This window comes from Spinacia oleracea, chromosome 6 (genome assembly GCF_020520425.1).
Source record: "Spinacia oleracea cultivar Varoflay chromosome 6, BTI_SOV_V1, whole genome shotgun sequence".
NCBI classification, from domain to species: Eukaryota; Viridiplantae; Streptophyta; class Magnoliopsida; order Caryophyllales; family Amaranthaceae; genus Spinacia; species Spinacia oleracea.
In genome coordinates, this window is record NC_079492.1 from 134,743,422 (window position 1) to 134,801,826 (window position 58,405).

General features: G+C 39.2%; 5 protein-coding genes and 1 long non-coding RNA gene across 8 annotated transcripts; 1 reads left to right on the top strand and 5 right to left on the bottom strand.

Annotated features, from left to right (window-relative positions):
• The first annotated feature begins 12,875 nt into the window (after positions 1–12,875).
• Positions 12,876–20,275, top strand: LOC110791565 (uncharacterized). Its single transcript, XM_021996315.2, has 7 exons — positions 12,876–13,195; positions 18,175–18,306; positions 18,384–18,521; positions 18,917–19,066; positions 19,209–19,325; positions 19,444–19,587; positions 19,804–20,275. The coding sequence occupies exons 1-7, from the start codon at positions 13,019–13,021 to the stop codon at positions 19,933–19,935; spliced, it is 990 nt and encodes a 329-aa protein (XP_021852007.1). The 5' UTR covers positions 12,876–13,018; the 3' UTR covers positions 19,936–20,275.
• A 1,699-nt stretch (positions 20,276–21,974) lies between these two features.
• On the bottom strand, positions 21,975–22,500 carry LOC110791551 (histone H4). The gene has a single exon (XM_021996302.2). It carries the CDS (start codon positions 22,408–22,410, stop codon positions 22,099–22,101), a length of 312 nt encoding a protein of 103 aa, XP_021851994.1. The 5' UTR covers positions 22,411–22,500; the 3' UTR covers positions 21,975–22,098.
• Positions 22,501–24,071: 1,571 nt separating this feature from the next.
• Positions 24,072–26,440, bottom strand: LOC110791557 (transcription factor GTE9-like). Its single transcript, XM_021996307.2, has 3 exons — positions 26,278–26,440; positions 24,733–25,469; positions 24,072–24,616 (listed from the first exon to the last, which is right to left on the bottom strand). Exons 2-3 carry the CDS (start codon positions 25,438–25,440, stop codon positions 24,302–24,304), a joined length of 1,023 nt encoding a protein of 340 aa, XP_021851999.2. The 5' UTR covers positions 25,441–25,469; positions 26,278–26,440; the 3' UTR covers positions 24,072–24,301.
• A 5,876-nt stretch (positions 26,441–32,316) lies between these two features.
• LOC110791552 (uncharacterized) lies at positions 32,317–35,009 on the bottom strand. The gene is made up of 4 exons (XR_002534113.2): positions 34,654–35,009; positions 34,294–34,390; positions 32,981–33,059; positions 32,317–32,723 (listed from the first exon to the last, which is right to left on the bottom strand). It is a non-coding gene; the product is annotated as an uncharacterized lncRNA (long non-coding RNA).
• A 1,662-nt stretch (positions 35,010–36,671) lies between these two features.
• On the bottom strand, positions 36,672–46,858 carry LOC110791566 (rhomboid-like protein 15). 3 transcript variants are annotated; one of them, XM_021996316.2, is made up of 13 exons: positions 46,645–46,858; positions 45,354–45,519; positions 41,582–41,885; positions 41,472–41,504; positions 41,052–41,143; positions 40,854–40,927; positions 39,735–39,829; positions 39,579–39,657; positions 37,704–37,861; positions 37,368–37,422; positions 37,237–37,293; positions 37,014–37,088; positions 36,672–36,889 (listed from the first exon to the last, which is right to left on the bottom strand). In XM_021996316.2, the coding sequence occupies exons 1-13, from the start codon at positions 46,666–46,668 to the stop codon at positions 36,884–36,886; spliced, it is 1,218 nt and encodes a 405-aa protein (XP_021852008.2). In that variant the 5' UTR covers positions 46,669–46,858; the 3' UTR covers positions 36,672–36,883. The 3 variants fall into 3 exon arrangements, 2 of the variants coding, with proteins under 2 accessions (XP_021852008.2, XP_021852009.2); XM_021996317.2 differs by having other exon boundaries at positions 37,704–37,852; positions 46,645–46,857; XR_008923133.1 differs by lacking the exon at positions 36,672–36,889 and having other exon boundaries at positions 37,711–37,861; positions 46,645–46,857.
• Positions 46,859–53,321: 6,463 nt separating this feature from the next.
• LOC110791553 (uncharacterized) lies at positions 53,322–57,886 on the bottom strand. Its single transcript, XM_021996303.2, has 4 exons — positions 57,407–57,886; positions 55,041–55,199; positions 54,589–54,670; positions 53,322–53,665 (listed from the first exon to the last, which is right to left on the bottom strand). The coding sequence occupies exons 1-4, from the start codon at positions 57,785–57,787 to the stop codon at positions 53,514–53,516; spliced, it is 774 nt and encodes a 257-aa protein (XP_021851995.1). The 5' UTR covers positions 57,788–57,886; the 3' UTR covers positions 53,322–53,513.
• Positions 57,887–58,405: the final 519 nt, after the last annotated feature.

Sequence of the window (58,405 nt, forward strand, 5' to 3'; positions counted from 1 at the left end):
AAACACATTATGCATCACGTAAACATTTGCAGCGATTAATCAAGGGCACCAATAATCTACCAATTATTCAGTCCTTATTAATTCTAATCAAGTTGTTTTAACCTTAAGGATTTGTAGACCTAATCAAGAGTTTATGACTAAAAAGCGCTCCCACTTAAACCAATAAATTCATATGCTTTACCAATTTTAAACATAAAAATGTATTTCTAGTCTAACCGGAAACATACAAATTTAATTAAAATTTAAAGCTCATATCAATTTATAATTGAATCCAAAATTTAATTTAATTTCAGTCGTATTTAAATTAATTCATGATTTTAATTTTAGTAAAATAATTAGAATAAATAACATTTATTATAATTATAATATTCAAAATTAAAATCCAAGAAAATAATTCAAATTATTAATTTTAAAATTAATTAAAATTACGTGAACTGAAATTTTCAAATTAAACATTCAAAACGATCTAATCGTAACGCAAACACCCTACGCGTTGCACGCCCATGGACCGTACGCACACAGCCATTGCTGGCCATGTGCGCGCAGCCCATGCGCTCGTCGCATAGCTGCTGCTTCCCTATCGCAAGCCTCCGCACGCATTGGTGCTCGCTGCGCGCGCCAGCGCTCATCGCACGCGAGCTATCGCTCGCAGTGCGCGCGCGCGACATCGCTCGCTGGGCGCGCGACATCGCTCGCTGGGCGCGCGAGCCATCGCTCGCTGGGCGCGCGACATCGCTCGCTGGGCGCGCGACATCGCTCGCTGTGCGCGCGAGCCATCGCTCGCTGGGGCGCGACATCGCTCGCTGGGCGGGCGACATCGCGCGCTGTGCGCGCGAGTAATGCTGGGCGCAGCGCTCGTGGCACGCGAGCTTGCGCTCGCTGCGCGCGAGGCTGCGCGCTCTTGTGCGAGGCAGCGCGCGTTGTGGCGCAGCTCGCTTGCTGCCCACACGCGACTGCCTTGGCTCGCCCTTCGCCCATGCCCATTCGTTCATTGCTCGTGGCACACGACACAAGGCAGGGCTGCTGCCTTGTGCTCGTGCACTACGCCCTTGCTCATTGCATTCGTGCCGCATGGGCGACGAGCTCCCTTGCTCGTCGTCGCATGCCCGCATTATACAACACCCCTTAAGGGTAACACGAAGCGTCCATTGCTTCGTGCGTGCAAGTTTTATGAACGAATCGCATAAAAAATTAAAATTTATATTTAAAATTAATGACAAATTAATAAATAATATTAATTTCATAATTTTAGGGCGAAAAAATCGAAAATTTATTATCCAATTGATTTCCGATTGTTATGGATTCAAGTCTAGGTCATAAAATTTAAAATTTATCGTAAATTTACAATTTTTATGGTGGTTTTTAATCATAGGTTTCTAATTAAATTACAATTAATTATGAAAATCAAATTAATTCTAAATTATTCTAATTTTCAACAAATTAATCATAATTACAAATTAGATTGCATAATTAACAAGACTAGGCATTCAAACTTGTTAAACATATGCAGTAGGTCAATCAAAAATTCAAGATTTATCAACAAGAATCGCAAATATTTAATTTAACATCTTAAATTTACGAAATTTTGCATTCGAAAAACTAAAACCTTCGAAAAGTCATAGTTAGGCTTCGAATTTGAGAATTCTGGGTTCGGCAGAAAAATACTATTTTTGTCAAAATTTTAGAATGCCTTTTACATGCGGAATTGACACAAAAATCACTCGATTTGGATGAGTAACGAAGAAACTGCCGAAAAACTGCGTACGTATAATTAAATAAACGCAATTTGCAATTAATTAACAATTACGAAAATTAATCACCCCTTTTAATTCTTGCAAATTTGTAATATTTAACCATGTTCATGCAATTTAGATTATGAAAATAATAAGGGGCTCTGATACCACTGTAAGGTTATGATTCATATGACAGTTCATAAATCATGCGGAAAAACCATAAAGCCAGGAAACATATTATTTACACATAATCATTTAGCATAGTTTAGATGCATACTCTTTGTTGCGTGCCTTCCCTAGCTGCGCCCGAACCGAACAAGAACAAGTCTTTAGGACTCCAAGTGTCGTCCCTCCGTAGATAGTCCACAGCACGTCCGGATCCGCCTTAAGATTGACCAACTAGAATCGCCCTTAAGGTTCTAATATTTTCGGTTAGGTAGGCAAGAATATTGGCTGATTTTTCTGCTTAAAAATCTTAGTTTTGAATACTTAAAACTTGTGTGTAAATAATGACCCCTAGGCCTTTATTTATAGAGTTATGGAAAAGGAATCGTAATCCTAGTAGGATACGAATTAATTGAAATTAGAATCCTACATGAATTCTATTTAATTAATTTATCCAATTAGGAATAGGAATTTAATCATACACTAACTCTTGTAGATTTAGGAATCACGCATGAGCACAAACTCACACACACACGGCAGCCACAAGGGCTGCCCATGCGCGTGCGAGCAGCAGCCCACGCAGCGCGGCCCACGCATCCGTGGCCTTGGCGCGCGCTGGGCCTGCCTTGCGGTAGGCCTGGGCGCTGCCTTGGCTGGGCTTGTGGCGCGCGTGCTTGCTGGGCGATGGCCCGGCTTCGTGCTGGGCCTTCGTCCGGCAGGCCTCGTCCGATGCTAATTCGTACGATACGCTTCCGATTAAATTTCCATTTCCGGAATTTATTTCCGATACGAACAATATTTAATATTTCCGATTCCGGAATTAATTTCCGTTTCGAACAAATATTTAATATTTCCGTTTCCGGAATTATTTTCCGATTCCGGTAATATTTCCGATTCTGACAATATTTCCGTTTCCGGCAATATTTCCGATTCTGGTAATATTTCCATTTCCAATAATATTTTCCGATACGTACCATGTTTCCGTTTCCGGCAACATCTACGACTTGGATAATATTCATATTTCCGATACGATCCATATTTCCGTTTCCGGCAATATCATCGTTTCCGGAGTATTCATTTCTTGCCTGTGACGATCTTAGCTCCCACTGAAACCAAGATCCGTCGGTTCCGAATATTCATAGATGGAGTATTTAATGCCATTAAATACTTGATCCGTTTACGTACTATTTGTGTGACCCTACGGATTCAGTCAAGAGTAAGCTGTGGATTAATATCATTAATTCCACTTGAACTGAAGCGGCCTCTAGCTAGGCATTCAGCTCACTTGATCTCACTGAATTATTAACTTGTTAATTAATACTGAACCGCATTTATTAGACTTAACATAGAATGCATACTTGGACCAAGGGCATTATTTCCTTCAGTGAGTGAGTCTCCTGCTAAGAAGACAAAAAGATTAAGCTCCATACCAGCTCCCAAACCACTTTCCATCCGTGCACCCACTGGAGTTGTTTTCAAAACGACTCATACTGCTCCCGACAACCCTGCTCCAAAACCTGTCTTCAAAACCGTTCATACTGCTCCTGATATGGCCGGTGGTTTTAAAAGTTTGGATTGCGGTCGTGGTGCTGCCCTTACTGGCAGGCGTCCTCGTGATCGTAACCAACCCTTCACTCGGGTGAATCGGTCTCGAGTGGACGGTACTACACAGCCTGCCCCTGACAAGTCTCAGCAGAAGTCTCCTGAGAAGGGTTTTGAATCAGCTGCCGATGCGAACGTCGCAGGCCAAGGGGGTGATGCTGTTGAGAATGTTGAGCCGATAGCCCAACCAGACTTGATGGTTGTGGATCTTATGACTCCAACCCGCCAGAATCAGGAGCAAGAGGTTAATGATACTGATGTTGCTGGTATGGGCCAGAAGACTCCTCCTCTCATGCCTCCTACTCTTCATACCTCTTCTGGGTATGTTCGCCCTAGCCAGAGTGCTGGTACCAGCTCTGGTCTGAACATGGGTGTCTTCGTCCGTCCTGGAGAATGGATTGAGAAGACTCCGATTTGCTTAACTCCCAGGAAGATGAAGTACTTTGAGGTTCCTCCTGGTGAGCCTGACGAATCCTGGAACCCTAAAATCGATCTTCTTCGTGGTGAGTCGATACTCACCGATGACTGCAAAGGAGGTGGTTGCATGGGTTGGAGGGCTTTGAAGGATCTGGCTACTCCTCGCGACAATCCTGCTGCTGAGATTGACGCGCCGGCTGCCCAACATATGAATGACTTGCTCAAGGTATGAAATCGGTGCTACTTTTATGGTATGCTTTTTGTATATATAGGTATGCAATCGGTGTTGTTTTTTGACGATTTGTCTTTTGTAGGCCTGCAACTCTGCAGTGGAGCTTGTGAAGCTGTACCTCTGCTACCAGGAGCAGAATGAAGACCTTCAGAAAAGGCAGGCTGAGCTGGAGAAGCAGGTGAATGACGCCAAGCAAGATCTGGACCAAAAAACTTCTGAGCTGAAAAGGGTGAAGCAACGCAACCAAGAGTTGGAGAATGTTGCGAACAAACTGGAGGCAGAGGAGACCAAAAACAAAGAGCTGTCTGAGAAGTTGCTGGAGGCGGATGAGAAGGCCAAAGCTGCTTACAAGACCGGTGCTCAGGATGGTGCCTTGCGATTTTCTCGGTCCCAGACCTATAGTAAGCGTATCACGGATAGTCATAACGGTGGCTGGTTTGCTGCCCACCGTTGTGGCGTTCATGGTATTGGCCTTACCAAGGAGGACTGTGAGGATATTGAGTATGCTTTCCTGGTGGAGGAAAAGCACAGGGTACCAACCGGTTGGGAGTCACAGATCATTCCGAAGGAGATCATTCAGAATGCTGATCCCTTGACTCTCCCTCCCATTGAGCTGAAGGAAGAAGACTACCTGGATCCTGCCCTGCTGTCTTCCAGTACCAACCAGACGGATCATCAACAAGTTTGAAGGTGCGGGCAGTCATCACCGGTATCATCCTGTGGTTCATCTGGCGTTGCTGCTTTTAAAGATTAGTTTATTTTTTTAGACGCACTTTTGGTATCAGCTGTTTGTGGCACTTTTTTCCCTGGGATATTTTATGCTTGTTTTTGTAAACTTTACCTTGTGCCATTTTTGATCAGCTAACAAATGTCAGTTTTGGTGTTGGCTGTCGAATTTGCTTTATTCAGATGGTGTTGCTCTTATGCTTATGATATTGTGTTGTTTGTTTTATTTTTCTATTTTATGCTTGCCCTCATTTATGCAATTGTGCTGTTTGAATCTGGTACTTTACCCCGAGTCAGCAAGCTGATAGTAGCCTTGCTGACTTACTTTAAGGGTTTTGAATCATGATATTTGACTATACATTACCCCGAGTCAGCAAGATGATAGTAGCCTTGCTGACCTACTTTAAGGGTTTGATTCGTATCACCCCGAGTCAGCAAGCTGATAGTAGCCTTGCTGACCTACTTTAAGGGTTTGAATCACGATTTTTGATTATACATTACCCCGAGTCAGCAACCTGATAGTATCCTTGTTGACCTACTTTAAGGGTTTGATTCGTATCACCCCGAGTCAGCAAGCTGATAGTAGCCTTGCTGACCTACTTTAAGGGTTTGAATCATGATTTTTGATTATACATTACCCCGAGTCAGCAAGCTGATAGTAGCCTTGCTGACCTACTTTAAGGGTTTGATTCGTATCACCCCGAGTCAGCAAGCTGATAGTAGCCTTGCTGACCTACTTTAAGGGTTTGAATCACGATTTTTGATTATACATTACCCCGAGTCAGCAAGCTGATAGTAGCCTTGCTGACCTACTTTAAGGGTTTGATTCGTATCACCCCGAGTCAGCAAGCTGATAGTAGCCTTGCTGACCTACTTTAAGGGTTTGAATCACGATTTTTGATTATACATTACCCCGAGTCAGCAAGCTGATAGTAGCCTTGCTGACCTACTTTAAGGGTTTGATTCGTATCACCCCGAGTCAGCAAGCTGATAGTAGCCTTGCTGACCTACTTTAAGGGTTTGAATCACGATTTTTGATTATACATTACCCCGAGTCAGCAAGCTGATAGTAGCCTTGCTGACCTACTTTAAGGGTTTGATTCTTCTGCTTTGTATTCCTCGACTTTCTTTCATTTCATGGACCATAACAGGCCTGGCTCATTCGGCCTTTTTGGGTTAGTGACTACACATAAAACTTTCTAAGGACGCTGGCGTTCCATGAATTTTTTAGCGCTGTTCCACCCATATCCATCAGCCTAAAAGCTCCTGGTACGATTTCTTCCCATATCTGATAAGGCCCCTCCCAGTTTGGGGTTAACTTCCCTTGGACCTTTGCCTTGCCTGTAGCTGCAGTTCTGCGGAGCACCAGGTCTCCTACTTCAAGCTGTCTGTGTTTTACTCTTTTGTTGTAGGCATTACTTATGCGCTGCTTGTAAGCCACCGATCTGATTTCTGCTCTGAGTCTGATCTCTGGTAGAAGATCCAGCTCCTGCTTTAACAGTTTACCGTTCTTGTTTTCTTCATAATGCTGGATCCTGAATGTAGGTAACCCTACTTCTGCTGCTATCACTGCTTCTGATCCGAAACATAGACGGAATGGGCTCTCTCCCGTTGCTTCCTTAACGGTGGTTCTATTTCCCCAAAGTATCTCTGGAACAATATCGGCCCAACCAGCCTTATAGTCGTCTAGCTTCTTTCTCATTGCTGCCAGTATCTGCTTATTGGCAGCTTCTGCCTGTCCATTGCTTTGGGGATGACAAACAGAAGAGTAGGCAAACTTGACCTTGTACATACTCAAGAAACTTTGAACTGGCGAGCAATCAAACTGTACCCCATGGTCCATCACGATTGCCATCGGTAATCCGAACCTGGTGATTATATTTTTCCATATGAACTTTTTGACCTGATTTGCAGTTATCTTTGCCACCGGTTCTGCTTCTATCCATTTGGTGAAATAATCGACTGCCACTATCAGAAATTTTCTTCCACCGGATGCCGTTGTGAATGGTCCCAGAATGTCCATTCCCCACTGGGCGAACGGTATTGGATTTAGGATTGGCATGAGATCGTTTGCAGGACGATTGATGACTGCTGAAAAAACTTGACATTTTTCACATTTCTTGACGTACTCCTGTGCGTCTGTTAGCATTGTCGGCCAGTAGTATCCTTGCCTTTGGCATTTCAGTGCAAGGGTTTTTCCTCCCTGATGATTTCCACACACTCCTTCATGTATTTCTTCTATCAGTCGTGCCGATTCGTATGCTGATATGCATCGTAACAGAGGCAAGCTAAAACCCCGTTTGTAGAGTTGGCCTCTGATGATTACAAACCAGCATGAGTTTCTAATCAATCTTCTTGCTTCCGTTTTTTCTGCAGGCAGGGTTCCATCTCTCTTGTATGCCCACAAGGTGTCATACCATTCAGGTTGGCTCGTGATTACCATGACCTGATTTGCCAATACTTCAGTGCTCCTTCGATGCATGACTTCCATCATTACTGATTTTACCAGAGCACTTGAGCTGGCCAGTTTTGACAGGGAGTCTGCCAACATGTTCTCTGATCGGGGTACTAATTTTATTTCGAAGCTTTCCAACTGTGCCACTGACTGTTTAAGATTTTCGGCGTATCTTTTCATGGATTCTTCCTTCGTTTCATATTCTCCTGAGAACTGGTTTACTACCAGCTGTGAGTCAGTTGTGAGCCTGAGCCTACGAGCACCAGCTGCCGTGCAGATCTGTATGCCAGCGATTGCGGCCTCGTATTCTGCCTCGTTGTTTGATGCCTGGAAAGAGAACTTAATAGCATACTCGAACTGGTCTCCTTCTGGTGAGGTAACTATTACCCCTGCTCCTGACCCTGATTTGGTGACCGAGCCGTCTACTGCTACTTCCCATATTCCTTCCTTTATTTCCTCCTCCTGGTATGATGCTTCGACTATGAAGTCAGACAGTGCTTGGGCTTTTATAGCCATTATGGGCCGATATTCCATGTGAAACTCTGATAGTTCAATCGCCCATTTTAGGAGTCTACCTGATGTGTCCATTTTTTGCATTGCTTTTTCCAGTGGGTAGTTTGTGAGGACTTGGATCCCGTGTGCATCAAAGTAAGGTCTCAGCTTTCTGGCTGCAATCAATACTGCCAACCCCAACTTTTCTATCAAGGAGTACCTCGTTTCTGCTTCTTGCAGGATGTGGCTGACAAAGTACACCGGTATCTGTGTTTTATCTTTCTCTATGATCAGAACTGCTGCTACTGTGTGTTGAGAAGCAGATATGTATAGCTGCAGCGTGTCCCCTTCCTCTGGTCGAGCTATTGTGGGTAGGACTTGCAGGTGCCGTTTTATTGCCTCAAAGGCTGCTCTTTCTGTTTCTCCCCACTTGAATTTCTTGTTTTGCTTTAACACGTTGAAAAAGGGAAAAGACCTATCTGCTGATTTGCTAATGAACCGGGTCAATGCGGCCATTCTTCCTGTTAACTTTTGCACGTCTTTTATGCAACCGGGTTCTGGTAGATTCATAATTGCATCTACCTTATCTGGATTGGCATCGATTCCCCTTTCGCTTACTAGGAAACCCAGGAACTTTCCTGATCGGACCCCGAATACACATTTCTTGGGGTTTAACTTCATCCTGAACCTCCTCAGAGTTTCGAAAGTTTCTCTCAAGTCGTCGATGTGGTCGCTGGCCAATCGGCTTTTAACTATTGAGTCATCCACATATACCTCTATGTTCCTCCCTTTCTGGGAAGCAAATACCCTATCCACCAACTTCTGGTAGGTTGCTCCCGCATTCTTCAGCCCAAATGGCATAGCCTTATAGCTGTATACCCCTGAATCTGTGATGAAGGCGGCCTTCTTTCTACCGGCTTTACACAAGCTGACTTGGTGATACCCTAAGAAGGCATCCAGGAAACTCAAAAGAGCGTGGCCACTTGTTGAATCTACCAGTCTATCGATTCGTGGCAATGGATAGCAGTCCTTGGGGCACGCCCCATTCAGATTGGTAAAATCTACGCACATTCGCCAACTGCCATTTGACTTTTTTACCATGACTACGTTGGCCAACCATTCGGGGTAGTCACAAACTTCTATGAACCCTGCTTCCAGCAGTTTTTCCACTTCTTCTTTTATTGCAGCATTTTTTTCACTGGAGAAATTTCTCTTCTTTTGCTTTACCGGCCTGACTGACTTGTCTACATTCAGACGATGCATTATGATGTCTGGGCTGATACCGGGCATTTCATCTGCAGAGAAGGCAAAGACGTCTGCATTTTCTCGTAACAGGCCGATGAGATTGACCTGCTGATCTGCCTCCATATCGGCACCTATTCGTACCGTTCTTTCTGGAACTCCTTCTACCAATTCAATTTCCCGAGTTTCTCCATCTGCAGCCGGCCTTGGGATGCAAACCGGCCTTTCATCAAAATTTTCCATGCTCAGATCCCCTCTCTTTCTTTTGGTTGGCATGTTTGCTTCTCGGGCAAGGTTGGTTTTCGGCACCATCCTTCCTGGTGCCTTTATCGCTGTCAGATAACACGATCTGGCAGTCTCCTGACTGCCATGTACCCTTTCTGTTCTTTCCAGATTTGAGAGATATATCATGGTCAAATGATATGTGGACACCACCGCCTGTGCGTCATGAATGAATGGTCGACCAATTATTACGTTATACGCTGCTGGTACTTTTATCACCAAAAAGTCGACCATTAAGTCCCTGGCTGATGATCCTCTACCTACTTGAACCGGTAGACGGATACTGCCTTCTGGATAGACGCTGGCTCCAGAGAATCCGATAACGGGATAGCTCACCCTTGCTAACTCTCCGTGATCTATGTTCAGCTGGGTGAAAGCTTCCCAGAATATGATGTTCGCAGAGCTGCCTCCATCAATCAGGCATCTCTTGACGGGGAAGTTTGCTATCTCGAGTTCCAATACCAGCGGGTCATCATGGGGATATATAATGCCGCGACAATCGTCCGAGGTGAACGTGATGACCGGTAGGGGGATTGGTTCCGGCCATTTCCTTGCGCTATGGTAACTCACCAAATGCCTTTGCTCCTCTAGATTTCTTATTGCCCCGCTGACTGTACCTCCATGCACGGGCCCTCCAGAGATCACCCAAACCGTGGGTCTCTTTCCCCTATCGGCCCCATCTTTGCCTGTTTCCGGTAATGACCGGATTTCTTGCCGGGATGGTGGTGCCTGTTCAATCCTACCAGTGGGCTGTGCATACCCTGGCTGAGTAGGTGTATATGGGGCATGACTATGCGAACTGCCCTGCCTGCTATTTCCTCCCTGGCCTTCCTGTCGAACCCTGTACTGGGATAGGTATCCCCTTCTTACCAGCTCTTCGATGTTATCCTTGAGCTCTTTGCAATGCTCCGTGTAATGACCATGATCATTATGAAAAGCACAAAAGTTCTTATTGTTACCTGGGGCATCCATCGGTAACGGTTTTCTCCACGCTGCCGATTTATTTACTGCGTAGATCGTGGCTCTAGCGGTGTTCAGGGGAGTGTACACCTGGTAAGCCCCTACCGGCTGTTGTCTGTTCGGATATCCCCCTCTCTGCTGATGGCCCTCCTTTCTACCGTTATCTTTCCGGTAATTGTGTTGCTGTATGGGAACATGATCCTTCTTGGCCGATTGTACTGCCTGATTTCCCCCCATGGGTGATATTAGCATCAGCTCATCACTCCTGATATACTCATTTGCTTTTCTCAAGGCCTCCCCCAGCGAGGTAAATGATTTTCTTCCCAGGTACCTTTTGAACTCGCATTCCTGCATCCCTCTCAACAGAGCCAAGACGGCTATTTCTTGCTGTAAATCTGGTATTGTGATGGATTCGTTGTTAAAACGAGTAAGGTATTCTCTCAGCGGCTCTTTCGGCCTTTGTGAGATTGACATCAGCTCTCCGGATGTTTTCTTTCGTTCAACCTTGCTAATGAACCGCCTCACAAAGTCCTCTTGAATCTGCCGAAAACTGAATATCGATCCGGCCGGCAACTTCTTATACCAATCGGCTGCCACCCCTGATAATGTGGTTTGGAACACTTTGCACCACATGGCATCTGAGTCAGAATACAGCATCATGTGTTGTTCGAAAGCGGTGGAGTGATTTTCGGGGTCTGTGGTTCCGTTGTATTTGCACGTCGGCATCTTTACTTTCTCCATAGGTTGCTCCAGTATACCCCTGCAGAGTGGGGAGTCTTTGGGGTGTATGGTTCGCCTCGTCGGCTCCTGATGAGGTAAATATCCTTCATATCTATTCCAACCTGGTTGTGGAGACTGTACGATGTACTCTTCGTGATACGGTGTCGATTCCCTACCAGCAGGAAACGACCCCTCTTGCTCTGACACCGACTCTCGGCGTCTAGTGGACCTTTCTCTGCGCCGAGAGCTATGCCTTTTTCTTCTACCCGGATTTTCACTCTGTACAAGTATTGGTTCAGGTTGTGCTGGCAGTACCACTTCATGCTCTAGGGTTTCGTAGAGATTTCTAACCGGCATCGCACTCGGGCGATTGCCGGTAACCACGATCTGATTTCCCTCTGTCCTCCTTGAGGACAGTTCAGCCATTGCTTTCATGACGGCCGACGCCGTCATCAGCTGTTGTGGTGTGAACCTTTGGGACAACGCCGAGAGGTTGCTCTGAATCTGTGGGGGTGATGGGGAATCCTGTGCCCTTTCTTCCATGGACGTTTCGTCCTCTATGATCACGTCGTTCGGGTCTTCAAAACCTGGGGGGGCAATGCTTATCTGTGACTTGAGTGTTTTTGGGGGAGGATCGGTAAGTGGTGTGACTTGGCTGGTTGAGACAGGTAAGAGAGAAGGTTTGACTGCGGGTTGTGCTACTGATGTTGGTGTGATCACTGCTGATTGTGGGAGATTGTTGTTTTTTCTAGGTTTTTTGTTGTTGGTATCCATGATGGTTGATTTACTTGACAAGGTTGGGAAGTCCCCTCCTTCTAGCGCCAATTATTCCGGTAGGATTTGGGAACGGTTGGAGATGTCTTGCTGGTCGAGTGCTGCTGTTATCCTGATGATATCCTGCGCAGATAACAAAGATGAACTAGCCTCGAGGGTGATTCGAGGATCCCTCCTCCGATGCTAAAGTCAGGTATGATGAGTGATAAGTATTTTGGTTTTAGTGGAAATGATTGTGTTTGCGTACCTTTTGTCATAAATGAAACCCATATATATAGGCGCGGGTCGGGCGTACGGACAAATGGGTCCTACCCGATTGATAGCGACCCGTTGACCTCTTGGTTTGGTCACGTGCCTCCTCCCTACCGGCTTGTAAGAGATGCTGGTAGGGAATAATAACTGCCGTTAAGGATTATTTGCTTTTATCCTTAACAGCTTGGCGATGCTACCAGCCAGCTGGTAGCATACCCGTACAGTAGTCCAATTATTACTTTGTATTGATGAACGAATTGGCTTTAAATGGACATATAAGTCACGCGAGTTACAATAGCCTTAGAACAGACTGCTAACAATCATAAAGTTTACGTAAACAAATCCTATGAGTTGAAATTAAATCTTCAAGTGTGTCAATTAGCATAGACGCATAGTTGATAAAGTTAAGAAGTTGGTACCTAAAATCCGTAATACCCATTTCTTACCTTGCACTTCGTACCTTCTTTCTTCTACGGAAAAATAAATAAATTATAATCCCTCCGTCCCGGAATACTTGAAACGCTTTTCTTATCGGGCCGTCCCGGATTACTTGAAACGCTTCTAAAAATGGAAACTTTATATAATATTTTATTATTTTCTCACCTTACCTAAGGGCCCACCAACAACCCTACTACCCCAAATAAACATTAAAAAATTCATGACCCTCCACCACATCCCACTATTTATATTAAAAAAATACCCCACTACTAACTCCCTTTCAATTAAATAAGAAGTTAATTATAATAAATTAAACTCCGTGCCGGTCAAACGGTTTCAAGTATTCCGGGACGAATGGAGTATTAAATTCATAGAAAACAAGGTGTTTTATTTTTTGGGGGACGAAAAGCACGGCCCCTCTTCCACCGGAAAAACAGTAGGCGCAAATTAATTCTGGGCGAAGGAGGAAGAAATGAAAAAATAAAGCAGATAACCAAAATCAAGCAACCAAAAGCAAGAACATTAAAAATGTCAACTGAAAGTCGACTAGAAGTTGAAGCACAAATTGCTGCAAATATATCTGAGATTCTAGGGTTTTCGAAATTAGATGCCTTACCAGAACCCATTTTTACAGAGAGATCAAACGCCTTCAATTTCCAGGAAAATATCAATGCTTCAGATTCTGGGACCCAACCTCAATCAATCGTAAGCTTCCATAAATTAATCTATTGCTTTTCTGGTCTTATTTTGGTTGATTTTTATTTTTGTTTTTCTTGTGAAATTGAGATTCAATGTTGGCTGAAACGTTTTAGTTCAGTATCCTGCTGTAGGAATTATTGGTGAATTCCTTTACCATTTTTGGATGATAGTTTTCCGTTGGTTGTTATCCTATCAGTTAATTAGTCTAGTGCCAATTTCGTTGTTTACGGTACTGGCTGTTAACTTGTCTAGAATTGGATTGTGGTACCGATCAATAATGGCCGAAGTAAACTCAATGAAGTAACAACTGGTATTATCACGAAGCATCCATGAACCTTTGAGAGTCTTGGCTGGTTTTAGCATCGTTGAAATAATGGAATTTTGGATATTTGATAAAGCAATGGAAACTCGTTTACACCCTGATGCTAATGGCTAAGCAATTGTTTGGATGTCATATTTGATCGAGCAATGGAAACTCGTTTACAACCCCTTGATTAACCAATTACGGGAAAGTTCCTCTCTTTTTTTTGTGCTGGTTTATGGACTACAGTTCCCTTTTAATTATGCCAGTAGTGTTAACTGTTAAGTAACTTCAAATCATTGTCTTGAGGTTCTTTGACCTCTGTTGACCCATCAACTTGTATTAACCCCTCTGTCTATGGTGATATTAGCACAGTATCAACATGGCTATTAAATCCTTGTTTGCTGTGGGTTAAGTTCCATTTTAGGTTTACTGACTTATCTCATCTCTTGCCTTGCTCCTGCTCTTTTCCACTACCTCAGCCCCACATTATTTTCATGTTTTACACTGTTGCTTTTGGCACGGAGATTAAGACTAGTGGATTGAGAGAAAACGTAAGCAAGGAACGGGGGGGGGGGGGGGGGGTTTGGAGAGAGAATAGCGAAAAGTGTGAGATTTGGAAAGGCATTGGGATATCAATAAATGCAAGTATACGATATGGTTTTTAATGGATGGAGTATTATCATTCCCCTACACTGGTTTGATTAGCTTATACATTGTGTTAGGTTGATGCTTGACATTGTAGAGAAAATTGGAAAAAAAGAAATTGTATTTCCCATGGTTAAAGGCATATTGCCTAGCTAGGTTTTTGTAAGCTCTACTTCATTCATGAATTTAAAGTCATTAATTCATTTGTTTTTGTCCCTAGAAAGCATTTTCTATTATTTCCGCTTTCAATGTGTTGCATTGACTAGCATAAAGCAGTTACTTGCCTCCTTTTAAGTTGTCTTGTGCTTTTTACATTGCCAACAGCAGATTTCTGACATTGTAAGGTTTCCAGGTTAATCTGAGTTTGATATATCAATCGTTGGCCTTTGTTCTACCATCTAAAAGTTAACATTTTTCTTATTGTAGAAAACTGCACACCATTTACTTACTTGAGGGAATTGCCTTAGCTCTGCCAAAATTCTGTTAGGTTATCTTGCCTTATGTTTGTTGAACTTAGTGAGACGTACAAAGCATTCAGTGAGCTGTCTATTTTTGTTTAATTGGAAGAATTCATTGTTAATTAATCTGGTTGATTTATGGGTCACATACGCACATGTGGATGAACCAAATACCTTAGCAGTCTAGTCATATAATTTCAGCCCAAGTAGAAAATTCGGGAATTTAACCGGGCAATACTACAATCTTACAACAAGTTTTTAAGTCTGTTGTTGAGATCTTAAGATGTTATAGGCACACCGAAATCCACTTCAGGTGGTTTGGGCAATTTCAAGTCATTGATTGGTTCGAGAGTGGATGAACCAAAGTTAAGAGTGGTTCGAGAGTCCTGTTTTGGCGTATCATTTGGTGAGTGGATCTAACACTTAAAACACAATTTCCAGATTTTCCTTTTCTAGAGAGGTCACCATTTTTGAAGTGTTAGTATGGAATGGGAACCAGAAGCATAGGAATGTAACCTTTTCAAGACTCCCCAACGATTGGGAAGTAGATTAAGTTTCAAGACGTTTGGAACAGTTTTCTGTTCGGAAGGTCTCTTTGGAGGGGAATGATGAGGTGTTTTGGAGGCAGTGCAAGTGTAAGAGTTGCTTCTTCTCTGCTAAGAGCTTCTGTACCTTCCATGATTTTTTTTCCCCATGGATTTTCCCTGCCTTTGATATTGGAAGAAGAAAGCTTCTCCTAAAGCTTGTTTTATCGCTTGGGCGGCGATCAAAGAGAAGCTCCCAAGTCCGAATTGAGGATGTTCTTAAGAGAAGAAGCTTTTTTATCACTAGTTGTTATCTGTGCCTTAAGGAGGAAGAATTTATTAATCACCTTCTTCTCTTTTACCCTTGAGTTATTTTTCTTTAGCACTTATATTTACCCTTATTTAGAGTCGATCTGCGTCCAACTTTGTTCTGTTGAAGATATTCTTGCTGCCTGAACAAGGACAAAAAAAGTTTGTCTTGCCAAAGTGTTGGTAATATTGTGGCACACTTGGAAGAAAGAAACCAACATATTTTTTTAGGGTTTAGCTTCCACTTTTCAAGGTTTCAAGCTCCAATTTTCGAGGGTTTTGTATAGCTTGATTTGAGTTTTAGCTTCTGAACTTCAATTGTATTGATTTTGCAGATTTCTCTATGATAGCTTGAGGGGATTATCCTTTTGTCCTTACTCCTTAGCTCTCCTTTTGTACATGGGTGACACCCCCTTGGCGTCTTTCTGTTATAATTATATAAGATGCGCCGTTTAAGCTTTTTGATAAAAGTTGTGATAAAGTTAACCAGAACGGAGAGAATTGGTGTAGTTAATGTGTTTGCCGTAGTTACCGGTCTTTCTTTTATAGTTGCATGTGTGGTTGATTTCAAAAATTTCTTGCGCCTGCATTGCCTCCCACACATGTAGGTCTTCTTAGACAATTAATTGTAGCTATTGTTGATGATATTGTTTAAGCGCTTCATAAAAAAGGTGCAATATTTTTATATCAGTTCATTATAATTACAACACATTTGAAACTGGGATCAGGATTATGAAATTCCCTCTTGTTGTGGAACATAACAGTCAGCAGATGTAAATCTGACAGCCTGGCTTGGACCTTTTCAATTCCAGATCCATATTAAGATGAATTGGATTCAGATTATTGGGTCCAACTAAGTCCTAATATCCAGGGAACTTATTCCAATTTAGGTTCAAATAATTTTACCCAAGTTCAAATCTAATAAGTCCAATCCAAAATTGCTGCTGACTTGTTTAGGTCCAAAAACTTTCCCCAAGTGAATCGAAAGCCTACAGTTGGATCAAAGATTGAAAAAAGCGCACATGCATGATTAAATTCAAAGTGATATGTTGGTGAATATTTGAAAACTTTGGACAATTTTTTTGATGTATATTCTTTAATGTTAGATTTTAAGTTTTTTTTTGGCAAATAATAAAACTTTATTAATACCAGAGAGAAATGTTACAAAGCCACCAAGTCCACAAAGCAACAGAAACTTACAACTTAAACGACTAACCAAGTGCAAACCGTATCATGGTCTTGAAGCCCTCCCACCTTCTAGGAAGGGTTGAGGGAAAGAAAAATCATATACTAGCACAAGTGTCACGGTCCGAGTGTTTTGACACCGGATAATGCGGCGCGCTCTTGCCTATGGGGCGGCAAGGGCGCAAGCCTTGTGCGGAAAGTGAATCTCAAGGCTCGGGGCACGAGCGGGTGTCTGCTTTAGAATGAGCACTCTTGCCTGTTGGCGACAAGAGCGAGGGTCGAGGGCCGATCGGGGCGCTTGTGTGCGCACAACAGGCACAAGCGGGACCGACGACGAGAGTGTATCTGTTTTGCGAGGGACTTTGATGGGTCTTGGAAAGCTTAAAAACATGCGACAACACAATATCTATAAAGGCTAACAACAACACAAATGATTAAACAAAGGCAATTTCTGATGAGAGGTATTGGTTCATACCCCTCATAGAGGTTTATTTTGAATTAGCTAAAACTTGCCAATGAACACTGGAATTATAGTAACATAATAATTCTCTCTAAAGCCTAGAAAACTATTAGAAAGATCCTAGAAAGCAATAGAAAAGAGAAATACAAGTAAAGGAAGGTTGGATTCTAACAAGGCTGTAACAACCATAAATCAACCATATCAGCTTTACACCTACAAGCCACCCTAAAAACAATAAGTCTGAAGACAGAAGTGCTATCTAACAATTGATTACAATATCTTTTTTTTTGATTCCTTTGAATCCAAATGGATAGATGGCTTCTGTGAACAACATGCTGTGAAGAATAGCTTTAGTCCCTTTCCTCCTGCAATCCTTATAAGCAGACTCGCTCATAATCGAAGGTTTAGACTTGCCTAGAAACACCAAGCAACTTCAGAAATTTCTCCCATATGTCAGTAGTATAACATTGAAAGAAAAGATGATGAATAATTTCAGGTGCAACCCCACATAGGACACAAACAGGATCAATAGATAACCCCCACTGCAGCAACCTATCTTTTGTCACAAGTTTGTGTTGAGCAGCCATCCAAGTAATAAACACACTTTTTGGACTAGCTGTGTTATTGCATAGTAATCTTTTCCAAGGATCAGTCACAAAATTACCTCTCAGGTGCTTGTAAAGTTTGTACCTTATCTTGATGAACATAAGCTTGAGCAGTGATAACATCATCTAAGACTTCTCTGCTACCTAAAATCTTCTTGAACTTTCATGATAAACCCACATGAATGTTCATATTCCAGATATCTTTCTTCTTAACATAATAAATTTTGTTAGATTTAAGGTTTGTCATTTGTACAATGTGTTTGGAGTCTAAATCAAATCTTTATTTTGTAGAAGCCCATTTAGTAGCTAATTTATGTGGAAGCAGAGTGGATTTTGATCTGCATATGAAATACTTAAAACAGTCACGTAGCTACTTTAACCAAGGAAATATATTTGAAATTGGCAACAGTATCCTAAAACTCCCTCCAGATTGATCTGAAACATAATGTTCACTTCTGATGCTTCAAAGTCTTTTGCATATTTCATGGCGTCAAGCTTGATGAATCTCAACCACAACAAGAGCTGGAGCAACCAGAAGCCTGTGTGGATCCCGCTGCACCAAAATCTATACAACCCAATTCAAAATCAGGCATCATAGAAGAGAATGTTGTCCTTCAAAAGCTTCTTGTAAGTTGAGATAACAAGCTTATTTTATTATTCCATATTGTAGATTGGTAAATTTTTGACTTGCTTAATGAAACTAGCGGAAATGGAGATATTTTGACTACAGAGATGGAAGTTCGTGTATAAAGGCTCATGCAGTCAACTCCCCAGCAAAAACGTTAGGGCCACCGTGCTATGTTTGTGGACAGTTTAAGCATACTGGGAAGAGATGCCCCAAGGTAATGTATTATCTTGCTTTACAGCTATTCAGTTGGTGGTCAGCCTTAAACTCATAATTTATGGCGTATAGCCACTATGTTTATCCTCCCCCCCTAAAAAAAAGCACTATGTGAAAGGTCATTATTCATAACTAGGTTCTTTATTGGATGAATTAGATCTGTAAGGTACTAATACTATGTATTTTGCCTTAAACTTATAATTTATGGCTTTTAACCCTAACCTCCCTCCGCCAAGCACTATGTGAAAGGTCACTTACACTACTCATAACTAGTTATTGAATTAAATGGATCTGTAAGGTCTTAAAAGTAAGTACTTTATTAATGATATTGTCCTAGAAAATGAGTTACTTCAATAATTTTGCTTGAAAGTTTTCTGAACGGAGTTTCACTTCCAGCGCCGTATTTGCTCCACATGCAAAAAAAGAGGCCACATCGCTGTAGATTGTCCAGTGAACAACAAAGAATGTATAATCTGTTTGAGATGTGGGGGATCAGAACATGAGCTTTATGCATGCACTGTTGAGTACTCTCCTGATGATCTAAAGGTGTGTTTGACTGACGGGGCAAAAGTTTTTTTTTCCCCTTATGCGGTTTCCTAGCATTCAATACTACTTTTATTTTTATTTTATGCAAGCAATACTACTTATTTTGACGTGCTCATTACTGAGATTTCCTATTTAATGACAGAACATACAGTGCTATGTTTGCAATGAAGTTGGACACATCTGCTGTGGTAACTATACAGACATAAGCGTAGCGACAGCCTCTTGTTATAATTGTGGGGAAGCTGGGCATTCAGGTTTGGTAAGTAACCTTTCAGTATTTTAGTAGTGTATATATCTTCTGCAAGAGTCCAACTGTGCAAGACATTAAACATATAGTTGACCAAAACTTTAATATGTTCACTTTTTTTTTTATAAAGGAATGCCCAAAGCCGCATCTGGATAAGTCTGGCTCGTTTCCTCCCCCTATATGCTACAAATGTGGAGAGGGTGGCCATGTGGCACGAAGATGCCCAACATGCCCAAAAGATGCCAGGCGACCAGCTTGTCATAAACGTCGAAAGGTAGGTTACTGCTGAATACAGAGTACTACATAAACCGTTTCAAGTTTCTACCACCCTCAAATGGCGGAAATAAGAAAGAGAATTACATAATGATAAGATATTATGCTGTACTCGCCTTTTCTTTCAAAAACAAAACCGGGAGATGATATCTTAAAAATCAGGTAGAAGCATTTACGTCACTTTGACCAAAGTGTTTTCTTGGTTTGATGCTTGCAGGATTCTGAGTTGGATTTGGTAGTGGAAGCAGATGACAACCGAAAAACAGCTAGGAGAAGCAAGACATACAGGCACGGTAGAGTGAAGAAACAAAAGATACGAGGGTTACTAGAGTACACGACGACTGTATAGTACTATAAATTAATTCTGTATGACTGACTGTATGAGCCTGGGGGGTTTCAGTAATTTTTGCAGGTATTGAAATCACTCTTAGGAGTAAGCTTTCATCCTGCAAACTTTGTATTATCTTCTTCTTGCTGTTGTAACATTATTTTTGGTTTAAAAGAGCAGTGAATCAAGTAGTAATTGAGTTAAGAGGGTAAGTTTCTGTGTACAAGTGGTAAAATTATATCCACTTGAAGCACAATCTTTCTCAAGAGCCCACATATGTAAGCATTGAACCAGATAATTAAAACTTGTGGTTGGAAAAGGTTACTTTTTTTTTTCTAGTTCAGCTAGACATTTTGACAAACTCTTGGTGGGCATCCAAATCTCCTGCTCTCTCTGTAACTTATACTCCTATCACCTTAGGCTCTGTTTGTCTTAACAGAAAACATGGAAATCACATTCAGTAATAATCAACCTTGAATGTCAAGTTAGTCTTGCAGACAGACAGTGTATGTAGTATTGTCAGTAACCTTTGTATGACCACCAAATGGAAGCTTAGCTGACTTCATTTGTGAAGGCCAGTTACACCAAAATTACAATGAGGCCGGTTTCGCTTATCTTTGACTTCCAACATTGACCAAAGGCTCCGTTCCATCGATGCTTTCTGTGTGGCAGAAGCCTCATTATCTGTACCAGGTGAAAACTGTTGGGGCTGGTTTCAGTACAAGCCGCTTTCAAGCTTTGGTCAGTGAGAAATTTGATCTTCGCATGAAAACTTAGGGTAGACTATCAAGATGAGGTTAAAGAAATAAAGACTAGGTTTGAGTGTTTCAAGATGAGCCTTTCCGAGTTAATCTCATTGATTGGAAAAAATTTCCAATCAAATGGCATTTTCGTAAATAATTGATGATTTTATTACGAAAATGTCATTAAATGTGGGTTAAAGTTCAGTGACATGTCATCAAATGTGGACCACATATACGATCATTATTGTATTTTCATAACACACCAACAACTATATAATATACAGTCAACAGCTCACAATATACAATAAGCTTCTACTAATAAACAATCTACAACTATAAATATACAGTCAATCAATTACCAATAAACAATATTGTATTTTAGTAATTCATCAGCAATCATAAAATATACAGACAACGACAAGTGGTATACAATCAACACCGAATAATATGCAGTCAATAACTACAAATATACAGTCAATACCTACAAATGTACAGTCAACACTTAACATTATACCATATACAGTTTTCGGGCATAATATTTACGAAAATGCCATTTGATTGGAAATTTTTTCCAATCACTGAGATTAACTCGGAATTTCTCTTTCAAGATCACGTGGATGGCTGAAACCAATGTGGTCAGGTTGAATGTTTCTCGGATTTGATTTATGATCTAAACAGATAAATTGATTGAATCTCTTCTTCATTGTTCGAGTAATGACATAATTGTTGGCAGTCCTTAGAGATGTAAGAACTAGAACATAAAACAAGTTTTTATCATACTGCAATTTTCACTGAAACACTAATGTTACTGGACTGCTTTTATCTACTAAAAGTGGCAGTCATCTTGCAATGTTTTTAGAGAAGCTAAGAGTAACTGCGTTATCACTCTTGTAAAGATCATCTACAACTTGGATTTCCATTCCCAAAATCAACAACAAATTAACCTAAAACCAGAACACCATTTCTCTTACTCTAATTAAGATAGCATCACTAACTAGTCTAACATTTACCCAGAAACATGTTGTAATTCATCTGAAGTTATCAAATACTACATTTACCTTGTAATTAAACGGCAACGAACTAATAACCAGATTTACGAGTAGATTTCAAATACAACTACAAAACACAGCAACCTTTTTTCTTGTATATGCGTCTGCAACAATATCTGGGCAACATATCAAACAACAATAGAACACCATTTCTCCATTTCAATAATTTAAATAGCATCACTAACATTCACGCAGAATTATCTAGTAAAATTATCAAATATAAGTTTGAAATAAACTAAATCAATTGAAACGGCAGATTGCAAAGATATAGCATAATAAAACCCGATTCATTTCATATATTCGATTCAAATTTGCAATTAATTACATCAGACAGTAATTAAAAACATCTTGAAACTACAATTAGATCTAAAGAAAAACCCTAAAAACAAAACCTAACCCCCAAAACCGTAAAGAGTACGGCCCTGCCTCTTGAGTGCATAGACAACATCCATGGCAGTGACTGTCTTACGGCGAGCGTGCTCAGTGTAGGTAACAGCATCTCTAATAACATTCTCCAAAAAGATCTTGAGAACACCGCGAGTCTCCTCATAGATCAGGCCACTGATTCTCTTAACACCACCTCGACGAGCAAGACGACGAATGGCAGGCTTAGTAATGCCCTGGATATTATCCCTGAGCACCTTCCTGTGCCTCTTGGCTCCTCCCTTTCCCAACCCCTTTCCTCCCTTTCCTCTTCCTGACATTTTCTCACTCTTCAAGTTTAGAAATCTTCTGAATTGAGATTCTAGGGTTTTGGTTTTGATTTTGATTGTGGTGGGAAATGAAATTGGGGGAAAGTGGGTTTATATAGGGGCGATAAAGGGAAGGTGGTCAAATAATTTGAAGTTTTGGTTTTGGAGGGATTTATACCGCGTCAGTTTTAGTCGTTAGATGTGTTTTAATCGAACGGTGTTTAAGGTCAATCCGTGCTTACTGTACGGTGTAGTTTAGGACCGTCGATGGTTTTTATCTAACGGTGAAAATATGCGTAGGGGTGATTTTGCAGATATTCGCCCGCTAAATCCCGAATTCAAAAATTTTAGGCAAAGGAACTTATTTTAATAATTCTAGTTTCAGCTACACATTTTCACAAACACATGGCGCGCATTCTAGTCTCCTTCCCTCTCTCTACTCCAGTGATCCAGTCCCTTGGCCATGATTGTGGGCCGGGCGGGCTTAGGGTTGAGCCCAAGGGTTGTGGGCCTGTACCAATTCACCATCTGATCGGGCTGTTCCGGGTCGAATATTGTAAGGTAGAGCCCGGGCACAAAGTCCCATGTGTTGGGGCGGGCTCACGACTTCATACTCGTGTTGGGTAGTGTTTTTTTAGTATCCATGTCGGGTCGGACCGGGCTGGGCCACAGTCATCTTTACTTGGCCCCAGCAGTTGGTGATGTTATCGGTGAAGATGGGGAATCGGGTTTGGTGATGGTGATGGTTTTGGACGATAGGGAGGAGAGCAATGGTGATGATGGGATTAGTTTATGGAAGCAGCTAGTTAATTAAGTTGTAATTGCAGTGTCCATTTAGCAGAACCGATAAAGCTCTCGATCAGCTTCCATTGTAGGCTTCCAAAGCTTGATCTTGGATTCTTGGGTATTGATTGACTACCTCAATCACATTTCTTCCAAACCATTTAAGTGATCCAAATCCTTCCAATTCAACACCATAAGAACTGGCATCATATATAGTACAGTGCTTTCAAACTTGAGCTCGTTTATTGGCTGAGTGTCTAATCATGGAGCAGAGCTAGTACAAGTAAAGATGATGTACTCCAAATAAACAAATAAATAATTATGAAGAGCAACCACTTTCTCGGAATAAAAGCTGTAACTCCAACTGATATGATCGATCAACTAGCTTGTTTACATTTGATCATTAGCTACCATGGAGTACATATTAAGAATACTACTTAGACTCGAATAGTAGACTAGCTGGTTATCACTCAGTGCCATATAAATATAATCTGGATATTCAGATAAAATTAATTCAACATGAATGAATGTATATGTTAACTCGAACCAACACATATCAAGGACAACACATAGCAAGGGAAGGAAACACCTATTCCTACAGAAGTTAATGAACATCCTTGCTGATTACGTACTAAACTAAAGTATTCAACAGAAACAGAAAGCAACATGTCTGCATCAATCACTAAAAAGAAGAATGTTATATCAGGTTCACAGTAACAACAAACATTTGAATGTGATTAGCCCTGTGGGATTGTATGCGCAACATTTCAAAGACACGTCCAGGATAAGGGATTGATATATTCCTCCAACACAAGCATGAACCTTCACGTACGTACACCCAAATAATCTCATAACTTTGTTTCTGAATTTGTTGACCAAGCTCAGCTCTCTGGTTTCCGAATTTCTGAATTCCATTCATTTTGGTATCATACTACAAATTAAACATACATTGTAATCATCTTGCCCATTGTGCTCTATTTATTGTGCTTCTTTCAAGGTTTGAAAGACTGAAAGCTAGTTGGCCTCTATACATTACTTAGCCATTTGGATATGCTGTCTAAACTTATCTTACAGATTATCAACATTGCCTTGAGCTCCTTATCGATCGATCCATCTTAATTCAGTGATAGTCATCCTTGATGAATAAACCTAGGCGTTCCAATGGGGTCCTGATTATACGACGGTCTACATGACTCCATATAGTAGCAAGGGACCTACGATCATCGCACTTTACTACTAAATTTGAGGTTCCCATCAGACCCTCAAGATCTTTCATAACTTTATAGTTGTCTTCAACATTTATCACTGATCGTTCCATCTTTCTAATTGCCATCCTGGCTTCCTCCCTCGCTTCTTGTCTTTTCCTTTTCATTTTAGATTCTTCATTTAATCTTGCAGCCGACTCCTTTTCTACTTGCCCAATTGTTTTATCACCCTGAACATATTCAGAAATTAAGTTATGTAAGTAAACTTGAATTAAAATTGAGACTAAAAGAATACATAAATAGATCGAAATTTGGAAGTGATTAGAGATTAAGATTAGATAATTACCTGTTGCAACAAAGTGTAACGTTGGGCATTGAGTATGGTTTCAGCAAACCTAGTCTTCAATTGTGCCACACGTAACGCCTTTGACGGGGAGAGTTGAATATCTTTGTGATGCTCCTTTTCCAGATTCATTTCAACAGGCTTCCAATGATTATCAAACACCTCGACAAGTGCCTTGGCACATTTATGGACCCAATGGAAAGGAGGATTGAATAACATTGCATTTGAAAATGTGAGCCTGACATCAGCTTCAAACTCCTCAACACAAATATATTTGAGCTGCTGCAATTTCTGTTTAATGGTCCGAAGATCCATTGGTCTTTTTATGATGTCATAATAGTAGACACCAGGATTAACAGGGGCAAAGAACGCGTTACCCAACTTATGATTCATTAACTTTCCAAGAATGGTCTGACAATATAGTATTGTAGCACTGTCCATCTTCGACCTCTTTGGTTTAGGACCACCTTCTTCTTCTTCTAACACTTCCTCAGCTCTACGCTTCAATCCAGTAATAGAGTTACAGTTGAGTTTAGGCACTTGTTTTGAGAATTGACATATGCGCTTATTGTAGGCATCAACTGCTGATGGATTCTTGACTTGAGGTATTTGTGAGGATTTGATACCAGGCTTCCTTGCAGCAAGCTTTAACAACCTCAACTTTTGTCTTGTCACGTCACTTTCACCAAAACTTGTTGCTACTTCCGCCATCTTCGTCTTCGACTTGCAACACGTACAATCTGCAAGATCACCATACATTAATATATATTATTAGAAATCTATCCAAATACAAATTCAATTACTAAACAAAAGAGCAAAAAAATTGAACCAATATAGAGTTGCTACATTATAAACAGAGGTCTCAATCATTCAAATTAAAACAACCATGTAACCTAGAACATTCCCAAACTTTAAATCTTTGTATTATGATTTTCATGTCAAATTATGAAGTCATCGAGTATACTACCGTACGAGTCGACTAATTAGACCTAAAAACAACACCAACAAAAAATTCAAACAGAATAATTTCTAAAATAATCGATACAAAACAGAAAAGTGAAGATATTGCATAACGAACTAAAAGGAATATACGAACTTCAAGTAGAATTTCTCACAATAAACACCAAAACAGAATATATTTAACAATTTGAAATCAGAACAATCACTCCAAGAATTTGTATCTTAACGACAACCTAATTACGACGGGTCAAAAAAATTTGCGACGGAAATAACAACCAAACAAAGACGGGAACAACCGTCGCCAATGTCTTTTACGACGGGTTAACGATGAGATTTTCCATTAACGACGGCTCCCTTTTATGACGGGTTCGCGACAGGAAATCTCGTCATTAATCAACAATTGTTGGCCTTTATCGGCGGAATTTCCCGTCGTTAATGATACAATTTCTTGTAGTGAATTAAAACTTATAAAAAAAAGCATAATGCACCAAAACAAACATAACAAAAAAGCGTTAAACACTTACATATTTGAATCAATAAAAACACAAATAAAATAAACAAAAGTATCGAGACAACATATATACTTACCGATCGATCGAGAATTGAAGGAGAGGTGGTTGGTAGAGGCGGGCGCCGAGTATCTGATTTTGTTGTAAGGGTTTTAAGAGGATGAGAGTGCGGGAGGAGGAAGAGGATCGAGGAGAGAGATACAGAGATGAAGGAGATGATGAATGTAGAGATCAATATAATGAAGTTGGTTAGGGCTGACTTATTTCTCCTGAAAATTGTTGAATTATATATATTTCCGAAGAGAATTAAGTAGAATTTGCAAACACTTACTTCCACTAAGATTGTATCCAATGAATGAAGTTTATTTTATGTAAAGTTTCCTTAAATCAATCAAGTGAAGATATTCCCTTCAAAAAAAAATATTAGGGCCAGCTAGCTAGTTAGTTACCTTAACCAATTACAACTGTAATTCTTACACCTTTTTCCGCGTCTCAACTCTCAATTTCAGTTGATTGGTGACCAAGTTTTCAATTTTATGTAAATTTTCCTAAATCAACTCCATTTGTAATTAGATCCAGTTCCTTGGACCAACTACAATTAAACATGTAATGTAACTAGTCTTACAACTAGATCTGTCAAAAGGGTCGGTCGGGTTGGCTTCTAAAAAATTATTTTCAGATCGGTCACTTTGGGTTCGGTTTAAAAAAGTCTGTTCAAGACGCAGAACTTTCATGTTCAGGTCAACCCAATGGGTAGAGAGATTTTAAAACGCGTATTAAATTTTCATTAATTTAGGTAATAAACATACTAAATATGGGCACAAATTAACAAATTTTCCTACGCAAGTTTATATTTAGGCTCTGCTCTGTGCGACTTATTTTGACTTATTTCAAATAAATTAAGTTCAGTTAAGTTCAGAAAACATAAGTTTTTTTCAGATATTTTCACACACAAATAAGTTTATTTTAGACAAATTAAATAAGTTTTTTTCAGATAAAATAAGTTCAGATAAGTTCAGTTAAGGCTCTGTTCTGTTCACCTTATATCCACTTATTTCAGAAAAAATAAGTTCATATAAGATAAGTTTAGAAAAAATAAGTGAAAATGAGGTGAATATGACGCATCCTAAGTTCAAATAAGTTCAGATAAGTTCATGCAGTTAAGTTTAGATAATATAGCTTCAGTCAAAATAAGTCGAATAAAACGGAGCCTTGGTCAATTCAACAATAAAATGACGTATAATTCAAATTAAAATCATATTACACCTAACAACTGTAACAAGAACGTGTTTACCTTGCTTAAATTCCTCATAATCTCATTTGTTGCTATAAACAATGATTTTCAATCAATTGGGTCAAAAAAGGGGTTCGATCGGGTTTTGACACATTACTTTTTTGATTGCTCGGGTTCGGATAAAATCGGGTTACGTATCAAAAAATCTTGTTTAAGATCTAATATTTCCGGGTCGGGTTCGAATCGATTTTCGGGCCGGGTCAATTTTTGACAGGGTTACTTACAACTGTATCATTCTACTTACAATCATTCTTTATGCTTTTTGTTTGATTAATTAATGGATTTTGATTAATTAATGGATCATTGTCTAGATGGAAATATACTTGTCTAGTACTACATGCATTACAAAAATATCATTTTATAGAGACGAGGGATTTCGTATCTAAATAGTCCAAATCCGTTTCAAAATGATGATTGGAGACAGATTTGAGACCGAAATGGGGCGTCTCTATAGAGGGCGTCTCAAAAACGTTGAGACGGAATTTTGGCAAGTCCATTATAAATTAGAGACGAAATTTTAGTAATCCGTCTCAAGTTTGAGATGCTTATAATTTCTGTCTCAAATTCCGTCTCTAATAATCCAAAATTTTGTAGTGATGCAATAATAATATGTTACGTAGTATATTATAATTATGTTATGATTTCCTAAACATACCATAACTCCAAGTCTCTAATAATTAACCAGCATGAATGAAAATAAAAGTGTTACAACTAGAAAAACGCAGGAGTTGAAGTATATATTTTCCGATTTAATCATTCGTTCCTTAATTAATCCAATCGTTAGCTACCCATGCATTGATCCAGGGGAAAATGGAAGTTCATAATTGATGTATTTTATTTTGGTCAGGCTGTCTAAGAAATAGTAGGACAACATATAGTACGGAGTAGTAGCTAGCAAGGAAAGAAAACACCTATATATTCCTACAAAACCAAGTTAATGAATGAACATCCTTGCCGATTACGTACTAAACTAAAGTATTCGATCAACAGAAACAGAAATCAAAATATCAGCATTATAACTAGAGCAGAAAGTTGCAGTCTTTCCAGTACCTGACTGAATCACACCAAGACTGGTACCCTAGCTTGCAGAAAGGGACAATTCCCCTCGGTCTGTTGAATAAATAGCACAACAAGCATTGCTTTCCCGCCCAATTACCATAATACACTAAAGTAGCAGCCCAAATTACAATTCATTCTTTTTGTTATCCTACTACAAACACGTACTCTCTAATTAATTAATCATCTTCCTAATTTTATTCTTTTTATAGTGCAGACTGAAACTTGGCTTCTATAATTATTTTAGCCATTTGAATATGCTGTCAATACTTAACATAATCAACATTATTATTTCTATCAATGTATTATTCATATATTGATTTTAGGACCTTAAATCATAACAGATAGATTATATTGTATGATCCTTGAGCAAAACTGAAAGACACAGAACAATCCTTATATACCACTATGAATAACCATAAATACTAATAAAATCCTTTAGTAAGGCAGAGAATAATATTAATACCAAGCTAAGTACCAAGTATATGATATGATTAACAAAATTATAATACTCATTAATATTTTAAACAGTAAAGTTGACAAATAGCAGAACCCTACTGATATCAGCTCTACTGATACTAGCAGAATCAAGTATGTTTGCAGGCTTACGATAGCAGCTCTACTGATACTAGCAGAATCAAGTACGTCTGCAGACAGTTTCTGTTTTACCCCAAAATTTAAAAGAATACAAAGAAGCTAGCTTGCAGCAAATTTCAAACTTTTGATTCATGTTTAATTGAAAGTAATTTAAGGACCTTGGTCTTAGTTTTTAAATCTACTGATGCAGAACATAATCTACACTATTATGAGATCCCAAACAGGGGAGTAATTCAATTACTAGGATAGCTTCACAAGATAACAAAATCTAATACAAACTATTAAAGGAAATTTTAACCAATGTATACAAAATAATACTAATACTCCGTATAGGATTAAGAAAAGATACCATACTCATTAATTTTAAACCGTAAAGTTTCACAACAAGCAAAACCCTAATGAGTAAACTAATTAATTACAAAATTTAATGGATGTGCATCAACAATCGACTAACTTAATTTGTAAGCTAGGGTAACAAACAATTAACTACCACCATGGGCTAGTCTCCATAATAGTCCCAAACAATTTAAAACAACTACCATCCTGCAACTTGATTGCACGTTTAGGACGTACTATTGCAAAATTCAGACGCTTTTCCGATCGAAAAGACACAATTCGAATGATATCCCCTGCCTTGAGATCCTTATCCATCTTCAGTTTCTTCCACTCATTCTTCAAAACATACTTCCAATTGGAATTGTTGTTACCGTAATTCCATCGACTCAGACACATGTTGTACACACTAGACTCCATGATTACCTTGACATCGATCTTGTTGTTTTTGTTGACATCAATTTTAGTCGCAAGTAAGGTTTCCTCATCAGGAGTTAGAAACTCTGTAGTCTGTAATTTAGGGATAGCCAATCGCCCTTGATCATCTTTAAGATCACTGTCTGTAAGATTCTTCTCCAAGATTAATTTGGCATCGGTTACATCTTTAAACTCCAAATTATTGGCGTCGTTGTGTTGAAGCAATAATTTCAACACTTGATCATCTGATGGGCGATTTTGTTGGTTAAGACAAGAGGCTGTTTTCTTGGGCCTGGAACGTCTGATGGGCTGATTCTGTGGGACTACGCGAACACCATGGTTGTTGATCATGGAGACCGGAACAGGATTGATGATCTTGTTTTGGTCATGATCATCATCAGAAGGCCGGTGTGGGTGTGGTTCGGAAAGTAATAATTTTAAGGTCAAATTAGGGCCTTTAACTCGGAAACAATGCTTCTTAGGGTTTGGTTTATCTTGAAGATCAATTAGATCAAAAGGCAAGGCATTAGAGCGTTTTTTAATCATAGAGACAGGAACAGGGTTTATGGTATTGTTTAAGGAATCAGTAGAATGGTTGTTAGGGTTTTCGGGATGAAGATGAAGATGAAGATGAGTAGTAGAAATAGAAAAAGGCACGGAATGAGTGGGATCGACATTGCCGGTCACCATCACAGCTTGATGGTATGCAGCGCGTATTTTCATCAGGCTGGGTTGAGGGAAATTAAGGAGATGATCGAATGAATGTAGAGTTGAAGTTGAAGTTGAAGTTGAAGTTGATGATTAGGGTTAATTGATGGTTGTAAAGAATGAATATGTATATATAGTGGAATGACATGAGCCTGGAAATTGTTGAATTTCCGAAGTGAAGTAGATTTAGGAAACCAATTCAACTAAAATTGTATCGAATGAAAGAAGTTGATTGGTGGCCAAGTTTTCAATTATGTAAACTTTCCTAAATTAACTCAAAGAATGTTAACCAATATATTACAATTGAAGATGTTATTAGAGTTACAAACTTACAACTGTATCAAGATATAATTAGGGCTAGCTATAGTTACCTTAACCAATTACAACTGTAATGCAAATTGCTTAGACGTTTTTCCGCGTCCCAACTCCCAACGGCTACTTATTTCAGTTAGCTAACCAATCGTAAATCAGTAATAATATAATCAACTTTATTAAGTGTAGTGTAATCTTGTAGAGTCCGGATCCTCTAGATTTTTAATAAAACTCTACAAGGTAGAGTTGTATCTAAACCATACATTTTAAAATCAATGGCTTATATTGATGAGAAAAAATAGGGGGGATTTTGGAAAGACAATATATGAACCATTGATTTTTCAATCAATGGTTGATATGCTCAAACTCTACCTTGTGGAGTTATTTTAGAACTCTAGAGGATCTAAAACCACTCTTGTACTGCCGTATAGAGTTAAATTTTAAGGGGTGCCGAAACTAAAAATGCACTATGTAATTTTCCACCAATTTAGTATTTCGAAAATGATAAAGGTCGCAACTTACGACTTTTAAACCGTGTCACAATGATGACATGACATGCTTATGTGTTACAAAAGCAATCAGAAACTAAAATATTTAACTTATATAACCTATTATACATGTTACAAAAAAGTAGGAAAATCTTAATATTCTAATTTATTATAAGTATAATTAATAATTGTTTTTTTCTTTGTATCGACAACTTATTTACATATTTTCATAGTAAAAATATTGCGTTGATAGTAAAAATATTTTGATGACGTATGACATATATGAAGCCTATATGTACCATTTAGAATACGACATATAGAATTGCGACAACTAAATGTTATCACAATTTACGACCTTTTTTTATCACCCTATGTATTTCCCCGTACAGGCATAATATTTCTTAGTTGGCATATGAGGTGGCATGCCAAGTTCTTCCACGAACATTGTACATGATGCGTTTTCAGCGGTCTACTTTTACCGGTGTTACGTTGGAGATAAAAATATCCACTAGTAGAAAAAAATTCAAGTGCTTGGGGGAAAATGCCCTCAAGTGCTGGTGATTATGCCCCCATCACTTGGAGGTGAAACACTTAATAAATATTTCAAGTGCTTGGGATTGACCCCAAGCACTTGACAAATTATGTGCTTGGGGTTTAGCACTTGATATGTCAAGTGCTTGGGTTATAAGAAAAACCCCAAGCACTTAACATGTCAAGTGCTTGGGTTATAAGAAAAACCCCAAGCACTTGATTGAGTTATAAAGAAAATCAAGTGCTTGGGTTCTGATAAAAACCCAAGCACTTGCGTCCAAGTTTTTATTAAAAAAAATATTATTTTCTCCCCATTTTAAAACTAAATCGACGCATAAAATAAATCTAGATTCAAATAAAACTTAAGATTACAATATAATAATAAAGACTAGAATATCGATCTTGAATATAAAGTAAACTCTATTCATTTGTAATTCACAAAATTTTCAAGTAAAGAAATCAATATTTAATATTATATAACAGTATAAGTAAACATAGACAACTAACACGAGCATTTTAACAAACTATATACAGAGAAAAAATTGGCAGAGCCCGACAACTTTCACATGCATCCTAAGAACAACACCATGTTGGAAATTAAGTGTGATAATCTAGACCTTCAGCAGCTGAAACAAGCAGATCGATAAGAAGACTTGTCCTTGAAACTTGCTTCATATGAACCAATTGATGTACATAAAGGAAGTGGAAACAACAACATATAGAGCAGCAGCCGAAGCAAAGCAGAAACAACATACAGAAGAGCAGCAGCAGCAGAAGCAAACCTACACCCTAAGATCCAAACAAGAAAGATTGTCATTTAAACACTTCAATAATAAGTCAGATTATGAGACCCATCAAATTGAAAATATTCAAATCGTTCCTACTAATGGCCACACCACTAGAGATATCATGAGACAAAAGGAAGCAGAAACCTATACCAGAATGACGACATTTTTAAAACCATGTCAATGAGACCATAGAAACATATAGTACCATTCATTGATGTGCACAATAAGAGTCATAGTTATTGTGTTACATAAAAATACCTCCTTTTGTAATCACAAATAATGGACACGTGCATTTGTCCACCCGACCACTTTCTTCGTCTCCATTTTGAGCTGCTCACTAGCACAAACATTTGATGCCTCATCAGATTCTTCATTTTGGTGCTTTTATCATTGCATCAAAAAAACCAGCAAAGCAAACTAATTACATGACTCCACATAAGTGTACACTGGTTCACTTTAGCAGAGCACTATAAATCTTGTTTACAGATTTCTTACAGGATTACCAGGTATTCATACTACATATTTAGCAAGGACAAATCATCTATGCCAAAAGTAAATCATTAAAGCAAGTAATTTCTTCCGCTATTATGAATATTTTGATACTCGCATCTAAAAACATTCTTCCATATCCATAATCATTATTTATACCAGGCTGAAGGCTTATAGCATCGAGTTAAAGATCTGATATCATAAGCGACTTTGCAGACTTACAGTGGTAATCTCACTGAGCTAAAGATCTGTCATATGTCCTAGCACGCTCACATTTATGCAAAAAGTTAATCATCAAAATTATGTACCAACAGCAACAGCAAGTTTGAACTACAAATTCCATGTCACTGCTACTTACCTAATAATCTTGTTAAGCAATATGTTCTAAGCTAAGACTCAAAGAGCGATCCTCATGAGTAAGCAGAACAAGAAAGTTGGTGTTTTTCATCATATCAACCCTTCTTTTTGTTCAATTAAAATTTAAATAATTAAGTAACAAATCTATACCCTTACCTTTGTCTTAGTGAAAACTGAAATGGATGGGAAAAAAGTGAAGAATGGCTACATCCGAGTACCAACTGGTGCAATATAAATATGTAACAAGAACATGTTCAATCATCATAAAAAAAGCAGAAATCACCTTACTTTGCAGATATGACAGGACTAGGCCTCGATCATAAATGTGATAACCATCTCATCTCAACAGACCACACTTTCAGACTACAACATTGCCAAAATATTTGGAAAAGGAATGAAAGGAAATAGGACCCTTTTTCCTCTCTTTATATAACGAACCTAAAGCTAACAGAATTTCATGCCAAACCAGATAATTAACAAATTTAGCAACTACCCTTCAACTAACCCTACTACCAACTAACACACTCCAATAACAGACATACCATAAACAAGACCAGTTACTGCTAACTACAACCAATATAGTCAGGTTTTCACCACACCACAAATTTACACCAATAAGTTCAGTCAGGCAACTCATTAAGCGTCTTAAGTGCACATAAAGTCATAAACATGGAAGACAAAATAAAGAATACTGTTAGGAGTCGGGGAGTTTGAACTGTAATCACCTCGGTGCAACATCTACAACCCGGTCATGTCCATCCCCCAATGCATTTTCATCTCTAAACAATGTCTTCTTTAACTCAATCTTGAACTTCTGCATTCCTGCAAATCCTCAGAAAGTAGCTAAAACATAAGAATTAAAAGCTGGTAAAAATTATTACAGAACTTGATAAAATTACAGATTCAATTATTGTCATTACAAAAATTTCAATTACAGAAATCAATTCGAATTAATTTGTCAAATGAATAATTAGCACAAAAGTATTCTCCAATTCAAAATGGTGACTAATATAATTTGAATTGCAAAATTACATAATCTGTAAAAAAAACCTAGAATACGAGACGAGAACGGGGTATGAGCTAACCTCTTAGCGGTTTCCAGCAGGAGGCAAGTCGACGATAGTGGCGGTGAGCGCGATTCTTTGCCCCAGGAGAGGAGGCGGTGGAGGTACTAAGTGGTACATAAGTCGACGACTTGGCTGGTAAAGTGGAGAGAAGATAGCACGCAGGAGAGGAGAGAAGATGGCACGCAGGAGACGAGATAAGATGGGACACAGGAGAAGAGGCGATGGGAGCAACGACGGCGGTGAGTTCGGCGTGGGTAGTGGTGGGAAAGAAGTGGGGAGATGTAGAGGAGAGAAGTGCCGAGTAAGGGATTTTGTTTTACAGAAATTCTTTCAAAAAAAATAAAAGTTTCATGGAAAGTTTTCAAAGGGAAGTTTCACCAAACATCAAATTAACCTAAGAAGAAGGTCCAAGTGCTTGGGGGTAAATAGTAAAACCCAAGCACTTGTAAAATGTGCAATTAAGTGCTTGGGGTATATAGTAAAATCCAAGCATTTGTTTTTTTTTTTTTGGTGCGAATGAGCCACAAGGGCAATATAAATTACAAATGGGGGCGGGGGATTCGAACCTGAGACCTATTGTACACAGGCCCTCAGTCTTAACCACTAGGCCAAGACATCATTGGTAAAACCCAAGCATTTGTAAAATGTGCAATTAAGTGTTTGGGTTAATAATAAAACCCAAACACTTGACTCAAAGCACTTGAGGTTTTTTCTACTAGTGATCTTTAGGCTCTTTTTAAGTTAAGCTAACTATTTTTGGGGTTGTATAATGCTCCAGATTTGGGTTGTATAATGCTCCAGATTTTTGTATGAACAAAATTGAGGAAATTAGTAATCCGTATGTGTAATTGTCGTCATTTATATTTTGTTTTGAGTAAGATTTATCAGATATCGTTTTATAGTTCATGCACGTTAAGGTCATGAACTCAAGGCTACCGTTTCTTCTTCTAGCTTACTCTTTGAACTCCTCCCTTCGTGAGTTCGTGGTACCTAATTCCATATATTTGGACTAATTACATTTGAATTGTTGCCATGTTGAGTATTTATGGAATGAGCATGAAGGAATAATTCCATATGTTGGTCTGGACTAAGCCATATGCTCCCATTTTTAATAAGATTTCGGCTACCAGCATACAAGTATTGACGTAACACAAATTCTTACTTATAATTGGTGTATATTTTACATCGGAGTAAAATTTAACTCAAAATGCTTAAATTCAAAGTTACCCAGGTAAAAGTTATATATTTTTTAGTGATAAAGTTTTCATTTTCATAAAATATATTTCTTCAAAATCACTAATAATGTATAAAACTAATCATTTAACCCTTTAAAACGTTTATCTATCAACCTTTTTTTTTATATATAATATTAAACTTAATCAAAACTAGGTCAAAATTACAAAAAAAAAAAAAAAAAACTAAGTTAAAGTTATAAAAAAACAGGGTAAAAATTATTTTGGTGTACAATGCACGCAAGATCTTTTGTTAACGTAATGTAATTCACTTTTCCGTGGATAAAATCATGTTAGATAATACAAGTGTCCATAAGTTTTAATATGCTGACCAGGCCAAGAAATTAATTAATTAATTAAAAAGGTTTATTATAAACCCAACATTTTTAGCTTTACGCTTGAATACAAGGATTCGCTTCAATCACACTTTACCCTAACCTCACCAATCCGTGGACTGTGGACCGTAACAAGATGTTCTTTCAATTATATACTAGTGTTCTTAAGGTGCACCATGCTCTATGTGCATCATGGTCCACCTTCTAAATTGCGCTCACCATTGAGGATCCTTATAATTTTTGAAACAATGAGCTCCTTGTAACCTGCCATGTTTGATTGATCCGTTTATTGAGTGATGTGATGCCCTTTGCAACAGGGAAAAGATTCAACAGCAGATTGTTCAATTCTTTGGTGATTGTATCATTCTGAGTTCAACAGAGATAACACAAAGTTGTAGAATATTCTTCACACAAACGACCAATTGCTAACACAAACCGAATATTTGCATTTGCATACGAACAGGCAAAGTTCACATTGAATTTATGTGTCTGATTCAAGTAATAAAATCAGGTTGTTCATACAGAGAAAGTTATGGTGTTGATCGTATTCAACTGTTGTCCAAAGTATTGTAAGAATTACAAACCATAAACAACTAACTATACATACACTAAAATTTCAAGAAACAAAACTATGATCTCAGGCAGCTGTCTTTGAGGAAGTTAGCCTGTAAGTGAATTGCATTATCCCTGTCATCAAAGAGATGCGAGAAACGTAAAGGGAAAGAACAATCAACAAGCAGTCCTAGACTGTGATCCTGTCTAGCAATTAGCAAAAGGAAGTTTTTCAATTTGAATATATATATATACACACCTGTTGTGTCATTAGAATTTCAACAGCTACATCCAGATCTCCATCAGCTGCAGCTAGGGCAACTTCCACTTGAGTCTGAAACAATGAAGCTTTCATATTAGCATAATCATTTCATCTCCTTCTCTATGCGTGTGTATGGTCATGTGCATAAGAGCAGTAACATGGAACCACAGGTGAACTGATTCCTCTAAACCGTTCAACAAGAAAAAAAAAAGTCATTTACCTTATCAAAACCCATGGCGACGAGCTTTTGAATATCTTCTTCAGAAACAACCAATGCCTGCACCAAAAGAATGATGAATTTAATGGACAAAATACCCCATTGGATCCAAGTTTAATGTAACAGACTGAAACCTGTTGCTGCTGTGGAGAACTGATTGGCTCTGTGACATTATTTACAACCGCTGGCCTGAAATCCAAAAAAAACATGCAAGGCGTTATTTCTGCTCCTCTATATCACTCACATTCACGCCTTCCATTTCCTTAAAACTCCTCTATTTATAGACCAACTAACTAACTAAACCTCTTCTTGTTGCTCAAGCTACATATAACTGAATTAGTATGACACTTCCTAATGTTCCCTTCTCCTATACCCAGTGCATCATATAAATTATACTGTAAATGAAGAAATTATACTACAGCACAAAACATCGATAATCAAAATTCAAAAAGAGTCAGGTGCAGTTACACCTTTCACCTCCAGAATTGACACCATTTGAGCCTGCATTGTCCAAAAGCCTGGTTTGCAGGTTTGAATCAGTAGCAGCTGTCTCACTTCTTGGAGCGCTAAGAGTCCTCCCCCTACCGGGAAAGCGGGTATCTTGTGTTGAATCTGTTGACTGCACATTCTGAATATACATATATTAGGCGAATCAGAATAAGTCATCTTTCCAGAAAAAAAAATAGGTAGAAGTGTACATATTTCATATTTGTCAAAATTTAAAAGGCAATAGGCAAAGCACATTTCATTCATATTTGGAAAGAAACAAAATTATTGAGGCATTAATAAATCATGTTTCCTAAAAACTCTGGATATGATGACTTGTAGTTCAACCTAAGATGACAAGGCTTTTAACTATGTCAAATATAATATCCGGTTGAATCTTGGACCAGCACGAATGTAATTTCTTTTGAAGGAAGCACGGATATACTTACCATCTAATAATTACCCGTCTAGCAGAGGGTGGTATATGAAGCAGGATATACAAGACACAAACTCTACACTTATGCAGAAGTAGCTGTGACTGTACAGTTCAAAAGATATGACTGCTGTACTAATTTAGAAGAAGATAAGCAGCGCAGGATAGCTTGGTGAACGGTGATACATACTGAGGTTAGGCACCGCCTAACCATAATCAAGGACCAGTTACAGAGCCGAAGTTAAACTCTGGTACTTTACAATTTATAATGCGGAAAAATGAATTGGTTAGGCTTTTAACATTTACGGAGAAGTATCTCACAATCATAAATTCCACCAACAAAAGATGGTTTAAGTTACTTGAAAGTTTCCCTCAAAAAAAAAAAAACAATCCTTCAAAGTTCAAAGGCACAAAGATGGTGAAGAACAAATTCAAATAATCTCACCTAAATTAACAACAATAATTATTAGAATAGTGATGTTCCAATTACTATCGATTAGTGTTTATGCAATTGATGCGTGCGTGACATTTTATACAAATATTGTAAATTTATACTATTAAGTATAAGAATGTCAGATATTCCTTCAAAACAAAATAATTTTTTGAGGGGTGGTATAGATTTATAAATATTTATTAACATTAACGAGGGTAATACAAGTATTTCACAGGGACCGCAAAAAAGTCAACCTCGGGTTTTCCCTCACAGAATAGAGATCAAGTAATGATTTATAATTTATAAACTTTTTATTGGTGCTGTTAATAAAGCATCTAAAATAAACAAATACTCCTTCCGCTTCTTATTCATATTTTTGTCTTGACTGTTCACATTTTCCAATGCAAAATCTTTGACCATTAATATCTTTAATTTCCTATTCACAAAAATTATAACAAATTGATATTCTTAAAGCACTTAGATTAATCAAACAAGACCCCCACTTGACCATGTTTTTTCTATACATTGGGCATAAATTACTACATTCACTCGAATTCTAAATAGTTGCAAGATTCTAAACAAGAACATTAAGAAACGAAGGGAGTAGTAATTATATCATCATCATTATTATTATTCTTAAAATGAATTAGAAGCTTAAACAACAGTAAAAATAAGTCCAGCAGAATTCAGTATAGTTCAGCAAAAGTCAATTAACAAAAATAGAACCTAAAAGAATCAAATTTATTGTCCTAAAGAAATAAAATCCCAACACTTGAATTGATAAGTAAACAAAGTCTCTACAGATGTGTATGCTGCGGCATAGTTAGCACACTTCTGCATTCTAGATTCTGAAAGATGACTTCTTGTTTGCTGACAGTTATTATACTAATTAGTAAAAAAAAAGTCTTATCGAAAAGCTACTTGAATGCCAATATTCAGTCACAACTGAGAAACAAAATGCATTAGACAAAACAATGTTCTCAGAGCTCAAACCTGTGAGGAAGTATCTCTCTGTGGCATCAACGAAGACAGATGACTCCATAGGTTTGTAGTAGCTGAACCACTGCCCCAACTAAAACAGAAAAGAGGAATATTCAGAACTAGGGTAGGGAAGAGTCAAAATAGCCAACTAGGCACCATACACTTTACCCTGAAGTGGAGTTCGAACTAGAATATGTAGGAATGTATCCCGAAGAGTTCCCACCTGAGCATAAGATGAACTTAGGCCGCCTCACACAGGCTGACTGAACAAAACAAAATGCTGCTCAGTTTCCAAAGATATAAGATAGACAGTATACATTAAAACATGCATCTCAGAAGACTCAAATTGCGTCATTGTAAAAGCATGGTACAACTTTTTTCATCACAATTAGATTAGTTGTTACACAAATCCTCTTGATTCCAGTAACTCAAATTGTAGGAAAGAAAAGTTCTGTGGTGACACTTTACAATACCTATATTGAAAGGCATTTCAAACCATAAAAATAAGTGGCCTAGACTCCAGAAAATAGTTCGGGGGGAAGTTTTCACTTAAGTTTCATAATATGTGGCAATCACTTGAAACAATGGTCTCCCTATCCTTTAAACACAGAAAATTGAAGAAAATGATCTTCTTCACCTATGTCAAATGACGATTCTCAACACTGGGTAAAACATGTTTCTTTTAGCCCAAATTTCCATTTTATCTGTAAATTCAGTTCCAATAAAAGAGAACAAATTTTTTTTGCAATAAAAGAAAAAAAAAATGCTGCCGAAAAAAACAGAACAAGTACGGATATTTCTTTCATTTCACAGATCTTGTTTTCAGAAACTGTGTTATGAAGCAGCGTAAGAAGCCATGTTATGCAATATTCATACACTTATGCAAGTACGGAGCAACTTTTAAAAGAAAAAGAACAAGAGAGATTGAGCTTAATCACTCACTTTTGCTGTTCAGTTGTACCTTTTTCAAGAGCTACTAGGTCAAGTAGACTTAAAATATCCTTTAACAGTTAGCAAACATCCCAACAAAAAATAATTCAGCGCAAGGAACACAAAATTAATTTGAGTAGATAAAGCGATTAGTTACAAAAATGTTGGAAGTTAGACAATGGACACTCCCATAATAGCCCAAAAAATAAAGAAAATTGACTAAGATCTTTAAGAACCAAAAAACACATCCCAAAAATGTTAAACACTGGACAGGTTGCAAAATTTTATAAAGCTTAAATAACAGAAAAGGCAAATCAGGTACGACATACAGTAAAAGTTATCTATGGGTATACTCACAAGCCATGTCGAAGTCTCAATGCCAGAAAAGAAGGAAGTTCCAGGTATAAAAAGGTTGAATAGCCCATAAGTATCTGTCATTGTGAGAATTATTTGTCAAACAATTATGAACAGATAGACCTATATAACATTGCCATATAGAACTGCAAAGAACAATAAAAATAACATAAAAATGATCAAAGTGTACTAAGAACTCACAAGCAAACCCAGATAAAATGCCACTAAGATGTCCAAGGAACGAGATATTAGTCAAGAGTAGCTGAAAGACCAACAACAGGATCCAAGGATACCTGACAAATATTTAAAACTATTACTAACATATTACAGAACCATGTACTAGCATTTAATAAGATATAGTCATGACTCATACCAAGCTACCCTTGGTCTAGTCCAGGATTGCACATTCCAACCTTGAGGTTGGGTTCAATCCCAAGTGGGGACACTTTGGGGTAGGGAACTGGGGATCCCTTACCACCCCCTAATCCCAACTCCCAAAGGACACAGCGTGATAGCCTAGGCCGGGTTCCAGCCTGATAATGCAATCCTACTAACCTACCCCCACCCAAAAGAAAAACACTCAAGAAACAATTGAAATAAGGAAGCATGACGCTCAATTACCATTTAGCAGGCACATTGAAGAGTCCAAAAACACTGCACGAAAGATGGGAATATCAGAGGAATTCAAAAACAGAAGGAATATACCAAAGATGATTGAGCCTCAAACCAACCTTCTGGAGTGAACTCCACTCAAACTTGTCTCTATAACAATCATAGAAAAGAGAATTCCTGAAAAGCCTATGGCACACTCATTCATAAGAAACGTGTAAGGGTGGAAAGGGTTGTGTGCTACCAACAGTGCGATAAGAAGATGAATTACAGCATTGCTTAGAGCCAATAACAATGTCGTGTACAAAAGGCGTACAGAACCCATGATCCTTTCCAGCTCAGAACCCAAAGGAACTAGTGCTAACATATTGAAGAAGACATGTAGGAATGAACCATGAAACAGAACGGAGGTGTATATCCTGTAAACTGTCAATACAAAGAGAAAAAGAAAAGGCAAGCCAATAAGAATGACAGAACCATTGCAGATAATATTGCCTGTTAACATTGTCAATCAGGAGAAAACATTGAAGAGTTAGAAGAGCAGAAGATTTTCAAGAAGTGAAATAATGGTATTTTTATATAACAAAAAAAAAAAAACTAAAAAAGAATCATGACATAAGTATTTTCAAAAATTATTAAAAGGATATTTAAAAAAAACACAAAACAAGACACGACACGGCCATTAAAGGCAGGTCAAAGAATAGAAGTCATAACTTTCGAGGAGAATTACAGAGAAGGGGGAAATTTTAAATACCATCTTTTTATAATTTCTATGCGTAAGGGATTAGATACATTAGCAGCTTCAAGACCATGTAAGAGAAAATGGAGCAATTTTAAGGGGTGGAGAGAGTAATTTCTTTTGCTTGGACAGACTCGTTGGATGCACCAAGGGTTTGTTTGTTTCAACTTATTTTAAATTACTTTGACTTTTTGACTTATTTCAGCAAAAATAAGTTTTCTCAGACAATTTACACACGCAAATAAGTTTTTTCAGAGAAAATAAGTTCAGTTACGTTCAGATAAGTTAAATTCAGTGGAAATCAGTTGAACCAAACATAGCCTAAATTGGACGGAGCAATGTTACCTAATTCCCTAATCACCCCACGAACCGCGAACTGAAAAAACGAATCATAACATGAACATGGTACCTTTTTGGTCTAATTAGCTAGTTAGGTAGCGAATTGCGAACTCGTACCCAATATCATACTAGCGAATCAAGTAACAATGGTACGGAGTAATGACCAAGAGCAACTATAAACACACACACACACACAAAATGCAATGTTTTCATGTATTCGCATTTCAACTTTTTTGCACAAGTATCAATAGCTCCCATAGCCCCATATCACAAGTAGACTTTTCCATTCCTTTGTATAATTGCCTCTATCAAAAGTATGCAGTGCTCCAATAAATTGTACAGAGCAATGACCAAGAGCAACTATAAACACACACACACACACACACACGCACGCACACATAGCCCCATGTATTCGCATTTCAACTCTTTGCACAAGTATCAATAGCTCCCATAGCCCCATGTCACAAGTAAACATTTCCTTTCCTTTGTATATTTGCCTCTATCAAAAGTATGCAGTGCTCCAATAAACCAATCAAAATGCACAATTTTTTTTCCTTCTTTTTGGGGAATACCAATGTGAAACTTTGCCATAGATCGAATCCAGAGTGTTGGATGATAACAATACATGTAGAATCCGCATTTCTAGTTGTCGGGGTAGGGCGGATCTCTCATGCATCTATTTTCCAGCATACACAACTTTCGTATTTAATTCATGGAGCTGGTTTGCACATGAAAATTTTAAGCTTGCACCTCAAACGTTCCACTGAGACAAATTGCAAACGAAAATTTATTGGCTGTCTCTAATTCCACAGTTTTGACTTAAAACTGTAAACTTCCATTAAGTTCTCCTCCTCCTCAGTCCTCACCCATGAGAGAGGATCTAAAAGAAAAAAATTGGCCAAATTTACAAAAATTAGCTCGTCAAGGTGAGCCAGATTGAAGAGAAAGGGAATCCAGAAATGTGATGGAGGTCAACATCTAGAAAAGGCAAGAGCCACTTAGCTCTCTTAGAATTATTTTCCAGCAGTTGCTTTCTAGTTTGTAACATTCTGCACAAACTATTTCTCCCATTTTTGGGGAAGATGATCATGTTTCGCTTCTTATCGATAGTGCTAACAGGTGCTGGAGAAATGATGTTCTTGATAGGGTTTTCCTCCCTTCTGGCGTGGACAGAATTCGCAAAATCCCAATTACTAGCAGGCTGCCTTGTGATGAGAGGTACTGGACAGGAAGTGTTGACCATGTTGGAGAATGGCAGTACTACTTCGAGCTCAAGTGGTTACAATCCAATATGGAAGCTTATGTGGGGTATTAAAATCCTATCAAAGTTACGTAAGCAGTTGGGTTATCATTCCCCATGATTTCCCATCTAGCTTTTAAGAGGGTACTTGAGGACGTGAGATGTACTAGATGCGGTATGCAAGAAAACTTAATCCATGTTCTTCGAGATTGTCATTTGGTTGAAGGTTTATGGGTGGGCAAGGTAGGGGGTGGTATAGAACAGAAGTAACTTCCTTCAAGGAATGGTTCGCCTGACTCTTTGAGAACCTCACAAAGGAATGTCAAGACATATTTGCTATGTTGGTATGGCAGATACGGAAAGGAAGAAGTGAGCTGATATTCCCTGGAGCTCTGCTACACAAGACTTGCTGCAAGAGTACAAAAATGCGTGGACTGATTTTCACTCCACTTACCACTAGCCGCACGACAGACTTTTAAATGGTGCCCTCGTGTTATGGGTATCTTTAAAACTAAATTTTGATGCAGCAGTGAACTCTGGGTTTGGGCGAGTTGGGATGGGGGTATAGAAGGAGAGGATTACGAGGTTGCGGTGTATGCTTCGGCGAGGATGTTGTTACAAGACTGGGCTCCTGAGTTAAGCAAAGCGGCAGCAGCCTTAGCTTCCATAAAAGCAGCATATGCTCAAGGTTGGAGAAATGTATTGTAGAAAGTGATTCCCAACTAGAAACGGCCATGTACAACTCCTCGACAACTGGCTGCCATTTTAAATCAATTATATTTTCTTTTTGCACCCGTGAATGTTAAGGAGATTCCCATCTACTGGATATATGCCTGGTCTCTAGTTACAGTGATGAGGTTTGGCTTGATGGAGGCCCTCCTTGGATAACAGATGTGATTTTTCAGAGTCTCCAAGCATTTTAAATCAATTATATTTTCTTTTTGCACCCGTGAATGTAAAGGAGATTCCCATCTACTGGATATATGCCTGGTCTCTAGTTATAGTGATGAGGTTTGGCTTGATGGAGGTCCTCCTTGGATAACAGATGTGATTCTTTCAGAGTCTCCAAGCATTTTAACTTCATATTATAAGCCCACCATTTCTCTCTCCAAAAAAAAAAAAAAAAAAAACAGGCTAGGCCGCTAGAGACACTTAAGAATTAAGATTAGTGATAAAAGCTCTGTTTCACTGCATATTAAAAACCCAAAGAGGAGGTCAAATAATTATCACCTTCCCTCAGTATCTTAATCCAAACCCAAATGCAACCAGACTCGATACCCTTCCCGCCAATAATGAAAATTGTATGATATCTTAATTAACAGCTAGTGTTTTGCCAGGAGCCTCAATATCTAAAGTTGTAAGAAGGGTCTTAAAGTTCACTGCACCGCAACTCTCCCAATTTGTCAGGAAAAAAACAAATGAAAAAGAAAATTTATACAGACCAACATTGTAATAGGATACAAAAGGATATGAATCCAGCCATATAAAAAAAAAAATTGAATACCAATAAATGTCGACCAGTATTCCTAAACATTCACATGTTCAGGTCCACATGCCCTACATTGACAGAATGTACCTTGAAACTGCGATAAGATTGCTGGAGGCAAGAAGCATATCTCGGCGAAGGAGTCATAGCCAACCAAAAGACAAACCAAGTAGATAGCTGCACAAATAGCAACCACAGCAGATGTGATGAATGGAATCCCTTCCCACCATTGACTGATCCGAGTAGTAACACTCGCCTGTAAGCGAAACAACAAGAACCCAGGTTAGAAAAAACATTATTAACTATAAGCGTAATTTGAAACCATGTCCATAAAATGTCCAAATTGTATTTCAAAGCAATCAATAATTCAATTTAAATAAAATTTACGCATTCCAATTTATATATATTATACCCTTCTTCCATGTTAGTTCTTCCTATCCGTCGGTTCTAGCCATAACTAGATTCTTTCTTAAACATATTAGCTCTCCTATCCATCGATTGTAGCCAGAGGTAGATTCTTCTTTTAAACATATTAGCTATTCCTACCCATCGGTTGTAGCCAGAGGTAGATTCTTCTCTTAAACATATTAGCTCTTCCTACCCATCGGTTCTAGCCAGAGCTAGATTCTTCTCTTAGACATAATAGTTTCTCCTACATCATAGTTGATTTCAGTAGATTGAACCAAAAGTTGAGGTTCTTCTCGAGAAACCAATTTAGAAACGTCAAAAAGAACCATCGTTCTTTATGATGCCAAAAAAAGGGGAAAAACTCAACACCTTTTCATCTATTTTAAATTTTCAAAGGGAATGGTATTGACATTTACTTACACAAACAAAGGAACTCACATCAGATATTAAATAGGAAATGCATTTCCCAATAGCTGTCGCGTTAGCTCACTTTGGTTTCCCCTGATCTCAACCTCCTTTTGATAATAGAATCCTTACCACATTCTACAAACATGTTGATACGGTTCAATCCCTAATTTTAGAGAGGTAAATTAACATCATTTCCAATAATTAATTTCCTCATACCCAACAAGCCTCAGGGAATCGAATACAGTCACCAACTACCTATGCATTTGGTAAGAAACCAAGAACCCCAATTCAGCATTCCACAAACAAAAATGAAAACAATCAAATACCAAAAATCAACTGAACCCAAAAAGAACATCCCAATAACCATCCAAATTTGCTACAGTACTAGCAATCATAAAAAGAAACATAAGCATGAGGAATTAGTAAAAGTACCCAATTCAAAAGCACAAAAATTGAAGTAAAAATTCAAAATTTTCAGATTTCCCAGTAATCTTAATTGATCAATTGCAAAACCCCATTAAACAAAATTTGGAATAAAAAAGAAAGGTTGACGAATTAATATTACCTCGGAAACAATGTTAGGTCTCATTTCGTCAGTGAACAGAATTCAGAGTACCCGAGGAAGTGAAGAAAGCTCTCTCTTATGGAGTAGTGTTTTCTTAGATCACCATTCCTTTTTTAAGTTTTTTTGATTTCTTGTAGAAGTCAATTTTTTTCCGGTAAAAGAATCTTTCTGGGTCTTCGTCTCTTCAACCGGGTCGGTAGTGTTGTTTGTGGCACACCCGTTTCAGAAAATTCCCGAGATCCAGCAATGTTGTCTAATATCGAACGGTGGTCTTTTTTGGGGTAACAATTTTTTTTTTCTTTTTGTTGTGACTTTAATAAAAAATTCTCATAAAAATTGGTCAAACAAAACAAGTAAAATAAAACGGAAAAAGTAACAATGTAGAGAGGATTCGTATTCATAACCTATCATGGAGTACAATTTTATTTGATCTACTCCGTATTTTTATGTTATACTTTGTACGTATTGTATTTGTTAGTTGTGAACTATATTGTTAATGGTCCGCGTGATTTGATTTTAATTGCAAAATGACTCAAAAAAGATACTAATAAATAGCTAACTATCGTCCAGGGATCGAATAGTAGAACCGTCAACACAATATTATTACATACTGACATGTTAATATACATAGCTACTATTAATGGTTTTATTTGATGAACTCTAGGGATAAATGATTTCATTTTGAAATCGCTTTCCACCTTTAAGTTCTTGTTTTTTTGGACTTCAGTTCAGCTCCATTCAATTCATTTAAGTTCAGCTCCATTTAGTTCATTTAAGTTCAGCTCCATTCAGTTAACATAAAAAAAAAACCATAAGTCGTTCCCTCTAGAGCACTGACTCTTGGGAGGGTTTCTCGTTCTAGCGGCGGCTGCTAGGTTTTGCTCCTTTTCGAAGGATTTTGCTCGAGTTTCCGAGTGATTTACGTATCCAACTGCGATGGCAGATAACAAAGAACATCGTGTTACGACTCAGAGCACTGAAAAATTGGCGGAGGAGGAGGAGGAGATTGAATGGGAGATAGATGGGGAAGAGGAGGAGGAGGCGAGAACAGAACTGGGTGTTATGGGTAAGATATGGACGGATCGAAACATAAACGTGAATGCCCTGATTGCAACGATGAAGAAAATATGGAACCCTAAATATGGCATGGAGGCTAACTGCATGGAGAAGAATGTGTTCTTCTTCCAGTTTCACCATTGGAGGGATAAGGAGTTTGTGATGGAGGCCCAACCGTGGCATTTCGATAAGCATATCTTGGCACTCAGTGACGTGTGTGGGGATCTAAAACCGTCAGAATACCCTTTACACAATGTGCCCTTCTGGATTAGGGTTTATGATCTGCCGATACAGGGGAGAACAAATGACACAAACGCACGCAGGATTGGCAACAAACTTGGTACTTTCATGAAGGTTGATAAGACCGACGTGATTGGCATCAACAAGTCCCTGAGACTAAGAGTTGTTATCGATGTTCGTCGCTTCGTCGCCTGTTGAAGAAGGAGATTGACCTAAAACTTCGGGGAGGAGTCTTGGAGAAGGTACGAGTCAAGTATGAAAAACTTCCAGTGTTTTGCTACGTCTGCGGGAAATTAGGGCATGGAGAAAAGGATTGTGAGGAGATGACGGCCCCTGACCCATGCAAGCACAAATTCAGCGAGAAACTGCGTGCCTCACCCTGGCAGGTAAATAAGGGTGAGATGATTGAGGAGGAAAGTGGTAGCTTGGCTTGTGCTCACCAACTATTTGTGACCAAGAAACAACAAGCAAAAAGAACAAGCTCGGAGACGGCGAAGAGTGTAACTAGTGTGGCCGAGCAACTGGGCAACGTTTCCCTCTCTTTGGCTCCATCAAATGGCCAAAAGGGGCAAACTGTTGAGGTAGAAGCGGACAAGGTACAAGCCGAATTGGGGAGTGGTGTGGTGTTAGGCACTACTTGCCATGACGCGTTAGGAGAGCATGTTACGGGTTCTATAACCTTTAACATGGGAAGCAAGTCTGATGGGGGTAAGAAGTTCCGTAGAGTAAAGAGAGCCGAACCAAAACTAGCCATGCATGGCGACACGGGCCAGGGTGTGGTGCCAGGTACAAGTACGGGGAAGAGGAAGGACTTTATGGAGATTGATGATGATGAGGGACCCAAGAAAACTAAGCTGGCAGAGGGTGCTGATGGCACGAATGCTTCACTTTCAGTAGCGGCGGTTGCGGTGCAACCCCGCAAACACCAATGATGGGCCTATCGTGGAACTGTAGGGGGTTGGGGAGCCCTCGAGCAGTGAATGCACTTAAGGGTGTTATTCGATTGGAGAATCCCCACTTCATCTTTCTCTCAGAGACGAAGTTAAAAGGTAAGGAATGGGAGAATGTGAGAAGAAACCTTCACTTTAGCAATTTCTTGTGTGTTGACTGTAATGGAGATGGGAGGCAGAGAAGTGGGGGGCTAGCCATGTTCTGGAAGGAATCGATTGATCTCACCCTCATGTCCACTTCACTGCACCACTTGGACTTCACAGTTAGGGAGAGCAATGGCCTCCAATGGAGGCTCACGGGGATGTATGGTCACCCTGAGGAGACAAGGAAGATGGAAACTTGGAACCTAATGGAGATCCTGAGCACGAATAACACTCTTCCTTGGCTTTGCTTTGGCGATTTCAACTGCACCTTGGCTCATGATGAGAAGTTGGGAGGTAGCCCTAAAAATCAGGCGGAGATAGATGGGTTTAGGAGAGCGGTGGACATGTGCCAGCTCCGAGACATTCGCTTTGAGGGGCACCAGTTCACTTGGAACAATAATAGGGAGGCAGAAGCTAACATCCAAGAACGACTCGACAGATTCCTAGCCACCGATTCCTGGGTTGGCCTTTTTCCTTGCACCTTTGTTGAGCACCTCCCCAAACGGAGGTCAGACCACCTCCCCATCAAAATATCCATACTCGGGCAGGTACAAGCGAGTGAGCGAAAGAAGAAGAGGTGGCGGTGTTTTAGGTTCGAGAAGGAGTGGATACGAGATGATGAGTGTGGCAATATAGTGGCAGAAGCATGGCAGCTGAGCGACCACAGTAACATTCGCAGCAAGTTGTCCTTGTGTGCTAATAAATTACGAGGGTGCAGCTCGAGAAGGAAGGTGGACTTTTGCAAGGAAGTCAAACTGAGAAGGGAGAAGGTTAGGGAATTGATGACTCGCTCCCCTACAAAAGAAACGTTGGAGGAGATACGAGTACTGGATAGGGAGATCGATGAGCTCGAACGGAGAGAGGAAGTGTATTGGGCCCAAAGAAGTAGGCAGGACTGGCTATCTGATGGTGACAAAAACACCACCTTTTTTCATAGAAAGGCCGAGCAACGGAGGCAACGTAACACCATTAAGGGGGTCTTTGATCCGGGTGGATGTTGGAGGACCGAAGAAAATGAGACAGAGAGTGTGTTCATTTCCTATTTCAAGGAGTTGTTCACGACAAATGATGCCACAGGGGATATGGATCAAGTGCTCGGCAAGGTCCACGCTCGTGTTACTGGTGAAATGAATTGTATGCTAGAATCGGAGTACACAAGGGACGAGGTAGTAGCCGCTCTCAAACAGATGCACCCGACCAAAGCGCCCGGACCGGATGGCATGCCGGCCCTTTTCTACAAAAAATTCTGGAATGTGGTGGGTGATAATGTGGTCTTTCATGTGCTCAACGTTCTGAACAATGGTGCTCCTGTGGAGGACATTAATCACACCAACATAGTACTTATACCGAAAAAGAAACAGTGTGAGTCGACTAAGGATTACCGACCTATTAGCTTATGCAATGTGCTCTATAAGCTAATATCCAAAGTAATCTCTAACCGGCTTAAGCTTGTGTTGCCTAGTGTGATTAGCGAGTCTCAGAGTGCGTTTGTCCCGGGGAGATTAATTACAGACAATGTTCTAGTGGCTTATGAGATGTTTCACTATCTCCGGAAAAAGAAGAAAGGGTCTAAGGGATACATGGCTATGAAACTCGACATGAGTAAGGCCTACGACCGAGTCGAGTGGAGGTTCATTGAGGGGATGATGTCTCGGTTAGGCTTCTGTTCGAGCTTTGTCGAATTAATTATGAGGTGCGTCTCTTCGGTTAAGTATTCTATCCTCTTCAATGGCTTTCCAACCACAACTTTCACCCCAAGTAGGGGCCTTCGGCAAGGCGATCCAATCTCCCCATTTTTGTTTCTCATATGCGCCGAGGGTCTTTCGTCTTTGCTCCGGAATGCTGAAGAATGCAAATCCATTCACGGAGTCCGCATTGGTAGGTATGTCCAGCCCATTTCCCACTTGTTGTTTGCGGATGACACATTATTGTTCACTAGAGCCAACGAAAACGAGGCAGAGGCAATCAATGACATCCTCATGGATTATGAGATGGCTTCGGGCCAAAAAATAAATCTGGAAAAGTCGGAAGTGTCGTTTAGCCGAAACGTAAGTACTAATACGCAAAATATGCTTCTATCGAAGTTGAGTTTTAAGGCCGTAGACGGACACGAGAAATATCTTGGTCTCCCGACCTTTGTTGGTAGATCAAAGAAAACCGTTTTCCGGGTGATACATGACAGGGTGTGGAAGAAAATCAAGGGGTGGAAGGAGAGGTGTCTCTCTAGGGCAGGGAGGGAAGTTCTATTAAAGTCGGTTGCACAAGCCATTCCTACCTACTCTATGCAGTGCTTCAAGATCCCAGAAGGGGTGGTCAATGAGCTGAATTCCTTGTGTAGGAACTTCTGGTGGGGTCAAAGAGGGAGCGAGAGAAAGCTGGCCTTAATAAGTTGGGGAAGGCTATGCAAGGCAAAGGCCGAAGGTGGGGCTGGGTTGAGGAACTTAAGCGCCTTCAATGACGCTCTTTTGGCTAAGCAGTGTTGGCGTCTAGTTACTAACCCCAACTCCTTTGCGGCTACTGTCCTAAAGGGAAAGTATTTCCCCAAAACGACATTGTGGGAGGCTAAAATACCGGCGAATGCTAGCTACACTTGGAGATCACTGATGTCGGCAAGAGAGCTATTAAAAGAGGGTGTGAGATGGGTGATTGGGGATGGTTGCACAGTGGGTTTTTGGAAGGATAAGTGGCTGAGTGGTACCCCAGGGGGTTGCATTGCCTCAAGTCCACCATCTGAACTTGATGCGAATAGCAAGGTGGCTGAATGGAGAATTAATGAGGGCAAGGATTGGAACGTGGCTGCACTGGCACCCTTGCTGACTGCCGAAGAATTGGCTGCAGTGACGAGTACAAGAGTGGCTGACACGCCACAACCCGACGTCCTGACTTGGGTTCATACCAAGAATGGTGAGTTTACGGTTCGTAGCGCATACCATTTGGAAATGCATCGCAGACATGGTAATGTTGGGTCCTCAAACCCGAGTGAATACACGAAATTCATGCTGCGGATATGGAATGCTAAAGTTCCACCCAAAGTCCGCAACCTAGTTTGGAGGGCCGTGTCCAATGGATTGCCAACCATGACCACCTTAGCCAATCGTGGTATTGATGTTGACCCAATGTGCCCACGGTGTGGAGAGGCCCCGGAAAGTGTAGCTCACATGGCGTTACTATGTAGCGAAAGCAAACTGGTGTGGAAGCTCTCGCCCCTAAGGATCGAACCTGATGCGAACGCTATGGTTCTTTCGTGGAGTGGTGCCAAACCATGAGTGAGGGGAATTGCAAAAAGGGGAGTTGGGAGATAATAATGACAACTATTTGGCAACTGTGGCATATGAGGAACATGTGGGTATTTGAGAAAAAGAGACTTGATCCCCTGCTAGCGTGCAATAGAGCAGCTGACCTGGTGGGTGAATATGAGGCAGCAACAAGGAGAGATCATGGCCCGCAGCTTCCTGGTATTGCAAATGATGCTGTGAAATGGACACCACCTACGGCTGCCCCCTTTAAGGTGAACACTGACGCAGCCATCACGAATAGTAAGGTGAGTATGGGTATGGTTGTTAGGGACAATGTTGGGGATGTGCTAATTTCCGCAGGGATGAACTACTGTGGCTCGCCTTGTGCTCTCTTGGCTGAAGCGGAAGCAGCTCGTTTTGGTCTACGGTATGCTTTCGAAGCGGGATTCAGGTGCGTGGAGTTCGAATCTGACTCTAGCTCACTCGTGAAACTTTTGAAGCAAGAAGCCCGGGAACGATCAGCAGTGCAAGTAGTTGTGGATGATATTCTGTTCTTAATTAGAAACTTTGATTTCTGTAGTTTCGGTTTCGCTAGAAGAATTTGTAATAGAGTTGCCCATCATATTGCTCAGCATTCTCTCCTTCTGAATGACTTAGTGGTGTGGATGGAAGACTTTCCTCTTGATGTTTTGCCTTTTGTCAATGCTGACAAGGCCTCCTTAAATGAATGAGCACTGCACCGTTTTCCCGTCAAAAAAAAAAAGTTCAGCTCCATTCAGTTCCATTAAGTTCAGTTCATCCGCTCATCCTCCGGGATAATGAGCACAATTAATCGGCATATTAGGTTTTTTATATGAATATTGTTGTTGTTCTATGGCTAAGTTCACTTGTCTTATAACCATTCCTGCATGGCTTCATGCTTCATCAAAGACCTGCGCATTCTCCATCATCTATAAACTCCATTATGTAGCCATAAAGACAAGGATTCGAGTTAGACCCACAATAGTCACTATATATGGTTTTAGCTAAAAGATACGGAATTCACAAGCAATTTCCACAAGCAGTTACATAATTCAAACTGTAAAATCAAAATTCCTTAACGTTCCTACATTTTCTTGCAGGAGGGAGGGGAGAGTTTAATGCCTAAACTGAGTATTAATACAAAACTACAAAATTTCTTTTAACCAATAATAGTACAGTGCATTGGTAGAACATGGGTATAATTGTATGAATCTACACAAAACTACTCTTCCAACTCCCAGCCTCCTAATCTTTCACCGGGGTTATAATTGGTATAAAGTCGGAACTCATTTCCCAGTTTGCTGGAGTGCTCTGGCCGAAAACCACAAGGGCGCAATCCCAAGAGCTTAGCAGCCCTATCTTTTTGCACCTCTCCTGCACGCATAATGAATAATCAATAAATTATATCCAAACAAGGCCCACACGTGTTTGTAAGAAGTGATAAAGAGATTAGCTTGCTACTTGAGTTCAACTCGGTCAAAACTTTGCTTAAGAGCTTGACAAGTGAACTGAGTACATCTAAACTCAACTCAAAGGCTTGTGAGCGCAGACTCAAGTGTTCGAATGAGATAGACAAAATGAGTAACGACTAATGGGAACAACGTAGATATAGTTCATCTAACAAATATCCATGAAGATCTTTATGTTTAGCAAAAAGTTAATAGACACGAAATATATTGTAACTTGAGAAAGTATTTGCTGGGTTGAAACTTGTTAGCTGAGCTTGAGATAAGTTTCTATCCAAGCTGAGCCTGAAACTTCAAAGCTCAACACGTTTGAGCTTGGTTAAAGCTCAGGTATGAGTTGTTATAAGGTGAACCAAGCTATCCCAAAGTCAAGCTAAGATAGGCTCATTACAAGCCCTGAGTCTCTCATAGTAACTAGAAATGTGACGACCTATTGATTTCATACAAACACATACTTCGGCTCCACTAAGAAAAATTTAACTCTATACGAAGTACTAATTAATGCGAAAATCTTATGATACGTTTCTTGTTTTGACATAGCACACACTCATGATATATTCGGTTAAACAATAGAGATTGAATTCTTGGGTGGTGAGGCCCAACTCCAAGGAAATCAAAATATAAGTAGTATAAACAAAAAAATTATAAACAGAAGCTACAGGAAAAACTGTTAGTCCCCAACAGAATTCACTGCAGAGAAGATTCAATATATACTTTCTCCGTGGCCACAAGGTTATGGAACAGAAAACAAATGACCAGAAAATAGCGTAGAGCTTGGAAAACAGAGTGTAAATATGAGAATAATTAGTAACATGCTATGGAGAAGCTTACCAGTGAGCAGGAGCAAGAAATTTTTCCCAGGATGAGCAAGAAACGGTATTGTTTGTGCAACTTTCTTCAAGCATTCTTCACTCTTCGAAGAAAGAGAAGATAAGCAGATGTAAGCAGATGATGAATGCATAAAGACATTAACTTTATAGCATATGACATTTTCCACCCCCTTTTAAGAAAGGAGGACACAAACTACAGCAACACAAAATTTGTGATGTTTACTTATTGGCTTTCCTAGGTGTGTTAGCATAACGAAGAGCTCTGCATCAGCGATACACATACTAGGAGGTGGAGGTTTTCCATGCATTAGCAAACCCATGAGAAAGTAATGCATCTTAAACCAATACAGGTATTTTAGAAGTTAAATTAGCTGATGAAAGAAAAGTGCATTGAGAGAGTGTAAAAAATAATAATGTCAAACTGTCTTAAGTTATAGCAGTTTAGCATCTTACCAAATAAGGAGGATCTGCAACAACTATCTGGTAAGTGTGCTTCATTGACTGTGGCAAATCTTCTGGTAGGTTGTAGTCGTAGAATGTAAAATCATTTCCATATTTCTCAAAACGCTTGTCATATTCCAGAAGTTGCACAGACATAGTTGGATATAATTTCTGAAATTCACACGGAACAAGATAAGTTACAACTAGATGAGAAGCAAATGTAAGCCAAACACACAGCAGCAAATTATCTTAGAACCATCATACAAACAAAAACATGAATTTATGTGAAACACCCCAGACATTGTGTAAGACTTTAAGTTCCTTGAACACATCTCAAGAACAACTAAATTTACATGGAAAATTATCCAAGAGGCAGCCAATTTATCATATTTACACTGGCAGCGGCCAAGAAGAACAAATTTCAGAACTACACAATTAGTACATATAAAGAAGTTTGAAAAATAAAAATCCAGTACTCATTCTCCCTTTTTCCTGGATTCAGGAGACCATGGACTCCACAGGGGGGAAAAGAAAGGGTAGAATAGAACAAGTGAACAACATAGAAGCAAAAACGACAACCAGTCAATATAAAATCTGAATCACCAAATAGTCTTGCTTCTTGTGGCTTCAAACTCAGGACGCAAGAACTGGACGACATATTTGCATTCTAATCCCATAGGATATGGGATGCATCAAGATACCCGTTAATGTTCTGCTTATTAAGTGAAAAAGATGCGGCTTTAAAGTTTAAGCGTCGGCATAAGATTGTTGCTGTGTACTCCTAATATGTAGCACACACAGATAATGTTCTTACTTCAATAAGATATATTGTCATAATTATTTTTGTTAATGTGGCTAAATATCCTAATTTTCCCAACAAGTAAAAATGACCAGTCAATGAAGCACTTAGAAACTTCAGTATACCAAGATGTTTTATTTTTGAGTCCTAATTACTGCAACTAGCATATGTGGCATGTTAGAGACAACACAATTCTTGTTTTAAGAAATATCTATGTGACACTTTGCTACATCATTTACTCTACGTTGATACAAAATGAAAAGTGTTCAATAAGAAGGTTTCATCTACCGAAAGTGGACTGACAAAGAAATATGAGCAATTTGAACAAAGAAACAACGGTTACAACATAATGATACTATAAATTCAAGCTAACCTATAATTTCATCAGAAATTTAGAATCTCCTAAACCTTCCGAAATCTAGAATTACTGGATTCATCTTCAAACCTTTCCTGGTCCAAAGAACAGATTCACCATCAAAATTCCCTCCCCTCCCCTCCCCTAACCTCTCCTCATTTTTTCTGGATTTCAAACCAGATTATACAGATGCTACAGAAACGGCGATGGCCAATAAAAGAACGAAATTAGTTAGAAACATGTTTTACCAGAACTTTACAACTATGAGTAGTGGCTACTAAATTTGTACTCATTATCATCCAAGTGTATTCTCAAATTCACAAGGGTCTTCAACCATGTTGTACCAACAACCCAATAACAGCCCTCCACAAACTTCTAAGTCCCCTGAATCCCACGTAGGATGTATAAAGGGATAATGGATGCATTAACAGACCCTTGATAAAGAAATAAATCAATTACATGATATTCTATAACAAATAGGAAAACAGTAAGAGACACCTCAAACTTCCGACTTCAGTTCAACTATAACCCAATTGCCAACATATCCCTCTCTGTCTCATCCCATTTTTTTTAATTATCCAGTTGACTAACTACCATTCGACTCAACATCTATAAATGCCACCACGAATTCAGAGGGTGCAAGTGCAATCCACTACTTCCTTTATTTGTTCACGAAAAGAATGTAAGCAGAAGATGAACCGCTTAGTGAAGAACTGTACTTCGAAAAGGATTGATAATGACCAACATTTTTCTTTGAATATCATTTTGGGATTCAAAACTAAATATACCAACCTCAGCATCAGCCATGAGGACGACAGCTCACTCTGGCAAATTTTATCATAATGTTCTGATTATGCTAAAATTATCCTTCCTACCTTCAAGGTCTCAATTAATTTCACACACACTATTCTCATCAAAACCCTAAGATACTTTGGGTGAACTAGCACTACAATGAGCATTCTCATACGAAGTCCTACATAAGTAATAAGTTTACATACAAATCCGTTCTCAATACCACCGCTTATTACTGCCTACAAAACGAGCCGTAACACTATAAAATCTCCATTCTCATATTTCCAGAAGAAAATACAAACAATTCATAAAAATAAACTCATCAAAATCACACACAAGGAATCATACTTAAAGAATTCTAAGCAAAAAAAATAACCCAGAAATCAAACTGTAATAATAAGAAGATAACGGGGGTAAATTGAATTGAATTACCTTAAGATAAATAAATAAAGTCGGGCAAGAAATGCAAGCGACGGAAGGGGGCGCAACATCAGAGCCGTCACAAGTGAATTGAGAGAGGAGAGAGGAAACCTCAGAAGAGACGGTAATGGCGGTTTGAGGGGAGTACCAAAACTGACTCATCCGCCAATCTTCTGGCAACAAGGGCATTGCATCTTCATCATTTTCGTCTGCTTCTTTTTCCTCTTGTGTTTTTGAAATTGATTGCGACGCTATAAATTGTTGGAGAGCTTCTAAAGCGTAGGGACTTAAAGTTGGTGGGTCATCATCTTCTTCTAGTTCTTCTTCAAATTTCCCAGTTTTGATTTCAGTTTCAGGATGAATTTCTTGCTTTTTTGTTGAATCCATGTCCATTTGCGGGCAGTGGGGGACTGGAGTCTGGAGGGCGTAGAGTGTAGAGGACCGAAAGAGGAGAGAAAAATGGAAAGGGATTTTCACCCAATTTGTTATTCGGGTAATCGGGTGTGTAACTCAATAGATCGGATTTTGTCCATTTGGATAGACGAAGGCCACAAGTTGAAGCAGACAATGCTTTGGATTTTATTTTTATTTTTTTTAAAAAAAATCAATTCATTAATAAAGCAATAATTGGTTTATACACCCGGGTGCAAAGTGAGCACTGTGCACCCCTTGTTAAACGCAGCTGGAAACTAACAAAACGCAGCTTCATAATTCACTCCGTCGTCCGATAGAACATTAGCTGTATTTGCGTAGTACACGAATAAAATATAGTCAGTTGTTAAAAAAAAGAAAAATTTGTAATTATTAATCCAACCTTTGCCCGGTTTTCTTTAATTAAGCCTACCTATGCGATATTTCTAAATAATTCAACATTTATGACCCAACTACTATTATTAAGCTTGGATGACCGGTTACCTGTTACAAAGTCAAGGAAAATTTGTAATTATTAATCCAACCTTTACCCGATTTTCTTTAATTAAGCCTACCTATGCGATATTTCTAAATGATCCA

Excerpts from the sequence above, each read along its gene's own strand:
- LOC110791553 (XM_021996303.2), bottom strand. The coding sequence starts at position 57,787 with ATGGACATGGATTCAACAAAAAAGCAAGAAATTCATCCTGAAACTGAA. Across the intron at positions 54,671-55,040 it reads TTGCAGATCCTCCTTATTTG|AGTGAAGAATGCTTGAAGAA; the intron begins GTAAGATGCTAA and ends CTTTCTTCGAAG. Across the intron at positions 53,666-54,588 it reads TTTCTTGCTCCTGCTCACTG|GAGAGGTGCAAAAAGATAGG; the intron begins GTAAGCTTCTCC and ends TTATGCGTGCAG.
- LOC110791565 (XM_021996315.2), top strand. The coding sequence starts at position 13,019 with ATGTCAACTGAAAGTCGACTAGAAGTTGAAGCACAAATTGCTGCAAAT. Across the intron at positions 13,196-18,174 it reads GGACCCAACCTCAATCAATC|CTTGATGAATCTCAACCACA; the intron begins GTAAGCTTCCAT and ends CATGGCGTCAAG. Across the intron at positions 19,326-19,443 it reads AAGCTGGGCATTCAGGTTTG|GAATGCCCAAAGCCGCATCT; the intron begins GTAAGTAACCTT and ends TTTTTTATAAAG.
- LOC110791551 (XM_021996302.2), bottom strand. The coding sequence starts at position 22,410 with ATGTCAGGAAGAGGAAAGGGAGGAAAGGGGTTGGGAAAGGGAGGAGCC.
- LOC110791566 (XM_021996316.2), bottom strand. The coding sequence starts at position 46,668 with ATGAGACCTAACATTGTTTCCGAG. Across the intron at positions 45,520-46,644 it reads GACCTAACATTGTTTCCGAG|GCGAGTGTTACTACTCGGAT; the intron begins GTAATATTAATT and ends TTTCGCTTACAG. Across the intron at positions 39,830-40,853 it reads TTGAGACTTCGACATGGCTT|TCAGCCTGTGTGAGGCGGCC; the intron begins GTGAGTATACCC and ends TGTTTTGTTCAG.
- LOC110791557 (XM_021996307.2), bottom strand. The coding sequence starts at position 25,440 with ATGGCGGAAGTAGCAACAAGTTTTGGTGAAAGTGACGTGACAAGACAA. Across the intron at positions 24,617-24,732 it reads GTTACACTTTGTTGCAACAG|GGTGATAAAACAATTGGGCA; the intron begins GTAATTATCTAA and ends GAATATGTTCAG.